At 33.8% G+C, this 72089-nt stretch overlaps 1 protein-coding gene across 1 annotated transcript; it reads right to left on the bottom strand.

Moving 5' to 3' along the window:
* Positions 1-43308: 43308 nt before the first annotated feature.
* Positions 43309-67170, bottom strand: LOC139847308 (photosystem II repair protein PSB27-H1, chloroplastic-like). Its single transcript, XM_071836983.1, has 2 exons — positions 66445-67170; positions 43309-43914 (listed from the first exon to the last, which is right to left on the bottom strand). Exon 1 carries the CDS (start codon positions 66982-66984, stop codon positions 66469-66471), a length of 516 nt encoding a protein of 171 aa, XP_071693084.1. The 5' UTR covers positions 66985-67170; the 3' UTR covers positions 43309-43914; positions 66445-66468.
* Positions 67171-72089: the final 4919 nt, after the last annotated feature.

Raw genomic sequence — 72089 nt, 5'->3', positions numbered from 1 at the left:
ACGATCTTAACAGCCAAAAGTTTGATGATAAAGAATAGTGTGTTGGCAAAGCTCAGAAAAAGAAAAGGTTTGGAACTGGAAAACGGATTGAGCAAACTATGAAGAAGGCTGTGGACAAATCACAAAGACTAAATCTGCCTTCAAAGAATCCAAATGATTCAGTGCCTGCTGAAATCATTAGCGAATACCTTGCTCCTTACTCTAAACCCTTACAGACAATATTCTTCATCATCCTCTGATCTTAGATATTCTAAGATATCATCATATATTCATTATAAATATCTTCGATGTTTCTGAAGATATCTTCATAACTATTGTTATCTGAAATCATTTACCTCTTCGCGCTATCTGTGTTACATCATAAAAGAAACTATTTTAGTTTCTAAATTCTGAAACCTTCGAGTTTAAAATATGAATGTTTTTGAAGTAGTGTTGGGAACTGAAGCATGAGTTAGTATAATATAATGACACTTGATCAACGTGATTATATTACAGTAAGTCATTCTGAGTTTCTAAGGAGACATGATGATTCACAGACCATAACGTCGTCATGTGTTATGTTACACGACTCTTACATTCTATCTAATCTCTAAACATATTAAGAACATATCTTCTTGATAATTCTATTTTTCTGGATATTCTGGTAATTTGACAAGTCAGATTGTGCTATTACCATTTCTTTCTTAGAACATTAACTATGTTCGTTCTAAAATTCATATCTACAAATTCTGGACCATTATTCGCTTGACTTGAAGTCGGGAAGAGGAGACAAGAGCATGAAACTCTTAAAAAGAAAAATATAAAGCCCGACAATGACACATAAATTACAAACCATGCATATCAATACGTATTGCAACGTAAAGGCACGGGAAAATTAAGAACACTATAACCCCAAGGTAATAGTAGAAGAAAATTAATTCCTCCAGTGGCAGATGAAAAAGAAGAATGAAGGATACGATAGCCAAGAAAATATCAAGAATCAGAACTGGATTAAGCATATGGACGAATACTTTAAAGTATGAATTAAGGGAGAAAGAATAGAAGGTATGAGCTGTGAAAATAAGGAAACAAAGAGGGTGGATTTATAAGACAGAGCAATCAAGACAGATCATCGCGTTTAACCAAAGAGGATTCTAATTTCCTTAATTACCGAAGAACCAAATCTTATTACGAAGATTTCCTCTAAAATCCCTTAAATTCCGAAAATCAACTGTGACTATGTCACTGGTTAAAACAAATCTGCATTTTCTCATTTCACTCTTTTGTGATAACTTCACTCGTACGCTCCACATAAACAAATTATTTTATCCATGCTACCCACTGATGATAAAACTCTAATTTTTAGCTAGTATGCGTCATGAAAACATACTTATTGTCAGCCATGACCATCTCAATCAAATTTCGGGACAAAATTTCTATAACGGGTAGGTATTGTGACAACCCGGAAATTTCCGACCAAATTTAAAATTTATCTTTATATTTTTCCGACATGATAAGCAAAGTTTGTTAAGTTAAATCTCAAGAATTTTAAACTGTGTTCATACATTCATTTAACCTTGACCGGATTTCGACAATTCACGAACCATTATTTAATTGGATATGAATATGTATATGTACGTATATATATATATATATATATATATTATAACTTGAGAATATTAACAAAGTATTAAACGTATAATATTTTACATGAACGTATTGGTTTCAATATGTTTATCGATGGAATTACAAGATAAAATCAAATGATTGATTTATCAGATACATTGTATGATTATGAGTCTCTGTTGAGAGGTCCACTTTGATTTAGGAAACATTTCTTTTTTAACGGTATTCGAAATAAATGGTAAAGTAATTTACAAGTAAGAACAAATGTGTCAATTGATGAAGGTTAGACAAAAGTTAGTGGAGAACTAGATTCCATAATATTCGACTAATCTATTTTCAAACGTATGAAAACAATTTCAAAAACTGAGTTATTGTAATCTGTTATTTATAAAGGTAAATTGATTATATAGAATTAGAAGAATTTAAGTAAAGCTTTATATTATATATATATATATATATATATATATATATAGGGGCAGGATCAATGGGGAAGTAACCAATCGGGGGGAAGCGGGGGGGAAGCAAAAAAAAAAATTTCATTTTTTTTGAAATTTTTTTTCCGGCATCAAGATCACACGAAAATATGAACATTTAGAAGAGACACTTCGTGATGAACGTTATTATTTAGGCGGGAAAACGATCGATAAAAATAACATTCAAGATAATATTGTTCGTGAAGAATATGAACGTTTTTTTTTCACGTTTTGTGAAGTAAAATATAGCCCGATTTAGAGTTTAGGGTTTAGGGTTTAGGGTTTAGGGTTTAGGGTTTGGTGTTTTGGGTTTATTCCATAAACCCAAAACACCAAACCCTAAACCCTAAACTCTAAACCGTTCGTGTTAAAAACTCAATCTAAATCCTAAATCTAAACCCTAAACCCTAAATTTCTAAACCCTAATATCTAAACCCTATAAACCCTAATATCTAAACCCTAATATCTAAACCTCAATAGCTAAAACCTCAAAATACGCTCGAAAAACACGATAATTGTTATATATTACTTCTTCGAGCATTTTTCTGCCAAAATAAAAACATTTATCACAAAGTGTCTCTACTAAATGTTCATATTTTCATCTCATCTATAATGTTCGTTAACAAGGTTTTTTCAAAAAACGAAAAAAAAAGTTTTTGCTTCCCCCCGCTTCCCCCCGAATGGTTACTTCCCTCTTGATCCTACCATTATATATATATATAGTGTTTCAAAAATGTAAACGTAATATGACATAATATTTTCTATCATTTAAACAATTGTAAATGAGTCTTGAAATATAATTACTTTTGAAAAACTAAATATGATATTATTAAATAAATATTTTAAACTTATATCTTGAGATAAATATATATATAACGTAGTCATAAAACGTTTTGATTTAAAATAATATATCTTGGTAAACAACGAGACATTAATTTATAGAAGCAAATGACCACAACACTCAAAAGATTAAATTACACTTTGAGTGGGTTAATTTTTCATTAATCTAAGTCTAATTATTGATAAAGGTACACATCGCGAAACGTATAGTACAAGTTTTCTAAGCGTACGAAAGGACGTTCGAAAAACCGGAAGAGGTACATAAATCGAGCGTCAACGTACTATTCATCGGTGCCAAAATTTCAAATCAACTATGAAACGACCAGTCCATATTACTATAAACGCAGTACGTTCTCATTGGTCCCATAGCGAGGTATTTGACCTCTATCTGATACATTTTAGAAAATATTGCATTCGTTTCATAAAAAGTACATCATTATTATACATAATGTATGTTTTAAACAAGTGGGCAATTATTTAAGAAATAATCCCCAAAATACATCGGTTTCCAAATACTACACACGTGACGTAACAGTCGAATATAATACATGACAAAGGTTTTATTGAATGCAACACTTTATTTAAATAAAAGTATGAGACTCCATGCACAGCTTGCTCAGATAATGCAACAGCGGAAGACTTTCTTAAGGACCTGAGAATAAACATGTGTAAACAGTCAACACAAAGGTTGGTGAGATATATAGGTTTATCATCGATATAAATATAGACCACAAGATTTCATAGTTATAAATATTTCAATAAAGATATTCTATAAGTTTTTGAGCGCTTCGGTAACCATACTTAACCATTAATGTGGCATATTCCCTTTATTATGAAATCTCCCTACACTGTACCAAGTGTAGTAAAAACGAAGTACTATGCAACCGTTTACGATACTAGAGCGACTAGCCCGGTTGAGGTTGTCAAACCCGATAGATCTATCAATAGGATTCGCGTATACATATTCTTACAACATGTAAATATTAGTTACCAAGCTATTAGGGAAGATATGCAAAGTGGTACAACTCAACGTAGAATATATTTTAAGTACTTGTGTCTATGGCGTAAAACATAAAATGCATGTATTCTCATCCCAAAATATTTGTAGAGTTTAAAAATGGGACTATATACTCACAGTAGTAAAAGTATATTAATAATAAGTTTTCAACTTATTAAAAATATGACCGTCGTCCTTGGATTCACGAACCTATAACAATAATAACGATTCAGATAATAATACGACATATGAATAAAATAAAGCAAGTTCATAGAATACTTATATAATAATTTTTAACATTTTATGTTAGTAGTCCATTGTTAGTAGTCCTTTGTTAGTAGTCCGAAAATTCCAATAGTCCAATAATCGGTATATATATATATAATCTTAGAATTACCCCACGATGTATTGTATACATATTGTCTTTGCATCAACCCAGAGATGTATTGTATATGTATTGTCTTAGAATTAACTAAGACGTATTGTGTACGTATTGTGTTAGGATTTATCAAAACGTATTGTATACTTATTGTGTTAGGACGTACCAAGAATATTATTATACATATATACAATCACAGAATTAACCAAGATTATAATATTTTGTTATACTACTGATAACATGTCCAAATATATATAGGATATAGGAAAAGTTAACAAGGATATGGTTAATATAGTTTTTATAATATAAATTTCGTCCATACAACGTTAATTTTAGCAGATTTTGTTTTGCTCGCCAAATATTCATTACAACTCCATTTAAAGTGAATCAAATTTTATGGATTCATTAAGAAGTAAATTTTATAAAACCAATTCGAAAAGTTCATCTTTTTAGAGCTTTACCCTCTTTTTATGTCAGTGGACAGATTTGGAAAAATCCCGGCATCCACCCAATATATGATTTTTGATAAAATACTTCCACTTTGTCTAAAATCATGAAAAAAAAAATACTGAAAGTCTTATTTACATATATTAACATATTTCCAAAGTCTTAGCCTCGAACTCAAAGTCTAAGATAGGTTTTTAATTCCCAACCCAAAACAGCCCGCTTTACACTGAATGGTGATTAAAGGATATATGTTAAGTTTTAAGGTGTTCTTCATATGTACAAGTTATAAGTTCTTATATTAACTTAATATAACATCATAATACATATAAATAAGTGTTATTAGAGTTAAGTTAGAAAGATTAGATTAGTTCTTCAAACAAGTTTAGAATCAACTAAACTATGTTCTAGTTTATAAACTTTTATATAGATAGCTATAAATATATGAATTGAACAAGAGTTGAAGTAGAGTTTTTACCTCAATTTTAGAATGTAAAGTTGCTGGAAAGACGTACTAGAACAAAACTTGAGAGAGTTCTTGCAAGTGTGTGTGAAAATTGAAAGTAAAATTTAGAAAATGAATGTGTAAAAATGAGTTAGAAATGGTGCTTATTTATAGGCTTGAAAATTTGGTTTTTAGTGAAAATATCTAAGATAAGTTAAAATGTATTATGTCATGGATGACATACTAAATTGATTAGGTCATGGATGACATATTACACAAATAATTACAGATTTCTATTAGTATATACCAATAGTAAATACTTCTAGAAGCTGTGTATAATACGGGTAAAAATATCGTATGAATGCGAGTAGAATTCTTTGAGAAAATTGAACGAAAATACGAGTATACCTATCCTTTATATGTATTGGTATATTATAAAGTGTATTCAATACTTGTAAGGATGTATTTACACTCGTAATACATTATATGTAAATACATTTTAACATAAGTTAATTACGTCGTTTAAATAGTAATATATATATTGTTTGAAAACTCTTTAAATTAGTAGTATGACAATATATATATAATACTTTGTTAATATACTTAATGAGATATCTAATTATCATATTTTCAAGTTAAATATATATAAATCCATATATATACACAATAATTAAACAATTAAACAATTAAATCAAGTTATGACGTTCGTGAATCGTCAGAATAAAAGGGTGACCAAAAGCTTGTGTAAAACTCTTTTCGGAGGTTCAAGATTTATTAAAATTCATTGCTTATCAAGTCAGAATTATATAAAGATTAAGTTTAAATTTGATCGGAAATTTCCGGGTCGTCACAGTACCTACCCGTTAAAGAAATTTCGCCCCGAAATTTGATCGAGGTCATCATAGCTAACAATAAGAATGTTATTATGATGAATATAAGGTGATTCATAGGGTTTTATCATGATTGAGAAATATGGATAAAATAATTCAATTACTCGAAACGTATGAGTGAAGCTATCGTAAAAGAGTGAAATGAGAAAATAGGGATTCGTCTTATCTTTTGACGTCATCACGGTTGATCTCCAGATTAAAGAAAATCTTTGTAATCTATATAAGATTTGATTCTTCGGCGATTAAGGAAATTATGATCCTCTTCGATTTAATGCAATAATCTGTCTCGATTTCTCTGTCGGATATTTTACTATAAATCAACCTCCTACGTTTCCTTATTTTCACATCTCCCATATTTTATACTTTCTTCCTTTCTTCGTACTTCCAAAACATTCGTCAATATGCTCCATCCAGTTTTAATTCTTGATATATTCTTGACTATCACATTTGTCATTCTTCTTTTTCATCTTCCACCGGAGGAATCCGTTAATTTCTACTATGCTCTTGGGTTTATAGTGTTCTTAGTTTTCTCGTGTCTTTATATTGCTATACGCATCTATATACACGGTTTGTAATTTCTGCGTTGTCTTCGTGCTTACATTTTTTCTTATATTTTGGAGTTTCATGCTTCTGTCTTCTTTTCTCGACTTCAAGTCAAGCGAATAATGGTCTAGAATTCATAGATATGAAATTCGGAATGAACATAGCTAATGCTCTAAGAGAGAAATTGTAATAGCACACTTTGACTTGTGAAATTACCAGAATCCAAAGGAAAAGATAGAACTATCAATAGAATATGTTCTTGATATGTTTAGAGATTAGATTGAATGTAAGAGTCATGTAACATGGCACATGATGATGTTATGGTCTTTGAATCATTACGTTCCATTTAGAAACTCAGCATGACTTACTGTAATATAATTACGTTGATCAAGTGTCCTTATATTATACTAACTCATGCTTCAGTTCCCAACATTACTTCAAAAATATTCATACTTTACACTCAGAGGTTTCAGATATTTAGAAACTAAAATAGTTTCCTTTATGATGTGATACAGATAACGTGAAGGAATAAATGATTTCAGATAAGAATGGTTATGAAAATATCTTCAGAAATATGAAGGATATTTATAATGGAAGATACGATGATATCTTAGAATATTTAAGATAAGAGGATGATGAAGAATATTGTCCGCAAGGGTTTTAGAGTAAGGAGCAAGGTATTTGCTAAGAATTTTAACAAACTCCGAATCATTTGGATTCTTTGAACGTAGATTTCGTTCTTGTGATTTGTCCACAGCCTTCTTCAGGGTTTGCTCAATCCGTTTTCCAGTTCTAAACCTTCTCTTTTTCTGTGTTTTGCTAACATAATATTCTTTATCATCAACTTTTGACTGTTATGGTTGTCTACAGTTTCTGCTGCTTCATTCAGCTTTTTCAAAACTTCATAGTACTGATTCGTAGGCTGAAGTGCTATTTTAGATTTCAGAATTATAGTTCCAGGAAATAACGTTATATGTATATGCAGAAATGATGTGAGATTCAAGAATAATTATTGATGCTTCCTGGGGTTTGGTATGACAATTATTGTTACAAGATGTAGATGGGTACATGACAAGGTTTTATAGTGATCTTTCAGAGAGATTTAAGTCAAAGAGTAATAAAGTTGCTGGTAAGCTTACTACTAATGTGGTGGAATATAAAAGGTTCCCCAGTAACGATGGCGAAAAGACAACATATATATCAAGGTTATAATAAGGCTACTCCGGATGAAAAGTCGAAGTTGTCTTTTTGGAGCTGTGATAAAATTTGCTATTTTGAAAAGGGGTTGTAAAGTTATTTTGGGTAATAATAATGCTAAAGGATCTGACACGGATACGTGTTGAACCTCTGCTTAGGTTCAAGTGTCCTCCGAATGCATATTTATATGCATATATTCATCGTATGTATCGTGTGATTGGTTCATTCTCTCGATTGTTCCTTAGTTGAGATGTTTTCAAGAATTTTGAAGTGTTTAGACGCAGGTTGTCATCGTCAATATCCATAAAATGAATTCGTCGTGAATCTTGAATGATACGAATATCTTTATGAGTTCTGTGAATGAAAGTGATGTTCTAGTATAGTTTGAATTTAAAGTATGATTTTGAAGGATGTAGGAATTTAAGATTGATGGCACATTAGCACTTCTTAAATCTTGACTTGGATTTTGATCTGTCAAAATCAGAATATGTAATTGAATTGGTATGGAAAATGGTTGTCTTGAATTTTGTGAAATGATGTATATTGCTATGAAAGGAGAGAGTATAATTAACGATTGTCGAAACATCATTGAAAATGTACAGTGTAACATATTAATGTGAACTTAAGTATTTCTCGGGTATTACCTACCCGTTAAAATAAAATTTCACAAGTAATATTTTGTACAAAATAATTTTTATTACAGTCTTTATGAAAATATATGTATGTATATTTTCTTCAGATGTAATATGGATTTAATGAGTTAATATTATATTAATCTCATTTGGTTTACGGTTGGAACTAGAAATGAATAATCCCTAAAAATTTAGAGATTACATAATCGCCGCGGAATATTTCTTCAACGTAAATGAAATAATGAATTAATACTTCATCACTCATTATTTTTGGTATCCCTCAGTGCCTGCGGTGCGTATGATGTTGATGCTCGTAATGCGGCTTGCGATGTTGAGGCTTGTGATGTTGTTGGTAATGCTGCTACTGGTGCTGGTAGTGGTTTGATGTGAGTATAGATGATGAGAATTTGTTTTGTTTTGTATTTTGAAAGAAGATGTTTAAAGTTTCTTGAATAAAAAGAGAGGTCAAGAGCTTTATATAGGGAATGAAATGATGTAGGATGCACTTGCTAATGAAGTTTTGCTTTTCATGACAGTAAATTTTTTTTTTTTACTAAATAATTCACCATGCAAGATACGGAGTAAAGGTTGGATAGCCTCAATAATATTAGTAATATTATACTCGTTGCGGCAAATCCTGGAAAGGAGAGAGAAAATGGTGTTAAGAACGGGTTCGCCGGTAAGTGCCTCATGTTCTTCGCCGAGAGGGAAATTTGGTGGGTGGAAAGGATCGCCTTCTTCTCATCTCCATTGACTGAGTCGGCTACGAACCCATCCCCAATCCATCCAGAATAGATGATGGCTAATCGGTTGATCCATTCCGGTTACACTGCTTTCGGAGCTCAGGTGAATATCCATATCGGAATAGCTGTTGGAATCCGATGAACTTGAACCAGTTGAAGGATCCATCTCGTACAGAGTAGGGAAAAGATTTTTGAAATGAAATAAATTATAGGACTAGTTTGGTATTCCTCAATACATAATTTACATATATATTTATAATACTAGAATCCCATAAGTTACGGAGGATTTTTTGAAAGATGTCAGACAAAGTTTACTGTAATAGTTATGCAAAGATATGAATTTGTCTATACACTATCTATGCAATGAATGCAGTAAGACGCGTCTAGACTTAAGATGATAAGCAGGTAATTTCTGACAAAAATTGATAAGTAAAACTTTTGACATACAGCTAAGGTCGAAGTCCAGACCCACTAATGCATCCTAACAACTATCAGTTAGACACACTAATGCAAGACTTGGTTCGCTAAGACCACCGCTCTGATGTCAACTGAAATGACCCGTCCATATTACTATAAACGCAGTACGTTCTCATTGGTCCCATAGCGAGGTATTTGACCTCTATATGATATGTTTTAGAAAATATTGCATTCATTTCATAAAAAGCACATCATTATTATACATAATGCATGTTTTAAACAAGTGAGAGATTATTTAAGAAATAATCCCCAAAATACATCGGTTTCCAAATACTACACACGTGACGTAACAGTCGAATATAATACATGACAAAGGTTTTATTGAATGCAACACTTTATTTAAATAAATGTATGAGACTCCATGCACAGCTTGCTCAGATAATGCAACAGCAGAAGACTTTCTTAAGGACCTGAGAATAAACATGCGTAAACAGTCAACACAAAGGTTGGTGAGATACATAGGTTTATCATCCATATAAATATAGACCACAAGATTTCATAGTTATAAATATTTCAATAAAGATATTCTATAAGTTGTTGAGTGCTACGGTAACCATACTTAACCATTAATGTGGCATATTCCCTTTATTATGAAATCTCCCTACACTGTACCAAGTGTAGTAAAAACGAAGTACTATGCAACCGTTTACGATACCAGAGCGACTAGCTCGGTTGGGGTTGTCAAACCCGATAGATCTATCAATAGGATTTGCGTATACATGTTCTTACAACATGTAAATATTAGTTACCAAGCTATTAGGGAAGATATGCAAAGTGGTACAACTCAACGTAGAATATATTTAAGTACTTGTGTCTATGGCGTAAAACATAAAATGCATGTATTCTCATCCCAAAATATTTGTAGAGTTTAAAAATGGGACTATATACTCACAGTAGTAAAAGTATATTAATAATAAGTTTTCAACTTATTAAAAATATGACCGTCGTCCTTGGATTCACGAACCTATAACAATAATAACGATTCAGATAATAATACGACATATGAATAAAATAAAGCAAGTTCATAGAATACTTATATAATAATTTGTAACATTTTATGTTAGTAGTCCATTGTTAGTAGTCCTTTGTTAGTAGTCCAAAATAGTCCGAAAAGTCCAATAGTCCAATAATCGGTATATATATATATATATATATATATATATATATATATATATATATATATATATATATATATATATATATATATATAGATATATATAATCTTAGAATTACCCCACGACGTATTGTATACATATTGTCTTTGCATCAACCCAGAGACGTATTGTATATGTATTGTCTTAGAATTAACTAAGACGTATTGTGTACGTATTGTCTTAGGATTTATCAAAACGTATTGTATACTTATTGTGTTAGGACGTACCAAGAATATTATTATACATATATACAATCACAGAATTAACCAAGATTATAATATTTTGTTATACTACTGATAACATATCCAAATATATATAGGATATAGGAAAAGTTAACAAGGATATGGTTAATATAGTTTTTATAATATAAATTTCGTCCATACAACGTTAATTTTAGCAGATTTTGTTTTGCTCGCCAAATATTCATTACAACTCCGTTTAAAGTGAATCAAATTTCTATGGATTCATTAAGAAGTAAATTTTACAAAACCAATTCGAAAAGTTCATCCCAAGTAGTAATTTTTAGAGCTTTACCCTCTTTTTGTGTCGGTGGACAGATTTGGAAAAATCCCGGCATCCACCCGATATATGATTTTTGATAAAATACTTCCACTTTGTCTAAAATCATGGAAAAAAATACTGAAAGTCTTATTTACATATATTAATATATTTCCAAAGTCTTAGCCTCGAACTCAAAGTCTAAGATAGGTTTTTAATTTCCAACCCAAAACAGCCCGCTTTTTACCGAATGGAGATTAAAGGATATATGTTAAGTTTCAAGGTGTTCTTCATATGTACAAGTTATAAGTTCTTATATTAACTTAATATAACATCATAATACATATAAATAAGTGTTATTAGAGTTAAGTTAGAAATATTAGATTAGTTCTTCAAACAAGTTTAGAATCAACTAAACTATGTTCTAGTTTATAAACTTTTATATAGATAGCTATAAATATATGAATTGAACAAGAGTTGAAGTAGAGTTTTTACCTCAAGTTTAGAATGTAAAGTTGCTGGAAAGACGTACTAGAACAAAACTTGAGAGAGTTCTTGCAAGTGTCTGTGAAAATTGGAAGTAAAATTTAGAAAATGAATGTGTAAAAATGAGTTAAAAATGGTGCTTATTTATAGGCTTGAAAATTTGGTTATTAGTGAAAATATCTAAGATAAGTTAAAATGTATTATGTCATGGATGACATATTAAATTGATTAGGTCATGGATGACATATTACACAAATAATTTCAGATTTCAATTGGTATATACCAATAGTAAATACTTCTAGAAACTGTGTATAATACGGGTAAAAATACCGTATGAATGCGAGTAAAATTCTTTGAGGAAATTGAACGAAAATATGAGTATAGCTATCCTTTATATGTATTGGTATATTATAAAGTGTATTCAATACTTCTAAGGATGTATTTACACTCGTAATACATTATATGTAAATACATTTTAACATAAGTTAATTACGTCGTTTAAATAGTAACATATATATATATATATATATATATATATATATATATATATATATATATATTTATATTTATATATATATATATAGTTTGAAAACTCTTTAAATTAGTAGTATGAAAATATATATATAATACTTTGTTAATATACTTAATGAGATATTTAATTATCATATTTTCAAGTTAAATATATATAAATCCATATATATACACAATAATTAAACAATTAAACAATTAAATCTAGTTATGACGTTCGTGAATCGTCGGAATAAAAGGGTGACCAAAAGCTTGTGTAAAACTCTTTTTGGAGGTTCAAGATTTATTAAAATTCATTGCTTATCAAGTCGGAATTATATAAAGATTAAGTTTAAATTTGATCAGAAATTTCCGGGTCATCACAAACTATGCACGAGAATATAATATAATATTTAATTAATTCTAAAGATTAAATATATTATATATTAAATAAATATATATATATGTACATATAGGACTGTCGGCAGCAGAATTGAAGTGCATATGAGTTGTCAAGTGTGTTCATGCGATTGCATGGCCAACACACCCAATCCTCATGCAATCGCATGGGGATAGATTTCAGAAATGATCTATAAAAGCTAACTGGTCGAGCACGAATCCATTCATCCTTCCATCTCTCTACTCTCTTTATATATATTATTATTATTATTATTATTATTATTATTATTATTATTATTATTATTATTATTATTATTATTATTATTATTAAGATTAAGATTAATATTAATATTATTATTAATCATATTATTATTATTAGTAGTAGTAGTAGTATTATTAAGTATCTACATAAAATACTACGACGAAGTTATGGGCGAGTTATTTCAAATGAGTTTTACAAGCGGGATAGAGCTAAGGAAATTATGGGTTATAGCTATGGAGGTTATGGGTATTGTTCGGGGGTATACTCTTAAGGTCAATCTAGTGTTTATCATCTCCATTGCGTCTACGTACTTTTCTGCAATATTGAATCTCAATATTGATACGTGAGCACTCATAACTTAACTTTTATATATTAATAGTGTATCCCTGACTAGTGCTCGAGTATATATGATTATGCATGCTTGTATGTTTAATATTTGTCGTAGATAGTTTATGACAAATTACAAATATAATACATATGTGTTTGAGATAAGGTATATGATATGTATGTCGTTGGGAAGCTGGCGAAAAATTAATAACTTTTCATTTAGAAAGCGTATGATTTCGATGAACGGATTAGAAGATATGGTCAACTGAATTATTATTGATTTTAGTATTATTTTTGTTAAAATGATTATTGTTACTATCATCGTCGTTATTATTATTATCCAATTATTATTATTATTATTATTATTATTATTATTATTATTATTATTATTATTATTATTATTATTATTATTATTATTATTATTATCATTATTAATATACGTATTATTATTAAAAATTGTTATTGTTATTATTATTACTATCGTTATTATCATTAAGGTTATTATTAATATTATCATTATTATTATTATTATTATTATTATTATTATTATTATTATTATTATTATTATTATTATTATTACAATTATTAGTATTATCATTAATATTATTATAATACTTATTAGTATCATTATCATTAAAACTAATAATAGTATCATCTAATTATTATGATTGATATTATTATCATTATTATGAATGCGATATAAAAGAGGATTAAAAGCTATTAAACAAATCGATTAGGAAATAAAAAGTATATGTATCATGATGAAATATTGTAATATATTGATTTAGATAAAAATATCGTTTTCATTAATATTACTATTAAAATTATCATTAATATTAAAACTATCATTTTTATTAAAACTGTCAATTTTAATAAGAAATATCATTATTATTATAAAATACTATTACCATTATCATTTTAGTATTATTATTAGTAAAAATTATCATTTTGAATAGAATTATTATTTTTATTATTATTAAGGTTATTAATAAAATGTATTGTTATTTTTAAAATTATCATGTTTAAAATTGTCATCATTAGTAAATATAAATATTGTTATTATTATTATTATTAGTAGAATAATAATTATTATTATTATTATAAAATAATACAACCTTTATTCATTATTATTATTATCAGTATTATTTTATCAAATAAATATGTGTTACAAAGATATTTTACCACACGTAATATAATTACATTAATAATACATACCACTACATTTTTATGATATTAAGTGAACTTTATAAATTTTATTATTTAAGATATATATAAAAGTATATTTTTTATCATGTATAAATTTTATTAACAAATGACTTGTATTATTTACTCTAATAAAATTAGAAAAATATATTTACATATATAAAATGACTACATTTAAGTTGTATAATAAACATAAATAGATTTTGAAAGTCTTTTTTAGTCAAACTGACTTTTGTTGACTTTTGCATGATAATCTCGAGCATTAGGATTGTGATACACTACGACTTGACCTAAATTGTTAGACAGATATTGACCAGCATATAAATATATATACTTAATATAGGTTTGTGAATTCGATGTCAACCTTGCACTTGTTCAATGCCGTTATATGTATTTTTACTACGAAATACAGTATTGTGAGTTTTATTTGCTCCCTTTTTAAATGCTTTTGCAATATATATTTTTGAGACCGAGAATACATGCGCTGCTTTTATAAATGTTTTATGAAATAGACACAAGTAATCGAAACTACATTCTATGGTTGGATTAGCGAATCGAATATCACCCTTTTTAGTCTGGTAATCTAAGAAATAGGGAACAGAAACCCTAATTGACGCGAATCCTAAAGATAGACCTATTGGGCCTAACAAACCCCATCCGGGTTACGGATGCTTTAGTACTTCGATTTTATCATGTCCGATGAGAGTCCCAGAATGATGGGGATATTCTAGACGCGTTTTGTTAATGTCGATTACCAGGTGTTCACCATATTAATGATTTTTATCTCTATGCAGTTTGTGCGAAATGCCTGATATGAGATGTGTATTGAAACAAAAAATGAAAATCTTGTGGTCTATTAAAATTATGGAAATGATCGATTATGATAAACTAATGAACTCACCAACCTTTTGGTTGACACTTTAAAGCATGTTTATTCTCAGGTTTAAAAGAAATCTTTCGCTGTGCATTTGCTCATTTTAAAGATATTACTTGAAGTTATTCATGGCATATTTCAAAAGACATTGCATTCGAGTCGTTGAGTTCAACAAGATTATTATTAAGTAGATGACAGATTAAGTCATTTATAGTTTGAATATTATGAAATGGTATGCATGCCTGTCAACTTTCTATGTAATGAAAGTTTGTCTTTTAAAAATGAATACAATGTTTGTAAAATGTATCATATAGAGGTCAAATAAATCGCAATGTAATCATATATTATTGTATTCGTCCTTATGGATTAGGACTGGTTGTCTCATGTAGGGCACTCCTCAAAATTTCGGGACAAAATTTTCTTTAACAGGTGGGTAATGTAACGACCCGACTTTTTCTACTTATATTTTTGTGCTCTATACTTTCACGAATCTGCGTATATGTGCGTACTTGTGCTAGTTTATCCTCTTGGATCTTATTTCATGATTAATTACTTTCATTAATATCTTACAGCGTGCTATTAAGTGTGTAATCACTTAACTTGATCCCCGAATGCTTTTACGACCGTTAATGTCACTTGTCGTTTGAAACGAGCTGTGTACTTGGTACACGTTTAACTTTGGTCATAATTGGAATATTATGACTACATAATACTAATTGTTATTTTCTAATAACAATTACTTGGGTTATTGGATACTTAATTACGCTTAGTAATTTACTAAGGCACACTAGTTAGGCTTGTTGAACTTTCTACCTTGTTGGACTTAAGCCCACCTTACTCTAGCTAATGGACCATTTAATTAGCCCAATTTCTATGGACTAGTGACCTATTAAGATGTAGGACAAAAACCCATTTATAAGAGCCAACATACTAGCATTTTTGTTAACCATTACTAGGAATGTTGCATGGGATCCTAACAATAAGCACCAGCTTTAGACCACCACTAACCAAAAAGCAAAAAGTTGTCCCCTTGTCCCCCCTGGCTACGGTTTTGGAGACACAAGCATCACATCCACCACTATAAATACCAAGCCTCATTCACCCATTTCACACTTGATTTCATTCTCATTTTACACACACTTACTCTCTAATTCTCTCTCTAGTCTTTCTCACTCTAAAAATTGTAAGTTTTAAATTTTCTTCTTCTTCTTCTTCTCTTTTACTACACGACATCATCATCATCATTAAAGGATCAAGCTTTTTAGCTTCTTGATCTTGTTATATCTTGAAGATTCAAACTTTGATTTGAATCCTTCAAGAACATGAAAGATTCAAGCTTCTAGCTTTGAATCTTCATTACTTTTGTTGGATCTAAGTTTTCTAACTTATGATCTCTTATATTTTGTTAAAAGATCAAAACTTGTGTTTATGATCTTCATGAAACTTGAAGATCTAGCCTTTTGCTTTAAGGATCTTCAAGAACATTAAAGATTCAAGCTTTCTAGCTTAGGGTTTCATTATTTTATTAAAGATCTTAGCTTTTTAGCTTATGGTCTCATTACTTTCACTAGATCTTAGCTTTCTAGCTTATGGTCTCATTAATCTTGTAAAGATCCAAGCTTTCTAGCTTAGGGTTTCTTAATACTTGAGATCTAAGTTATTATTGTAGATCTCACTTGCTTGGAACCTTTTTATAATTTTTATGGTGATAAAAATCAAGTCTTCATCATCTCATATGATGAAGATGCATAAACTTGGGTCAAAAGGACAAAGGTTGAAGCTTTATTGGGTTTATGCAATAAAGAGACAACCTTGATGTTCAAAACTTGTAGAATGTTAGCTTTTACTCTTAGTTGTGTGTTGATGGTTGAAACTTGATCAAATTTATGCAAATATCAAAGAGTTGTACACTTGAAGCTTACACGCATCAAGGATGAGAACCGTGATGAGCATCAAGTACCAAGAAACCCACCGGAGCAATTGTTTGCTGTTTTTCGGGGTCTGATCAGACTTCTAGAAAATTGATTATAAGATAGTTTGTTTCAAGTAGATGACTTTTTGTTTAGGACTCGCCTAAATCCGATATACGGTTTAGGATTTATAGCCTTCCGAAAGTCACTATGCCGTTGTAACGACGTGCTGAAAAATTCTGACCTACTCGCACTTGAACCGCCACCACGGTCAAACGACATCGAGTTAGGATCTGAAAATTGGAAAGAGGTTATAGGACTCACATATGGAGTCTTGGCCACTGACCACGCGTCTTTTCTGTTTGTATAGAGGTAGTAGCGGCTGTCCGAAGTCAGCCTTTTTTTCGATCTCTATTCTTGTTGAAAACTTACTTTAGCTTTTACGAATGATGATGATGATGATGATACTTAAGACTTAATTTATTCACTTTTAAACTTTTGGGGACAATATACTGACCTAGTGACCTTTGACTTAGGTTGACGACATTTCGGACCGACTTACTACCTGCATACTTTTCATATCGACTTTTACCGCACATTCACTGTGAGTTATAGCTTCCCTTTTTACTTTACTATTTTTGGGACTGAGAATACATGCACTTTTTATGTTTTACATAATAGATACGAGTACTTAAACTTTATATATGTGTGGGTGATATAACGGCACAAAGATTCCCCTTAGCATGGTAACGTTTAATCATTGGTTTTTGAATCGGTGAACACGAATATTAGATATGGATCCATAGGGTTTGACATCCCCACTCGGGCTAGTCGCGCTAGCATTTAACGGGTGTTTAATACTTCGAGAACATACGCACTCGCCAAGTGTACTTTTAGGGGGTAATATTACGTTAAGTTAGTTACCGGGTGCCCACGGATAAGCGTATACTTTATCATACTGATTTGAAATACTGATTTAAACTGCTGATTGAAGCACCAAAATCTCGTGGTCTACATTACATTACTGATTACAAACAAACTATAGCTCACCAACATTCGTGTTGACTTTTTAAGCATGTATTTCTCAGGTGCTTAGACGTTGTTGCTTCCGCTGTTAGACTTGCTGTTATAGTCTTGGTGTATAGACTTGCTGTTACAGACACGCTATGTTAGACTTCCGCTGCATTGTTTAGAGATGTCTCAAGCATGGAACTTTTCATTTTGCATTCACAACTTACGTTATTTTCAATCAATGGCTTTGTAACGACCTTTGTGTCACGTACTCATGTTAACGATTTCTACGTTATCTTTTGTAAAACAATTGAAGTTATCTTTTCATGAATGCAAAACTGATTTTTAAATAGCATATAGTGTTGTGACCTTGTAATGATCCTGTTGTTGATGATCCGTAAACGTTGATTTTGTACGGGGCGTCACAAGTTATCCATATTACACTTTCATATCTATCTTGTTCTCTCTCAAGTGTTCATCCTAACTAATACCTCTAACCCACATAAACACCAATAAACCGATCGGCCAAGGCTCTAAATATACAATAAAACAAATGGATGCAGATTCATGGCCAAGTTTCATTCTATTTCGAGTTGATGTTTCGAGCTCAATATGCCTAACGGTATTAGTTTTATGTTGTTGTTTGGGTCAACTTGTTTTGTATGATATAGACCCATATTTGCTTCATGCATAAATTTGTAGTGGTGCATAACTTTGCCCCACATCGAATCAATAAAGAAAGTTAAATGTGAGAAGTTATTTATAAATAAATAGAGTTTCATACTTGTGCTAGTTTGAAGACTTGAAATACAATACTTATAAAAGTATGTATTTAAGTATTTTCTTCAACTCATCCAAGTTTAATGTTTTAGTTTTTTTCTATATTATTATAATTTATTATTTTTAGGTTTTTAATGATCTTTCAAGATCTTTAAACACGAGCTTAATCGAGCTCGAATTTGAGTTCGATTTCGAACTTGAATATAAAACGAGCTTAATTGAGATTGAATTCGAGAATGCATTCGAGTTCGATTTGAAGCGAATATAAGCATTAATCTTATGCTAAGAAATTAGTTGTTAAGAAATTTAAACGAATATCGAGTTCGAACTCGAACATAAAATAATTATTCGAGTTCGAACTCGAACAAAATATAAAACATATTATCGAGTTCGAGCTGAGTAATATTTAAACGAGCCGAGCCTAAAATGTTACTGCTCGACTTGAGTTCAGTTCGTTAACAACCCTAGTCCAGCTCTGGATATGGTGGTTTCAAGCTTCGATTTGGTGATGGTTATCATCCATGAAGATGTTGAATTTAAAAAATGGGAGAAAGATTATAGATTTGTAGTTGAATTTAAACATGACAATCATTCATACACAATCGTTTCATTGATCCTTCATGATGATTAAATCGCAATTAATGTAAGCATGTTAATCATCTAAATTCTTAATTCATTTTATAATTCTCTGATTTTGGATATTTCAATTTAGGGTTCGTTTCAATTATTGTATGTATATGTATAGGCTGAGAAGATTGCTATGTAGTGACCCGAACTTTTCCATGTTTATATATATTAATTGAGATTGATATTTACATGATTAAATGTTTCCAACATGTTAAGCAATCAAACTTGTTAAGACTTGATTAATTGAAATATGTTTCATATAGACAATTGACCACCTAAGTTGACCGGCGATTCACGAACGTTAAAACTTGTAAAAACGACATGACGATATATATATGGATATACATATGGTTAACATGAGATTATGATAAAAAAAAGTATCTCCATAAGTATATTAACAATGAGTTATATACATATAAACAAGACTACTAACTTAAGGATTTCGAAACGAGACATATATGTAACGATTATCGTTGTAACGACATTTAAATGTATATATATCATATTAAGATATATTAATATATCATAATATTATGATAATATAATAATTTAACATCTCATTAGATATAATAAACAATGGGTTAACAACATTAATTGAGATCGTTAACTTAAAGGTTTCAAAACAACACTTACATGTAACGACTAACGATGACTTAACGACTCAGTTAAAATGTATATACATGTAGTGTATTTAGATGTATTAAAATACTTTTGGAAGACTTCAAGACATATATCAAAACACTCATACTTAACGAAAATGGTTACAGTTACTTTCCCATTCTTTTCTTTCATCAAGAATTCTAGTCGTATTTTTACCCGTATTATACACAGCTTCAAAACGTACTTACTATGGGTATATACCAATAGGAACTAGCATGGGATTCCACTCTTGATTATGTCATGTATGACTAATCAATTTTAACTTCTACCATGAGCTAGTCAACTAACTAGAACTCCTTTTAACCCCACTCACCACTCACCAATTACCACTCATCATTCACTCCATTTCACTTCCAATTCTCTTTCTAATTCTCTCTCAACACACACACACTATTATGAACGTATTTTTCCAGTAGTTAATCGTCATCTTCATCAAAAATCACTTCAAGAATCAAGCTATAATCATCATAGGAAGAACACTTCAAGAACACTTCAAAAATCCCTTCAAGTTTACTAATTTACTTCCAAGCTTTCTAATCCATTCCAAGTAATCATCTAAGATCAAGAAACCTTTGTTATATACAGTAGGTTATCTTTCTTATTCAAGGTAATATTCATATTCAAACTTTGATTCAATTTCTATAACTATAAACTATCTTAATTCGAGTAAAAATCTTACTTGAACTTGTTTTTGTGTCATGATCCTACTTCAAGAACTTTCAAGCCATCCAAGATCCTTTGAAGCTAGATCATTTCTTGTCACTTCCAGTAGGTTTACCTACTAAACTTGAGGTAGTAATGATGTTCATAACATCATTCGATTCATATATATAAAACTATCTTATTCGAAGGTTTAAACTCGTAATCACTAGAACATAGTTTAGTTAATTCTAAACTTGTTCGCAAACAAAAGTTAATCCTTCTAACTTGACTTTTAAAATTAACTAAACACATGTTCTATATCTATATGATATGCTAACTTAATGATTTAAAACCTGGAAACACGAAAAACACCGTAAAATCGGATTTACGCCGTCGTAGTAACACCGCGGGCTGTTTTGGGTTAGTTAATTAAAAACTATGATAAACTTTGATTTAAAAGTTGTTATTATGAGAAAATTATTTTTATTATGAACATGAAACTATATCCAAAAATTATGGTTAAACTCAAAGTGGAAGTATGTTTTCTAAAATGGTCATCTAAACGTCGTTCTTTCGACTGAAATGACTACCTTTACAAAAACGACTTGTAACTTATTTTTCCGACTATAAACCTATACTTTTTCTGTTTAGATTCATAAAATAGAGTTCAATATGAAACCATAGCAATTTGATTCACTCAAAACGGATTTAAAATGAAGAAGTTATGGGTAAAACAAGATTGGATAATTTTTCTCATTTTAGCTACGTGAAAATTGGTAACAAATCTATTCCAACCATAACTTAATCAACTTGTATTGTATATTATGTAATCTTGAGATACCATAGACACGTATACAATGTTTCGACCTATCATGTCGACACATCTATATATATATTTCGGAACAACCATAGACACTCTATATGTGAATGTTGGAGTTAGCTATACAGGGTTGAGGTTGATTCCAAAATATATATAGTTTGAGTTGTGATCAATACTGAGATACGTATACACTGGGTCGTGAATTGATTCAAGATAATATTTATCGATTTATTTTCTGTACATCTAACTGTGGACAACTAGTTGTAGGTTACTAACGAGGACAGCTGACTTAATAAACTTAAAACATCAAAATATATTAAAAGTGTTGTAAATATATTTTGAACATACTTTGATATATATGTATATATTGTTATAGGTTCGTGAATCAACCAGTGGCCAAGTCTTACTTCCCGACGAAGTAAAAATCTGTGAAAGTGAGTTATAGTCCCACTTTTAAAATCTAATATTTTTGGGATGAGAATACATGCAGGTTTTATAAATGATTTAAAAAATAGACACAAGTACGTGAAACTACATTCTATGGTTGAATTATCGAAATCGAATATGCCCCTTTTTATTAAGTCTGGTAATCTAAGAATTAGGGAACAGACACCCTAATTGACGCGAATCCTAAAGATAGATCTATTGGGCCTAACAAACCCCATCCAAAGTACCGGATGCTTTAGTACTTCGAAATTTATATCATATCCGAAGGGTGTCCCGGAATGATGGGGATATTCTTATATATGCATCTTGTTAATGTCGGTTACCAGGTGTTCACCATATGAATGATTTTTATCTCTATGTATGGGATGTGTATTGAAATATGAAATCTTGTGGTCTATTATTATGATTTGATATATATATATAGGTTAAACCTATAACTCACCAACATTTTTGTTGACGTTTTAAGCATGTTTATTCTCAGGTGATTATTAAGAGCTTCCGCTGTCGCATACTTAAATAAGGACGAGATTTGGAGTCCATGCTTGTATGATATTGTGTAAAAACTGCATTCAAGAAACTTATTTTATTGTAACATATTTGTATTGTAAACCATTATGTAATGGTCGTGTGTAAACAGGATATTTTAGATTATCATTATTTGATAATCTACGTAAAGCTTTTTAAACCTTTATTGATGAAATAAAGGTTATGATTTGTTTTAAAATGAATGCAGTCTTTGAAAAAAGTCTCATATAGAGGTCAAAACCTCGCAACGAAATCAATTAATATGGAACGTTTTTAATCAATAAGAACGGGACATTTCAGTTGGTATCCGAGCGTTGGTCTTAGAGAACCAGAAAATTTGCATTAGTGTGTCTTATCGAGTTTGTTAGGATGCATTAGTGAGTCTGGACTTCGACCGTGTTTTCTTTAAAAATGATTGCTTAACATTTTTGTTGGAAACTATATATTTTTAACATATGAATATTATGTGATATATTAATCTCTTAACGTGTTTGATATTATGTGATAGATGTCTACCTCTAGAACAAGTCCCATTGACTCACCTAATAATAATGAAGAGTCAAATGTAAATTGGAATGATTCGTGGACTGATTCACAAGTTCCCGAAGAGGAACCGGAAGAAGAGTCGGAACCGGAAGAAGAATCGGAACCGGAAGAAGAAATAGAACCGGTGGGGGAAATAATAAAACGGTTAAGTAAAAGAGAATCCTCAACCAACTGACCAAGGTTAATTATGGTCAATGGTGTTTCCGCCAAGGAAGCAAAATATTGGGAGGATTACCAATTCTCCGATGAATCGGATTTCGACGAGAATTCCGATGATGTTATAGAAATTACCCCAACTGAATTTAAAAAGGCAAAAGAAAATAATAAGGGAAAGGGCATAAAAATAGAGAAATCTAATTCCAACCCCGATGAACTTTATATGTATCGTCAACCCCCGAAGTCCTTAAGTTGTAACAATGACCCGGAAACCTCTAAACCACCAGGTTTTTCTAAACCAATGTGGACAACGACGGCTCGTATTAGGGGAACATCATATATCCCTAGAAACTTGGCAAAACGAACCAAAACCGAACAAGAAGAAACGAGCGAGTCGGAATAAGATAGTTGTATTCGTGTGGTGTAATATATGTAATATAGTGTGCTTATGCTTTATGATATATGTAAAAATTGCTTGTATTAATAAATATTTTTTTATGAATCTAACTCTTGTCTATTTTACAGTATAAAAACACAAAATGGATAGACAACCTAATATTTTAAGAGACCTACCAGGAGACATGATTGATGAAATCTTGTCTAGAGTCGGTCAGAATTCCTCGGCACAACTATTTAAGGCGAGATCAGTTTGTAAGACATTCGAAGAACGTTCCAAGAATGCCTTGGTTTATAAAAGGCTTTCGTTCGAAAGATGGGGGATATCACATTGGGAAATCCATAAGTTACGATGTGTTTACTTTGACGCATATATTGCGGGGAACCCAAATACTATTTTACGCAATGGGTTAAGAAATTATTTTGACTCAATATATCCGAATATTGGACTTCGTGATTTAGAAAAAGCGGCTAACATGCAACATAAAGAAGCATGTTATGCTTACGGATTAGTAATGTTCTCTTCTCACCAAAGTGAGAACAAGAACATCGGGCTACAGCTATTAAACAAAACGTTCCCACAAGTGACGGAGTCGGTAATTGGGGTAAGAAATGAGGTTTTTAGGTTATTACGAGACTGTTGGTCATTACGTAACCCTCGTTCCTTTGACGACGTTACAACACGCTGTCTTATCAACGGCCATAACGGTTATGTTCCACAAGACCAAGGATGGGAAGTAGTCCTAGTAAAACCAGAATGCATGACTTGTTTCTGGACGTATGAATTACGTGTCTTTATTGCCTTTGCTGAACGACTTGTGTACTAGCTAGAATTATCTTCACAACTATCTTGTATCAAAGTTATTGTGTGCTATATTTCATGCTTTATGTAAAATAAGCGATATTGTAAGTTTGTAAAATATTGTATAAAAGTTTGAACGCGAAATATTATTATAATCAGTTTTTCATATAGAATTGTAGTAGTTGAATTGTATATTAGCTACTAAGTATGAACTTAACGGGTAGGTACTACCCGAATTTAAACTTATAAAACGCTAATATGAAGAAAAAGCTTTTATAAATGAGTTCATATTATGCTACGAAATACTATTAACTACTCTTAATATTCTGTATGATTAACTTGTTCCATTTGACTATTTTGAAGGAAATGGCACCGACTACTCGACACACCGTGAATATGAATGAAGAGGAATTCCGTACTTTTCTAGCTTCAAACATAGCCGCAGTACAGGCTGCGCTACATACCAACAATAACCTTGGATCTAGCAGTACAGGAAATCGTGTAGGATGCACCTACAAAGAATTCACTGCCTGCAAACCTTTGGAATTTGATGGAACCGAAGGACCGATCGGATTGAAACGGTGGACCGAGAAGGTCGAATCGGTGTTTGCCATAAGTAAGTGTACTGAAGAGGACAAAGTGAAGTACGCTACACATACCTTCACAGGTTCTGCGTTAACATGGTGGAATACCTATCTAGAGCAAGTGGGACAAGATGATGCGTACGCACTACCGTGGTCAGCATTCAAGCACTTGATGAACGAGAAGTACCGTCCCAGAACCGAGGTCAATAAGCTCAAGACAGAACTTAGAGGGTTACGAACCCAAGGATTTGATATTACCACGTACGAAAGACGATTCACAGAATTGTGCCTATTGTGTCCGGGAGCATTCGAAGATGAGGAAGAGAAGATCGACGCGTTTGTGAAAGAATTACCGGAAAGAATCCAAGAAGATATAAGTTCACACGAGCCTGCCTCCATACAACAGGCATGTAGAATGGCTCACAAACTAGTGAACCAGATTGAAGAAAGAATTAAAGAACAGACTGCTGAAGAGGCCAATGTGAAGCAAGTCAAAAGAAAGTGGGAGGAAAACGGTGATAAGAATCACCAATACAACAACAACAGCAATTACAACAATAATCGCAACAATTATCCCAACAATCGCAACATCAATCGCAACTACAACAAAAGGCCCAACAACAACAACAACAACAACAACAACAACAACAACAACAACAGCAACTACAACAATCATCCCAATAACAATAATAACCGCAACAACAACAACAATCAGAAGCAGCTATGCCAAATGTGTAAAAAGTATCACTCGGGGTTCTGCACCAAATTTTGCAACAAGTGTAAAAGAAATGGTCATAGCGCGGTGAAGTGTGAGGTCTACGGACTAGGGGTTAATAGAACGAAAGGAACAAATGGTGTCGGAACGAGTAATGGCGGAGCAAGTAGTGTCGGAGCAAGTTATGCCAATGTAGTTTGTTATAAATGTGGAAAACCGGGCCACATCATTAGAAATTGCCCAAACCAGGAGAACACGAATGGACAAGGCCGCGGAAGAGTTTTCAATATTAATGCGGCAGAGGCACATGAAGACCCGAAGCTTGTTACGGATACGTTTCTTATTGACAATAAATCTGCTTACGTTTTATTTGATTCGGGTGCGGATAGAAGCTATATGAGTAGAGATTTTTGTGCTAAATTAAGTTGTCCATTGACGCCTTTGGATAGTAAATTTTTACTCGAATTAGCAAATGGTAAATTAATTTCAGCAGATAATATATGTCGGAATCGAGAAATTAAACTGGTTAGCGAAACATTTAAGATTGATTTGATACCAGTAGAGTTAGGGAGTTTTGATGTGATAATCGGTATGGACTGGTTGAAAAAAGTGAAAGCAGAGATCGTTTGTTACAAAAATGCAATTCGCATTATACGAGAAAAAGGAAAACCCTTAATGGTGTACGGAGAAAAGGGCAACACGAAGCTACATCTTATTAGTAATTTGAAGGTACAAAAACTAAAAAGAAAAGGTTGCTATGCTGTTCTAGCACACGTCGAGAAAGTACAAACTGAAGAAAAGAGCATCAATGATTTTCCCATTGCAAAAGAATTTCTGATGTATTTCCGAAAGAATTACCGGGATTACCCCCACATCGATCCGTTGAATTTCAAATAGATCTTGTACCAGGAGCTGCACCAATAGCTCGTGCTCCTTACAGACTCGCACCCAGCGAGATGAAAGAACTACAAAGCCAATTACAAGAACTTTTAGAGCGTGGTTTCATTCGACCAAGCACATCACCGTGGGGAGCTCCTGTTTTGTTTGTCAAGAAGAAAGATGGTACATTCAGGTTGTGTATCGACTACCGAGAGTTGAACAAACTTACCATCAAGAACCGCTACCCACTATCGAGAATCGATGACTTATTTGATCAACTACAAGGCTCGTCTGTTTATCCAAAGATTGACTTACGTTCCGGGTATCATCAAATGCGGGTGAAAGAAGATGATATTCCAAAGACTGCTTTCAGAACACGTTACGGTCATTACGAGTTTATGGTCATGCCGTTTGGTTTAACTAATGCACCAGCTGTGTTCATGGACCTTATGAACCGAGTGTGTGGACCATACCTTGACAAGTTTGTCATTGTTTTCATTGATGACATACTTATTTACTCAAAGAATGACCAAGAACACGGTGAACATTTGAGAAAGGTGTTAGAAGTATTGAGGAAAGAAGAATTGTACGCTAAGTTTTCAAAGTGTGCATTTTGGTTGGAAGAAGTTCAATTCCTCGGTCACATAGTGAACAAAGAAGGTATTAAGGTGGATCCGGCAAAGATAGAAACTGTTGAAAAGTGGGAAACCCCGAAAACTCCGAAACACATACGCCAGTTCTTAGGACTAGCTGGTTACTACAGAAGGTTCATCCAAGACTTTTCCAGAATAGCAAAACCCTTGACTGCATTAACGCATAAAGGGAAGAAATTTGAATGGAATGATGAACAAGAGAAAGCATTTCAGTTATTGAAGAAAAAGCTAACTACGGCACCTATATTGTCATTGCCTGAAGGGAATGATGATTTTGTGATTTATTGTGATGCATCAAAGCAAGGTCTCGGTTGTGTATTAATGCAACGAATGAAGGTGATTGCTTATGCGTCTAGACAATTGAAGATTCACGAACAAAATTATACGACGCATGATTTGGAATTAGGCGCGGTTGTTTTTGCATTAAAGACTTGGAGGCACTACTTATATGGGGTCAAAAGTATTATATATACCGACCACAAAAGTCTTCAACACATATTTAATCAGAAACAACTGAATATGAGGCAGCGTAGGTGGATTGAATTATTGAATGATTACGACTTTGAGATTCGTTACCACCCCGGGAAGGCAAATGTGGTAGCCGATGCCTTGAGCAGGAAGGACAGAGAACCCATTCGAGTAAAATCTATGAATATAATGATTCATAATAACATTACTACTCAAATAAAGGAGGCACAACAAGGAGTTTTAAAAGAGGGAAATTTAAAGGATGAAATACCCAAAGGATCGGAGAAGCATCTTAATATTCGGGAAGACGGAACCCGGTATAGGGCTGAAAGGATTTGGGTACCAAAATTTGGAGATATGAGAGAAATGGTACTTAGAGAAGCTCATAAAACCAGATACTCAATACATCCTGGAACGGGGAAGATGTACAAGGATCTCAAGAAACATTTTTGGTGGCCGGGTATGAAAGCCGATGTTGCTAAATACGTAGGAGAATGTTTGATGTGTTCTAAGGTCAAAGCTGAGCATCAGAAACCATCAGGTCTACTTCAACAACCCGAAATCCCGGAATGGAAATGGGAAAACATTACCATGGATTTCATCACTAAATTGCCAAGGACTGCAAGTGGTTTTGATACTACTTGGGTAATAGTTGATCGTCTCACCAAATCAGCACACTTCCTGCCAACAAGAGAAGATGACAAGATGGAGAAGTTAGCACGACTGTATTTGAAGGAAGTCATCTCCAGACATGGAATACCAATCTCTATTATCTCTGATAGGGATGGCAGATTTATTTCAAGATTCTGGCAGACATTACAGCAAGCATTAGGAACTCGTCTAGACATGAGTACTGCCTATCATCCACAAACTTATGGGCAGAGCGAAAGAACGATACAAACGCTTGAAGACATGCTACGAGCATGTGTTATTGATTTCGGAAACAGTTGGGATCGACATCTACCGTTAGCAGAATTTTCCTACAACAACAACTACCATTCAAGCATTGAGATGGCACCGTTTGAAGCACTTTATGGTAGAAAGTGCAGGTCTCCGATTTGTTGGAGTGAAGTGGGGGATAGACAGATTACGGGTCCGGAGATTATACAAGAAACTACCGAGAAGATCATCCAAATTCAACAACGGTTGAAAACCGCCCAAAGTCGTCAAAAGAGCTACGCTGACATTAAAAGAAAAGATATAGAATTTGAAATTGGAGAGATGGTCATGCTTAAAGTTGCACCTTGGAAAGGCGTTGTTCGATTTGGTAAACGAGGAAAATTAAATCCAAGGTATATTGGACAATTCAAGATTATTGATCGTGTCGGACCAGTAGCTTACCGACTTGAGTTACCTCAACAACTCGCGGCTGTACATAACACTTTCCACGTCTCGAATTTGAAGAAATATTTTGCTAAAGAAGATCTCACTATTCCGTTAGATGAAATCCAAATCAACGAAAAACTTCAATTCATCGAAGAACCCGTCGAAATAATGGATCGTGAGGTTAAAAGACTTAAGCAAAACAAGATACCAATTGTTAAGGTTCGATGGAATGCTCGTAGAGGACCCGAGTTCACCTGGGAGCGTGAAGATCAGATGAAGAAGAAATACCCGCATCTATTTCCAGAAGATTCGTCAACACCTTCAACAGCTTAAAATTTCGGGACGAAATTTATTTAACGGGTAGGTACTGTAGTGACCCGAACTTTTCCATGTTTATATATATTAATTGAGATTGATATTTACATGATTAAATGTTTCCAACATGTTAAGCAATCAAACTTGTTAAGACTTGATTAATTGAAATATGTTTCATATAGACAATTGACCACCTAAGTTGACCGGCGATTCACGAACGTTAAAACTTGTAAAAACGACATGACGATATATATATGGATATACATATGGTTAACATGAGATTATGATAAAAAAAAAGTATCTCCATAAGTATATTAACAATGAGTTATATACATATAAACAAGACTACTAACTTAAGGATTTCGAAACGAGACATATATGTAACGATTATCGTTGTAACGACATTTAAATGTATATATATCATATTAAGATATATTAATATATCATAATATTATGATAATATAATAATTTAACATCTCATTAGATATAATAAACAATGGGTTAACAACATTAATTGAGATCGTTAACTTAAAGGTTTCAAAACAACACTTACATGTAACGACTAACGATGACTTAACGACTCAGTTAAAATGTATATACATGTAGTGTATTTAGATGTATTAAAATACTTTTGGAAGACTTCAAGACATATATCAAAACACTCATACTTAACGAAAATGGTTACAGTTACTTTCCCATTCTTTTCTTTCATCAAGAATTCTAGTCGTATTTTTACCCGTATTATACACAGCTTCAAAACGTACTTACTATGGGTATATACCAATAGGAACTAGCATGGGATTCCACTCTTGATTACGTCATGTATGACTAATCAATTTTAACTTCTACCATGAGCTAGTCAACTAACTAGAACTCCTTTTAACCTCACTCACCACTCACCAATTACCACTCATCATTCACTCCATTTCACTTCCAATTCTCTTTCTAATTCTCTCTCAACACACACACACACTATTATGAACGTATTTTTCCAGTAGTTAATCATCATCTTCATCAAAAATCACTTCAAGAATCAAGCTATAATCATCATAGGTAGAACACTTCAAGAACACTTCAAAAATCCCTTCAAGTTTACTAATTTACTTCCAAGCTTTTTAATCCATTCCAAGTAATCATCTAAGATCAAGAAACCTTTGTTATATACAGTAGGTTATCTTTCTTATTCAAGTTAATATTCATATTCAAACTTTAATTCAATTTCTATAACTATAAACTATCTTAATTCGAGTAAAAATCTTACTTGAACTTGTTTTTGTGTCATGATCCTACTTCAAGAACTTTCAAGCCATCCAAGATCCTTTGAAGCTAGATCATTTCTTGTCACTTCCAGTAGGTTTACCTACTAAACTTGAGGTAGTAATGATGTTCATAACATCATTCGATTCATATATATAAAACTATCTTATTCGAAGGTTTAAACTCGTAATCACTAGAACATAGTTTAGTTAATTCTAAACTTGTTCGCAAACAAAAGTTAATCCTTATAACTTGACTTTTAAAATTAACTAAACACATGTTCTATATCTATATGATATGCTAACTTAATGATTTAAAACCTGGAAACACGAAAAACACCGTAAAACCGGATTTACGCCGTCGTAGTAACAGCGCGGGCTGTTTTGGGTTAGTTAATTAAAAACTATGATAAACTTTGATTTAAAAGTTGTTATTCTGAGAAAATGATTTTTATTATGAACATGAAACTATATCCAAAAATTTTGGTTAAACTCAAAGTGGAAGTATGTTTTCTAAAATGGTCATCTAGACGTCGTTCTTTCGACTGAAATGACTACCTTTACAAAAACGACTTGTAACTTATTTTTCCGACTATAAACCTATACTTTTTCTGTTTAGATTCATAAAATAGAGTTCAATATGAAACCATAGCAATTTGATTCACTCAAAATGGATTTAAAATGAAGAAGTTATGGGTAAAACAAGATTGGATAATTTTTCTCATTTTAGCTACGTGAAAATTGGTAACAAATCTATTCCAACCATAACTTAATCAACTTGTATTGTAGATTATGTAATCTTGAGATACCATAGACACGTATACAATGTTTTGACCTATCATGTCGACACATCTATATATATTTCGGAACAACCATAGACACTCTATATGTGAATGTTGGAGTTAGCTATACAGGGTTGAGGTTGATTCCAAAATATATATAGTTTGAGTTGTGATCAATACTGAGATACGTATACACTGGGTCGTGGATTGATTCAAGATAATATTTATCGATTTATTTTCTGTACATCTCACTGTGGACAACTAGTTGTAGGTTACTAACGAGGACAGCTGACTTAATAAACTTAAAACATCAAAATATATTAAAAGTGTTGTAAATATATTTTGAACATACTTTGATATATATGTATATATTGTTATAGGTTCGTGAATCAACCAGTGGCCAAGTCTTACTTCCCAACGAAGTAAAAATCTGTGAAAGTGAGTTATAGTCCCACTTTTAAAATCTAATATTTTTTGAATGAGAATACATGCAGGTTTTATAAATGATTTACAAAATAGACACAAGTACGTGAAACTACATTCTATGATTGAATTATCGAAATCAAATATGCCCCTTTTTATTAAGTCTGGTAATCTAAGAATTAGGGAACAGACACCCTAATTGACGCGAATCCTAAAGATAGATCTATTGGGCCTAACAAACCCCATCCAAAGTACCGGATGCTTTAGTACTTCGAAATTTATATCATATCCGAAGGGTGTCCCAGAATGATGGGGATATTCTTATATATGCATCTTGTTAATGTCGGTTACCAGGTGTTCACCATATGAATGATTTTTATCCCTATGTATGGGATGTGTAGAAATCTTGTGGTCTATTATTATAATTTGATATATATAGGTTAAACCTATAACTCACCAACATTTTTGTTGACGTTTTAAGCATGTTTATTCTCAGGTGATTATTAAGAGCTTCTGCTGTCGCATACTTAAATAAGGACGAGATTTGGAGTCCATGCTTGTATGATATTGTGTAAAAACTGCATTCAAGAAACTTATTTTATTGTAACATATTTGTATTGTAAACCATTATGTAATGGTCGTGTGTAAACAGGATATTTTAGATTATCATTATTTGATAATCTACGTAAAGCTTTTTAAACCTTTATTGATGAAATAAAGGTTATGGTTTGTTTTAAAATGAATGCAGTCTTTGAAAAACGTCTCATATAGAGGTCAAAACCTCGCAACGAAATCAATTAATATGGAACGTTTTTAATTAATAAGAACGGGACATTTCATGCTACACTTGTTGATGATGTAGCGTGAGGGTACGAAATAGTATTATTTTTGATACGAAAAGCGATACAAAATATGACACAAGTTTTATTAATTTACGGATGGGATATACCTAAACCTTGCTACAACACTATAGGCAGTGTACCTAATCGTAGAGTAGTGTAGTTTTTAGTAAGTCCGGTTCGTTCCACAGGGAGCTGGTGATACTTACTATATTTTTAACTATATTTATATAAAATATATATAATTATATAAGTAGTAATATTATTATTATAAAGGGGGGTTTTTACCGTTTAATGACCGGTTTGTCGATTTTAAGACTTTAGTCGCAGTTAAAACCTAATGTAAAATATTAAATAAATAAAAGACTTAATTTAAAGCGTAAAGTAATAACGATAATGAAATTGCGAATAATAAAAGTGCGATAAAATAAAATTGCGATAATTAAAAAGTACGATAATTAAAAGTGCAATTAAATAACAATAAATAAAAGTGCGATAATTAGAAGTGCAATTAAATATAAAATAAAGGAAATTAAATATGAAATAAAAGAATTATGCTTATTTAAACTTCCGTAATCATGATGTTTGACGTGTTGATTTTAGTTTTATGCCCATGGGTTAATTGTCCTTTGTCCTGGATTATTTAATCTGTCCGTCTGGTTTTTGTCCATAACAGTCCATCAGTCATAAATATAAAGTGCGAGTGTCCTCGTCAAATTATTATTATACCCGAAGTTAAATATTCCAACTAATTGGGGATTCGAATTGTAACAAGGTTTTAATACTTTGTTTAATGAATACACCAGGTTATCGACTGCGTGTAAACCAAGGTTTTACTACTTTGTTAACAATTACACCAATTACCCTTGAATGTAATTTCACCCCTGTTTTAATTATTCTAGTGGCTATTAATCCATTCCCGTGTCCGGTTAAATGAACGATTATTCGTACATATAAATACCCCGCCCATCGTGTCCGATTGAGTGTATATGGTAATTTATAGGGACGCCCAATTGTAAATCTTTATATTAACATTAACAAACTTTCATTTAGTTAAACAAATATAAAGCCCATTAATAGCCCATAGTCTAATTTCCACAAGTGTCGTTCTTTTATCCAAACCCCAATTATGGTACAAAGCCCAATAACCCCGTCTTTAATATTTAGTCCAACATCATGATTACTTTTGCTCAAATAAGCATAATAATAACTTTAAGTACGAGACATTAATTTAAAAAGAAGAACATAGCTTACATTGATTATTTATCGCGTAGTGTTACACGGACAGAGCTCCGACTTTAAAACCCGTAAAATAACCTTTACATAACCCGAACTAATCTAATATAAAACTACACTATACTATATATATTATATATATATTTATTTATTACAGAGTATTATTATTATTATGTGTGTGGTGTTAAAAACGAACGAAAAACTGGCAATTTATAGAATGTGAGCTGATTCTGATCCTCATGCGACTCGCATGGGTTTATGCCTATTTGCCATGCGACTCGCATGGCCACGCTGGACAGCTCACATATCTTTTGTCTTCTTGTTCGTCGACATATTTATTAAATATATATAAAATATAAATAATTTTAATAATTATTTATATATTATATTATATTTATGTGCATAGTAGACTAGATATTTTTGGTCCATTGCGTCGGGCGTTTCTTCTTGGTTCGGGTCCCGGTTCCGGATTTTCGGACGTCTTCGCGTATTATTTTATATCGTGTACTTTGCGTTCCGCAACTTGTACTCTTGTCATTTTTAGACGTTCTTCATCAATAATTTGAACCACTTTAATTGTATCTTGTACATTTGAGCATTTTGGACCTTTCCGTCTTCAATTCTTCGTTTTCGCCTTTTGTCTTCGCACTTATTAAATATAAACGAATATTACTTGAATATGGAACAATTACAACTAAAATCCTGTCTTTCTTGGGGGATAATGCTATGAAATATATGTTCCTTTTTAGCCTTATCAATATCCCCACACTTGAACGTTGCTTGTCCTCAAGCAATACAGTCTTGAAATAATATAATACATCACACGAATCACTTCTTTATTCTTCACACTTTGTACATCAGTGATTTTGATAGAGCGGTATAAACAATGATAGTAATGATAGAACCATGGTTAAAGGTGGGTGTGTCATCCACAGTTGCCTTGGGTTTAGGTCAACGACACTTACAATCAAATAGCCGATTTACTTTCGGTTTTCAAAGCAAAGTGCACATTTGAAAGGTGGTTTACAGTCCCACATGACTATAAAAATGTAGATCCTTAAGGAAATTGGATCTTTATGAAAACATTTGATCTTTTTAAAAATTCAAGCTAGATTTTACCCTAGACAAGTTTTCTGATTTGATCCATCATCGGTGTTGCAAAATATATTTGTGGATCAATATTTTGGCTAAAAACTTTTAGGTTCGTGTAATCCACTGCTATCCCGGTATCAGAAAGCACACATCCAGTTTACTTGTTCCGTATATTACCTTTCGGTAAACTACCGTCCGGTTGTAAAGGAAAGCGATGAACAAGAAACTGTTAAGGCAATGTCCCGTGACATGCATTTGTTCATGGTCTAATTACGTGTCGGATGCTAGTACTATCCTTGGTAGGAGCAATAGTAAAGATCATCCTATGATTTTTCGGTCTGGCACAAGGTCCTGTCTCCGACCATGCTATGCAACCACCGTTCTTACGGTTGACACCCGATTTGTTCAGGTGACCTAATGAATTCCAGGTGAATTCCTAGGATTTAACGTTCAATGGTAATGAACGCATTGAAAATGGATTTTCAGAAAACAAATCGGTTTGTATTTTTGATCAAAATATTTTCTCGTTCAAGCTCGAGTTTAGATATCATTGAATTCCATGAGTTTGAATTCTCAATCTTTAAGGTCAATCTCAAGGATTGAGTAATATCAGTCTTAAAAGCTGATTTTTAATCTTTAAAGGAGATTATCCTTTCTGGGGATCTGATTCATTAGTCTTATCAAGCTAATTTGCACGGTGCCCCCCCATTGTACGAGATAAATCCTTCTCATGGTTAGGATAAATCTGACCACTTGGCGACCCTGTTTGATGCTGAGGTCCGTGGATTTCCAGCTGATTTTAGAGATGACTTTTCTAGATTTTTCGTCAACCTACAGCTGGTCTGGACGACAACTTCATGACCTAAATCAAGAAGCGCGTGTCTTTTTCGGAAGACTTTACTTCCTTTTAATGATGGAATTGATTCATCGTGTAGATCCATCTATTCTTTTTTTTCATCGGGTAAAACAGTTAATTTAGTCCAAAACAAAAACACCTGCAATAACTTTACAGAAACATGTGATAGATAGTTTTTAATTGAATAACTTGGTACATTCTCCCCACACTTAGTTTCTTTCTTTGCCTTTTTATTCTCATTTATTCCATTTTAAATGAATTCAAGCGTTTTTTGTTGTTTCTCAATTTATGTCCTTTTCGAGGTAACGATAATTTCGGTATTATCACCTCGTTTTCATCTTTCATAAATATGTATAAACATGATTTTGACTTCATTTAGTTGAAATTTTTTTCAAATTTTCCCAAAATTTGGCAAATAAACCAAGTATAAACCCGAGAAAATTTATAACCCTTCCCCACACTTAAGATCATGCAATGCCCTCATTTGCATGAAATCAGACTATAATTATAAATTCATGAGGGTGATTAGTGTAGAAAAGTGATTAAGATTACCTAGTTTGTACTTACAAAGCTCGTCGAATGATAGATGGCGCGCCTCACCGTTCATTCCTTCTTGTTTTATCACACATGTTTTTCTTCAAAAATGGTTGCTTTTCTGAACTGTTTGCTAATTTTTGAAAATGCGTATTTTACCCTAAGTTATCATGCATGTTTATTAACGAGTTATGCACTAACCCGAACCCCTAATTTAACGTTAAGTGGGGTTAGACTTCCCTACACTTTAGCTGACGATATGTGAAGTCGGTGGAATAAGTTCCACGAATTAAAATAGTGAGCCAGTTATTTATATCTCGGGTGGTGTATAATATATCAATGGGTTTAAAGTTTAGACTCACCCGAACGTCACTACTTAATTCTTTTTTAAGTGTAGCTTTTAGTAAATGGATATGTCTCTTTTCTGTTTCTTGGTCAAATGGATCGATATACACCGACATACTTATATCTATAGGGTGGACAATTTCTAATATTTCCTTCCGTTCATTCTCGGAATCAAAGGTTTCACCTCTATTACCCAATTGGGTGAAATCCGAGGTGTCATTATCTATTACAGCTCGTGGTTCATCTTCAGTAGATGACTCGTCTATTGAGAATATTGGGTTAGGAGGTTGTGGAATGGTGAAGTTCGGTTTGGTCTCGGGGGTAAAATTTTCAACGTTATCGTTTTCCCAAGAGTACCAATTTGTTACCCTTACATCTTCTTCGTCGGTAGAGGCTAATGTGTCGATATGTTGTGAAATTGGTAAGGCTGAATAAGAATTATCATCGGGATAGTTGGTGATTTCGGAGCTCTCGAATTCATCAAAATTCGATGATTTGAGATTTTCTTGCACAATACTCCTCAGATCAACAGGTGTGTAATCTGATAGAGTTTCAGCTTGCCTATTTACAAACTCTCTCATTTGTTCCTTTTGAGCATCAAGTTCTTCGAGTTTGATTCTCATATAATCTAAAGAATCTTCAAGTTCTTCTGGTTGTTGAGTTTGAATATCTTCTTGGGAATAATCCCAATTAGAATTGTGTTCTTCATAATCGTTCCATTCAGGTTCTGTGGGTGCGTAATTTTCAGTAGGAACGTAATAGTAACATTCCCATGTTGAGTGATAATCTCCACAGATTTCACAACCAGTTATTGTTTCGTCGTTCGCGATCCAAGATTGACTGACCGAATTGTCATCAACACTCGGTTGAGAGTATTGATTTAATTGATTTTGGAGTTCAAAAAGAGTTTCCAAGGCCTTGTTTTCAAAATTTTCCATTTTATTGCGATGGTCAAATTTTAGCTACAATGTGGTGCATTCACGAATTATCCTATTAGTTATAAAAATAGAAAAACTTATATAAGTTGTCCAATTAATAGACTTTTCTGATTTTGCCCACGTTTCGAATAGCCAAAAGATGCAGCAGGTAGCCAGGACCCTTTAAATCGGAAGCCCACAACTAGCCACTAACAAATCCAACTATTACTACGAACCAGAAAAATGTCAACGTCCATTAATTTAACCGCTTAAATAATTTTTCTTTCTGTTTGAGATATTAGATAAGAAATAGAGAAAATTCTAGGTCCTAAAAACTAGAGTGTCGAGAAAATAGAAAGAAATAGATTGCTCGTCGAAAAGTGTCGAAAAATAAAAAGGTAGAAAAATAGACGTCGAAAAATAAAAGTAAGAAAGTCGTACGAAAAATGGCGTCGCAAAATTCTAAAGCACCTAAATCTTAGTCTAAGGAATAAGTACTTAAGGGATTTTACGGCAAACCTAAAAATCTAGAAATATAAAAATAAACTACGGCAAACTCTATATTTAAAACTAAGTACGAACGACAAAATACAAATATTACGCTAAACGACTAAAAGATACAAAATATAAAAATATATAAAAAGTTGAGAAAAAGAATAATTTTTATAAAAAAAAATATTATTTTTATATTATTATTTATTAAAGATATTAATTTATATATTAATAAAACTAATTAAAAGTAAAATACAAATTAATTAAGAATTAAAACTAATTAATATTAAATTAATAAACTAATTAGGGTTTATATTAATAATAATAAATAAAATACCGTATTTAATGCGAAAGTAGGGTTGTATGTGGCCCTGTCAGACCCCTCATGCGACTCGCATGGGGTTCAGGCTAAAGGTCATGCGAGTCGCATGACCTCCAGAGCCGGTTCAAATGAGGGGGGTCAAATGACAGGCTCAACCGTATTATTTATATTTATTTATATTTTCTGTTTTAAATATTAAATAAAATATATATATAATTTAAATAAAAACTTAATATTTTTATAAAACTAAAAATAGAAATATTTGATAATTTTATAAATAAAAATCTTAAAATTATATAAAAATATATATATATTTTTTTTTTTTTCGGTTTTAATTTTTTAAATTTTTAGATTTTTTAATTTTTTAATTTTTAGGATTTTATATTGTTTTTCTAAAAATAATAAATATATATACAAAAATGAAAAATAGATAGTTTCGCCGACTCCCCGGCAGCGGCGCCAAAAACTTGATGATGTAGCGTGAGGGTACGAAATAGTATTATTTTTGATACGAAAAGCGATACAAAATATGACACAAGTTTTATTAATTTACGGATGGGATATACCTAAACCTTGCTACAACACTATAGGCAGTGTACCTAATCGTAGAGTAGTGTAGTTTTTAGTAAGTCCGGTTCGTTCCACAGGGAGCTGGTGATACTTACTATATTTTTAACTATATTTATATAAAATATATATAATTATATAAGTAGTAATATTATTATTATAAAGGGGGGTTTTTACCGTTTAATGACCGGTTTGTCGATTTTAAGACTTTAGTCGCAGTTAAAACCTAATGTAAAATATTAAATAAATAAAAGACTTAATTTAAAGCGTAAAGTAATAACGATAATGAAATTGCGAATAATAAAAGTGCGATAAAATAAAATTGCGATAATTAAAAAGTACGATAATTAAAAGTGCAATTAAATAACAATAAATAAAAGTGCGATAATTAGAAGTGCAATTAAATATAAAATAAAGGAAATTAAATATGAAATAAAAGAATTATGCTTATTTAAACTTCCGTAATCATGATGTTTGACGTGTTGATTTTAGTTTTATGCCCATGGGTTAATTGTCCTTTGTCCTGGATTATTTAATCTGTCCGTCTGGTTTTTGTCCATAACAGTCCATCAGTCATAAATATAAAGTGCGAGTGTCCTCGTCAAATTATTATTATACCCGAAGTTAAATATTCCAACTAATTGGGGATTCGAATTGTAACAAGGTTTTAATACTTTGTTTAATGAATACACCAGGTTATCGACTGCGTGTAAACCAAGGTTTTACTACTTTGTTAACAATTACACCAATTACCCTTGAATGTAATTTCACCCCTGTTTTAATTATTCTAGTGGCTATTAATCCATTCCCGTGTCCGGTTAAATGAACGATTATTCGTACATACAAATACCCCGCCCATCGTGTCCAATTGAGTGTATATGGTAATTTATAGGGACGCCCAATTGTAAATCTTTATATTAACATTAACAAACTTTCATTTAGTTAAACAAATATAAAGCCCATTAATAGCCCATAGTCTAATTTCCACAAGTGTCGTTCTTTTATCCAAACCCCAATTATGGTACAAAGCCCAATAACCCCGTCTTTAATATTTAGTCCAACATCATGATTACTTTTGCTCAAATAAGCATAATAATAACTTTAAGTACGAGACATTAATTTAAAAAGAAGAACATAGCTTACATTGATTATTTATCGCGTAGTGTTACACGGACAGAGCTCCGACTTTAAAACCCGTAAAATAACCTTTACATAACCCGAACTAATCTAATATAAAACTAAACTATACTATATATTATATATATATTTATTTATTACAGAGTATTATTATTATTATGTGTGTGGTGTTAAAAACGAACGAAAAACTGGCAATTTATAGAATGTGAGCTGATTCTGATCCTCATGCGACTCGCATGGGTTTATGCCTATTTGCCATGCGACTCGCATGGCCACGCTGGACAGCTCACATATCTTTTGTCTTCTTGTTCGTCGACATATTTATTAAATATATATAAAATATAAATAATTTTAATAATTATTTATATATTATATTATATTTATGTGCATAGTAGACTAGATATTTTTGGTCCATTGCGTCGGGCGTTTCTTCTTGGTTCGGGTCCCGGTTCCAGATTTTCGGACGTCTTCGCGTATTATTTTATATCGTGTACTTTGCGTTCCGCAACTTGTACTCTTGTCATTTTTAGACGTTCTTCATCAATAATTTGAACCACTTTAATTGTATCTTGTACATTTGAGCATTTTGGACCTTTCCGTCTTCAATTCTTCGTTTTCGCCTTTTGTCTTCGCACTTATTAAATATAAACGAATATTACTTGAATATGGAACAATTACAACTAAAATCCTGTCTTTCTTGGGGGATAATGCTATGAAATATATGTTCCTTTTTAGCCTTATCACTTGTAATAGTAGCAAATGTAAGCATTGAATTATGCTAGCCGAGTTTATTTGCCCGCACTGATGATATGGGATTCAGCTTGTTTTATTAGAGTTCTTGATTTACCATGTAATGTCTTCTTTTTTTTTCATTAACATTTTGGACCTTTGTTATAGTTCATTCGGTCTCCATTGTTCAGTGTAAAGATTTTGTACTTAATTTGATGTGATATTGTGTAATAGAGTATCGGTTTTTTTATTGTTTTTCATTGCATTTTTTATTTGGATAATAAAGAAGAAGAATAAGAGTAAAGAAGATGAAGTCGAGAAAATTTCATTTGATATATTGAATTATTGAGATGAACAATGAATTTGAGATAGGAATAAATTAGGTTTGCGTTGATTAAGGTTTAGTTTTATTTTTCTAAAAAAATAGGGTTTGTAATTTTGGGTAGAAGAAATTGACCCAGCTTTATAGTCGAATGAAGAAGATGGGTAAAAGGACAATTTTATCCTCACATGCATTGCACATTTCAAGACTTAACGGACTTATTCAACAGAAGTTTGACGGAGGGATGTTGATTGCAAATTTATGAAAAACAAAGGATTCTAAAGGCAGAAATAACTCGAGGAATTGGTAAATTGATTTGGAATCTTCTTATTTGATTTTACATTGAGTTTTATAAGATAGACAGTGGATCTGTTTATATATTTGAAGATCTAGATGTGGGTAAATGTATTTTGTGTAGTTTTTGATTAAAGAGTATATTTTTTATTTTTATTTTTTAGTTTTGTTATTGATATATTATGTGTTTGTTTATATTTAGTTTTTTGTACCGATTGTTTTTGCTATAAAGTTTGTCATTAGCAGTGCTGGGTATTTGGGGGATTAAAGAAATGTAAATTAGAGCTTGTAATTTTGGGGTAGAATAAGTTGAGCAACAGCAAGATTTCAGGTTCAGGTGAAAAGAATGCTAAAAAGACAAATTTACCCTCACATGTAAGTCACATGACAAGTGTTAATGGAATTTTTTAACGGAATTTAGACGGATGGACGCCGATTGCAAATTTTTGATAAATAAAGGACGTGCGAAGCCAAATTGAAACCGAGGGATGCTGTTAGCAAATTGGAGTATAACTGAGGGACCAACGGAGCAAAAAAGTCATTTATTTATTTAATTATTATTTTCAACCAAATAGTATAACTTTTATATAAATAAAAGTTTTCTTTTTTTTTTTTTTTTTTTTGAAAGGCAAGTTGTTGGCATCGAATACTCTCGTTTGCCACGCACACACGCGCTTTCGGGCAGAAAACCCGAATCGCATTACAGGGATCCGAACCTTATACCATCCCGGGGGGCAGGCGGTCGGACGTGAGTCCTGAATACGGGTCGGTAAAACTTTCTCCGGTGCAATTCGGCTTTCAGGAAATAAATCTCACGTTTAGGGGGAGGGACTCGAACTTGAGACCTCCCCCACCCCCATCCCAATAAACAAGTGCAAAAAGGTGAATCACTGGATCACAAGGGTGTGTTCTATCTGTTTTTTTATTTACCTTTTTCATTAAAATTCCTATCTTTATAATTATTTAAAATATAATTTTTTACAATTAATCTGCAAAAAAACAGCAACTTTAAATTGAATGTATATATTGCAAGTATCCTCTCATATCCCAGACTAGCAGCAGTGACTTCTTGATAATGTTTTTTGCCACAACGTTTTTAGTAATAGGAAGTGTGCACCTTTTGTAAATATTGTACCTTGATGTGTAAAAAATATTGACAACATGAATCATAACTATAACATAACACGAACAAGAGACTATCTATGCGAAATGTCCATCGCAACTTGCGGGTTCCCGTTTGGCTCACGGAATCCAATGGGATTCCGGCGCAATTAGAATTGAATTTAGACACGACGTGTGTCTAAATTCACTTCCAATTCCGCCGGAATCCCATTGGATTCCGTGAGCCAAACGGATTAGATATAAATCTAAATAAAATGTAACTCAAAAGTATGTTGTACTTGTGTGAGCGAATTGTCTAACACATTACGTCAAGTGATGAAATATGAAACAAATCACAGTCTAATATTGGTCCGTAGTGTAATGTTTATTTTTTTGAAAAATAGAGAGAAGTGGGGTCATGTCATTCTAGTCTCTATTGTAAATTGTATGCTCCGTAATTGTATTTTGTATATGAGAAATAAAAATAAAAACTTTTACTGAAAAGTAGTAATGGGTCTGACACTCATATATTTCTATTTCATCTTTCATCATGTACTTCATCTTTTATCTTCTACCTTGGTCATCCTCTCCAAACCTTCAAGCAACTACATCTTCCTTCATTGTTATCCCTAAAAAATACATAAAATTTCACAAAAATATCAAAAATTCCACTGGGGGCATCTGCCCCCCTCTGCCCTATGCTAGTTCCGCCCCTGATTACGTGTGCAAATATTATAAACATTTATAGTATGTTTTACCAGGGCAGGACTACAATCATGAAACTGTATTAAACTTTGTTTAATTTTCTGTTGTATTGGCCTTTTTATACAATCAATACCCTAAAGAAATTTATGCATAATATCCATGAGAAAATTACATCAGAATTTCATTTGTACGATGGTTTCCACCCAAATTTGATTATTTGTTTTTCTTAGGAAACAGAAGGCTCACAATATTCCCCCGAAGTTCTTGGTGTCGTGAACACGAAGATAATAAGTGGTGGATGAAGAGACAACTTCTTTTTATTGTGTTCCTGCAAAGTTCCATTTTTAGTAAAGTTAACTAATCCGTAATAAAAATAAGATAAGAAATATGTGAAGTCCAACATAAGCATGAATAACATCACAAGAGAGTAGACAAGGATCATGTGCCCAATCGTTTATTATCAATCTTTTATGACTTGTAATTCCAACAGTTCATCCATTATTATGGTTAAGATCACATTCTTCCTGTTACAGTTTTTATATTGTTTATTTTCATTCTAGACAGATCACATTATTTAGCCCATGTGACACTGATCAGCAGGAATTATCTTATGAAACAAAGGAAACAAAATCTTCCAAATAGGCATATATCTATGAAATTACATTTCTTCTTTTCAATGTCACACACTTTTTTGCATTTAATACCATAACCCACAACCATTGGATTACTATATCTCGCGTCGGCTGATTAAAAACAAGAGTCTAACATAAGCGTAAGGAAAAAGTGATTCAAGGTGCGGAAATGGCCAAATTCAACGTGTTTATAAAGGACATCTAAGTTCTTTTGGGTTCCTTTATCGGTTTTTCGATTCATGTCTTGTTGTAATCTTTAATAATATGTATTTTATCGTAACATTTTTGTTTGTTTTGTTTTTTTCCGGTGTTGGTTAGGCGAGGCTCGGTATAGATAGCTCGTTGGTAATCATTGTCTAGGTACGAACCTCGCCGGAGTCCTCTTTGAATTCATATTGTTGAGTTCATTTTCTTTTTGAAAACATTTTCTGTTTATATAAAGTTCTCGTTCATTAAAAAAAAAAATTGTTTCATAAAATCGTTTTGCATTCAGAAAACACAAACCTCATGTTGCGTTTAAAACTTTAAATGTATCACAAACCTCCTCATAACATATACATAACAATCAGTGGCGGAACTTGAACTTTTTTATCGGGGGACGAGATCGTCAATTCATAAAATTATAAAAATGAAAAACACAAATAACCAATAAAATGCTGGACAGTCACTTTATTTTGGGATATTGTATCTAAATTTATTACTAGCTCAATTATATGTTTGTCTTTGTGTGTAGCATGTAGAGGGGGTGATATATAGCACAAATATATAAAAAGCCCAAAATAAGGTGAAATTGTTATAATTCAGTAGGCTTATAACTACTTTTAGTGGTTCTTGACTGTAGAAGGTATATAGAGATAGAGATACTGTAAAACGGAGAAAACAAAGGTTGAACAAAAGGTATGAGTAATTGGTTTTTTATTTATAGAAAAATGTACAATGAGAGTTTGGTGGCATTTGGAATCTAGAGAGAGAGAGTGTTTTTTTTAACCAAAAAAATACATCCCATAAACTCTAACTCAACACACCTATTTATACTCAAAAAAATATACTATGCAATATCTATAATAATAATAAAATTATCATCCAATTATTACTTTTATAACACTCCCCCTTGGATGATAATTTTATTAGTGAATAACTAGTACTGCCTCGTTAAAAACCTTGCTAAAGAAAACCCTTTGGGATAAAACTTTAGCTAAGGGAAAAAGAGTGCAGCATAGAGTTGACTCCCCCTCAAGTAGGCAACGCCTGAGTTGTTACATCTTCTGAACATGCCTCATGCCAATATTATGAACGTGTGTTCTGAAAATAGCAGTTGGAAGTGCTTTGGTGAAAAGGTCAGCAGAATTTTTGCTGGACTGAACATATCTCATTTCAATCTGGTTGTCCTTAATGAGATTTTGAGTGTATGAGAAGAATCCAGGGGGTATGTGTTTTGTTCGGTCACTTTTGATATACCCTTCTTTCATCTGTGTTATGCAAGCTACATTATCTTCATAGATAGTTGTTGAACTTTTATTGCGTTCTAGTCCACAAGAATCAGTAATGAGTTGTGTCATTGATCTCAACCAAAAACATTCCCGACTGGCTTCATGTAATGCAATTACTTCGGCATGATTTGATGATGTTGCAACAAGTGTTTGTTTTTGAGAACGCCATGATATTGCGGTACCTCCATTTAGGAATACATATCCATTTTGAGATTTAGCTTTATGTGGATCAGATAAATAACCTGCATCTGCATAACCAACCAAATCTTGTTTTGATTCGTTAGAATAAAATAATCCTAAATCAGTAGTTCCTCGAAGGTATCGAAATATGTGTTTGATCCCATTCCAGTGTCTTTTGGTAGGAGCTGAGCTGAACCTTGCCAACAAATTAACTGCAAAAGAAATGTCAGGTCTTGTACAATTTGTAAGATACATAAGAGCTCCAATTGCACTAAGATATGGTACTTCTGGTCCCAGGATATCTTCATGATCTTCACAGGGACGAAATGGATCAGTGTCAACATTAAGTGATCTAACAACCATAGGAGTACTTAATGGTTTTGCCTTGTCCATATTAAAATGTTTTAAAATCTTTTCAGTATATGTTGTTTGATGTACAAGTAAACCATTAGGCATATGTTCAATTTGTAAACCAAGGCAATACTTGGTTTTTCCGAGATCTTTCATTTCAAATTCTTTCTTTAGAAGTTGAATGGCTTCATGGATCTCTTTATTTGTACCTATGATATTAAGATCATTGACATAAATAACTACGATATATATCTGGTCATTGTTTTTCATAATTAAAACACATGTGCAAATAAGTTTATATGTATACACTTTTCTTATCAAGTAATCACTTAATCCGTTATACTATTGTATCAACCCATATAAAAATCTTTGTGATTCAATGGAATACATTTCTTTAGGTTTTGCGTTAGATGTTTCTGATACCTTAAACCCTTCAGGTATATTCATATATATCACTATCAAGTGATCCATATAGATAAGTAGTAACAACATCCATGGGATGCATTTAAGTAACTACCAGGTTGATTAAGTATCTAATAAGTAATTGTATCCATTACATAAGGATAAGTTTTCCTCATAATTCATTTCTGGTCTTTGTGGGAAACCTTGAGTTACAAGTCTAGTTTTGCCTTGTATCTTCATTTGCACATTTCTTTTTCGGATAAAAATTCATTTATATCCCATACGTTTCACATCTTTAAAAGTGATAACGATTGATCCGAAAACTTTTCTTTTATTGAGTGATTCTATTTCAGCTCGTATTGCTCCTTTCTGTTGAGCTCAATCATGTCTATTTTGATATTCAATGACAGATTTTGGTTCCAGATCATCATCTTTATTCATGATGTCATTGTAACATTATATGAAAATATCTCATCAAGATTTTTCATTTCATTTCGGTTCCATAATATTGCATAATTTATTGCAATTTATGTATTTACATTTATCAATATCCTCTGCAGAAGGAATATTGATTTGTGGTTCTTCTTGAACACTTTTTTTTTTTACCTCATTATCAGCTGATTTTTCTTTTCTAGGATTTTTATCTTTGGAACCAATTTGTTTTCCACGTTTCAGACGTGGCGAAGACTCATGAGTGACATTATTGCTAGCTTTTGGAATTTCAATTCTAACTTAAGCATTTACTGCTGGTATATATGATTTAGTCACTCTTTTTGTATCTTTAAATGCATAAAGTAATTAATTTGCAAGTTCTTGCATATGCATTATTTTTGAACTTTCGTTTCGCATTCTTTTGTGCGAGTTCTATATACCTTAATTGATGTTCACATAATGAAGCATCTTTTTATTTATTTTTCATTTCTCCCCCTAATATAGAGAACAATGTTTCATTAAAGTGACAATCGGCAAAATGTGCTGTAAAACATCACCCGTCATGAGTTCAATATATCTTATGATTGAAGATGTTTCATATCCAACATATATTTCCATCCTTCTTTGAGGAATCATTTATTGTGGTGGTGCAATTAAAAATACACTGCACAGCCAAATGTTCTAAGATGGAAAATATTTGGCTCTCGACCAAAATTAAGTTGGTAATGGAGAATATTTATGACTTGCACTTGGTTTAATGCGAATTAATGTCGCATCATGTAATTTTACATGTCCCCATATAAATATTGAGAGTTTTGTACTCATTTCCAATTGTCTAGTTATTAGCTGCAAGCGTTTATCTATTGATTTAGCTAAACCAATTTTGTGTATGCACATGAGTAACTGGATGTTCAACAACAATCCCTGTAGACATATAATAATCATTCAATACTTGAGATGTTAACTCACCAGCATTATCAAGTCTCATCCTTTTAATGATGTAATCAGAATAATGTGTTCTCAATTTAATAATTTGTGCAAGAAACTTTGCAAATGCCATATTACGGCTTGATAACACACAAACATGAGACCATCCGCTAGATGCGTCTATTAGAATCATGAAATATCAAAATGGTCCACATGATGGATGAATTGGTCCATATATATTCCCTTGAATTCTTTCAAGAAATATTGGTGATTCTTTCTCAATGTGCTTTTCATTAATCACCATATGTGATTTTCATTAATCACCATATGTGTTTTTCGTTAATCACTATATGTGCTTTTCATTAATCACTATATGTGATTTTCATTAATCACCATATGTGTTTTTCGTTAATCACTATATGTGCTTTTCATTAATCACTATATGTGCTTTTCATTAATCACCATATGTGATTTTCATTAATCACCATATGTGCTTTTCATCATATATCATTTTCACCATATGCGCTTTTAATCATATGTGCTGCGCTTTTCGTCATATGCACTTTTCATTATATGCGCTTTTAATTATATGCGATGCGCTTTTCATCATATGCGCTTTTTATCATATGCGCTTTTAATCATATGCGCTGCGCTTTTCATCATATGCGCTTTTTATCATATGCGCTTTTAATCCTATGCGCTTTTCGGTGCTACATAGATATTTCTCATTTTCGATTATCATTGACTGATAATCATATCCACTATGATATATATCAGAGAAACTTAACAAATTTCTCTTTGATTTGGGAGAAAACAAGACATTGTTTACCAAAAAATTCGTACCATTTGGTAATATGAAATTTTGCCTTTTTCGTTTCTTATATCAAGTTTGCAAGAGCTGGTATAGTATTTATAATTCCTTCATTTGATTTAAATCAATGAAATATTTCTTAGATTTGATCATAGTGTGTATGTTACTACTATCTGCAATACATAGGTCTTTACCATTTAATTGATGTTGTATTTCTGCAGGATTTATACTAAAACTTCAAATAAGATAAGCAAATAATGAGTTATATTTCAGCAAGATAATCAAATTATATTACCTGCAAACAAGTTATAATCTGAAGTACATAAAAGATAACACTTAATAAAACATATGCGTTATGGTCTAAAACCATTTATTTATGAGTGATACATAAAAAAAAAAACTAGGCATCTTAGAAAATTCAAACCATTCAAGTCTCAAGGTAGCTCAGGGTTAATTTAATCAAGATTTGTCAACAGATTCACTCTCGTTTTCTTTTCTTTTGGGACTTATTTGTAGAGCTAAACAAGATGTTCATGTATTCAAGAAATACTAGACTGATGATCCACGTTACCAGATCATTAATAAGAATCTCCGGAATTCTTATAAGAGCGTCTACTAATATCTTTAAATTTATTCTTTCATGGATCACCATTATTATTATTATTATTATTATTATTTTTTTATAATTATTAACGTATCTATCTTTGAGTATTTTCCATAATACACTTGGATTTTCGATCATATAATATGTAGATTCTAAGGACTCGTCAATATGTTTGCTAAGAAAAATACTTACTATTGCTTTCTCTTGTTCGGAATAATTGTTATTTTCATTCAGGGTTTCTAAAATACCGTTTGATTCGAGATGTTTTTCTACATTCATAACCCATGTTAAGTAGTTGTTCCCACTTGTTCTAAATGAGCAAATTTAAGCCTTTTCAAATTCGACATTTTCTATTATCAAAAAGATGAATAACATAAATTATAATCATAATCAACTTCTATTCATAGACAAATAATAAAATGAAATTAGAATCATTTTAAATTCATAAGTAGCAAACAACAGAATAATGGTATGATTACAAATAATAAAACCACAAGGGCAGGATAGAATATAGGTTCACCCGGTGGTATATTAGCAACAATGATGATAGTTAATATGACCAATACAATAGGAAAAATCATCCTTGTGTGAATCATTTTTACAAAAACCTTTTGAGAGTAGTAATCTGAAAAATAAAAATTGATTTGTGAAAATGTGAAAACGGAGATGTTTATTTTATATTTGAAAAATATAGTTGTTGTAACGTCGTCAGTTGACGTTAACAACCGTTATGTATATATGACCGTTGTAACGTCATTAGTTGACGTTAACGAATAAAGTCACTATATCAAAACGCGTATGAGTAATATAAAGGACAAGTATTTTTTTCTTATTTTAACTTTTAAGATTTACTTTTAATAAAAATACAAACTACTTTTTCTTATTTTATCTTTTAAGATTTACTTTTAATAAAAATACAAACTACTTTTTCTTATTTTAACTTTTAAGATTTATACTTTTAATAAAAATACAAACTACTTTTTCTTATTTTAACTTTTAAGATTTACTTTTAATAAAAATACAAACTACTTTTTCTTATTTTAACTTTTAAGATTTACTTTTAATAAAAATACAAACTATTTTTTCTTATTTTAACTTTTAAGATTTACTTTTAAGAATAAACATTAGTATGCATGAAATAAATAATGATTTATTGCATAAGTAATCATAAATGTTAGATAACATATAAAGACCCCATCGTATTCGTATTGATCGGAATTAATCTCGACCCATGGTACCGTGTTGTCAAATGACGTGTTGCGTGTAACATCCCGCATTTTTCCGTTAAATTATTTTAACGCCCGTCTTTTTCTTTTTAAATAATACCCTTCATATCTAGATTCGTATCCTTTGTTAAGTAACATTTTAAATATTCTCGTTATCGGATTTTTTAATATCTCCCGTACTTCCGTGTAATTTAAAATAATTCGTTTGGTCAATTCACGCACCCGCAACCGAATGCGAGGGACTAGTTTCGCCATTGGAGCAAAGATGTGACTAGCTTGACTAGTCAACACCCACCTCCCCATTTTCCTTTTCATTTTCATTTCCATTTTCTTTCTATACTTTCCAATTTTCTCTCAAACACCACTACAAAGAATCATCATCTAAATTCGGATTTGGAAGCTTCAACCAAAACAAAATACATATTTGGAATCCTCTCTTCATCCTCTTCAATTTGATACCAACTTCATCTCATTTGGGTAACTTTCTAAAATCACTAATTTTATGTGTTCTTGAGATTTTTGAGTTATAAAGTTGTTAATTAGTGTCTATGGCTCATTGTGATGTCGTGTATGTAATTTGTATGCTCGATTCGTTGTTTTTGGTGTAACTAGTTCAATATGAAAATTACTTGCTAAATCCTTGATTTTGGATGATCAAATGTTGTTAGATTGTTAAAGTGCATGTTTTAAAAAGTGTTACTAGTATCATTAGCTTCGTTTTGATGTATAGGTTGATTAAGGAAACTCCAAGAACATGATTAATGATTTTGTGAACTTGGATTAGGGTTTGATGAGCTTTACATGAACTTTTGATGCGTCAAATGCTATGAGATATTGTTGTTAAGTGTTTTGTTGCAATGTGTGTTTGATTACCTTCGAAACGGCATAACATACATGTAAATTGGTTGCCCGAATCATAAAATGCGTTTTTGGAACTTGAACTTTGATTATGAATGTTTAATTGTGGTTTTTGGTTGTTATAAGTGGAAGTTTGATTGATGATATGTGTTTAGTTGCATTCCTCGTCAAAATACCTTTCCAACGATGTATGATAGGCGTTATAAGTGTTTGCGGGTCAAGAGTTGTGTTAGAATTGGTTTTGGCTCGTGCATAGTTTGAAAGACAGAAAAATAGCTGAACTACAGGTCGCGCGGCGCGCACCCTACACCGCGCGGCGCGCCAAATGGCCTGGACAGATTCTGACCTCCATGTCCCTTTTAACGTGAAATGTTTGACTAGCTACCAACCTCCGATTCACATGAAACTTGTTTTAATATACTTGTATATGAATAATTAGCATGGAAAATTTGTCCGGGACCCGACCCGAACATGTTGACTTTTTCGTTGACTTTGACCCGACCAAGTTTGACTTTTTGTCAAACTTAACCAATTAATTATGCAATCTTCCTAACATGCTTTTATACTTGTATCTTGCATGAAACTTGACAATTTGCTTCACATGCTATATTAATCGAGTCGTATTGAGCCATAGGACTAATTGAACATCTTTGACCCTTCGTGACTATCGTTATTGATACAACCTAATTGTTTAGGTCGAGACTAGCATTGTTCTTTGCACGTTTACTTGTTGAAGTACTATTTCACTCTTGCAATCAAAGGTGAGATCATAGTCCCACTTTTTACTCTTTTGAACTTACTTTTGGGATGAGAAAACATAAACGATTCTTTTGAACTAAGTGAACACAAGAACGGGAAAACAAACATTCTACATACGAGTTTAGAACGAAAATCCTCAATCCGATTATCATTAGTTACATCAGATGGTGTAAGCGAGAACTTATGTTATATGGCCATATGGGTTTGACAACCCTCATCTTTGACGGTTCGCTACCGTCTACGGATGAAATATATTTTCGAGAATCAGTGTTTGTTCTAGCACTATGGATGGGGTATACAATGGATGGAATGTTAAGCTTTGATAATTGGGTGCTCGTGAATATTAACTTTTAGAATGTATTACTATTATTTCAACTTTGCAAACCTTGTGGTTCAACTTACTTACTTTTACTCACTTACTTACTTAAACCTATGATTTCACCAACGTTTTCGTTGACAGATTTCTATGTTTTTCTCAGGTCTTGCACGATATGTGATACATGCTTCCGCTCACTATTTGATACTTGCATTGGATGTCGAGTATACATGCATTACTTGGAGCGTCTTTTGACTTTACTTTAAACCGTGTCGCCTAGATTTCAAATGTACTTATAACCTTGTAACTTAACTTTTGGTTGAACAATTCTTGTAAACTTTGAAAACAATCTTTATTTTGAAATGAGGGTGACATATTTTGGTCAAACATTGTCATAAAGACTTATGACCAGGTAATGGGACCCACGTAGTCGATGCCGTCACTTGACGATTTGTCGGGGTCGCTACAAGTGGTATCAGAGCCTTGGTTGTAGGGATTTAGAGTTCATTTGTGTTCACCCCGAGTCATAGGGTACATAGGTGAATCTAGACTACAACCGGCATATAGACTGAAGTAGGAATTACTTGACTATTTGTGCATTTATACTCGAACTCTTCTATCATATCTAACTCGTATTCGATCTTGATCTTACGTTGATAAATTTTGTTGACGCGCCACCTTGACTTTATGAAGTAATGTTAAATGCACATGAGAATCAGGGTAATATAATTTCCGGGATTATATTACGGTGATTCACATGGACGTTCCGACATTATGACATAAAGAATTTAAGGCGAGTCAAGGAAAATTTTTCTCTATATCCTTATTCCATATCACGGTTAGTATTGTTAAGAATACTAATCAACGATATTCTTGTGTCTTGAAGGAACAATGGCTCACCAAGGTCAACACAATACCCCTCTCGAAACTCTAGAACAAGCTCTTCAACGAATGATAACCACCGCCGTGGGTACGGCCGTGGCCGATCACTTTTCCAACAACACCAATCGTGGAGCCGGTAATTCAAGCGAAGGTTGCTCCTACAAGAACTTCATGAAGTACAACCCTCCCACTTTCGATGGAACCGGAGGACCGGTTGTTCTCACCCGATGGTTTGAACAAATGGAGACCGTTTTTAACACAAGCGGTTGTCGAGACCAAGATAAGGTCAAGTTTTCCACCCTCACTTTCACCGGCATTGCTCTTTCGTGGTGGAACAAGTACGTACAATCGGTGGGTATCGATGAAGCCCACACACTCTCATGGACCGAATTAAGAGAGAGAATGATCACCGAATATTTTCTGCGCGACGAGACTCGAAGGCTCGAACAGGGTCTAAGGAATTTAAGAACGGTCGGGAATGACCTCGGAGCTTATAATCAACGGTTTACCGAACTAGTCTCAATGTGTCCAAATCTCATGACTCCCGAATCCCTAAGAGTCGAACTTTACATGGATGGCCTCCCTAAGAGCATTCAACACGGGGTAATGGCATCCCAACCCACTAACCTACAAGAGGCTTTAACAAAGGCCCACCAAACTTTAGAAACGGTGAATGAAATGGAAGCACCGGTACGAATGGTCGAGAACCACCCGGGTAATAACAAAAGAAAATGGGAAGCCTCGCAAACAAGCAACCACAACAATAACAACATCTCCAAGAAGCCTTTCACCCCCGGCGGCAAGAAGGGGTATGCCGGAACCCTACCTCACTGTAACAAGTGTCGCAAACATCATTTTGGTGAATGTGGCAAACCATTTTGCGTCAAGTGTCAAAGAAGTGGCCATGTGGCCCATGTCTGTAAGGGTACCGTTACCGTCGCTCGAAGGGTGCCCAACGCACACAGGACGGGTGCATGCTTTGAGTGTGGCCAACTGGGTCATTTTAGGAATGTGTGCCCAAAGAAGAAATCAACCTCAACGCACGCCATTGAACTTTCAACATCGACACCTAGGATGCCCGAGACGACGATGGACTAGTCACGGGTACGTTTCTTCACAACAAACCGTATACTTCATACTTGTTCGATTCGATTACCGCTAGACGTTTTACAACCAAGACTTTGACTTGTACTCATTACCTTCCATCTTTTCCCCTAGATACTATTTAGGCGATTTAAGCGACCAACGGAAAAATATTGTGTGCCTATAAATATTATCGGAGGATATACGTTAAGAAATTGAACTCGACACCAATAGAACTAAGGAACTCAAAACCTATTCATTAAGGAGAAATTGTTGCCCTACATTTATGTATAGATTATTGTGAACTAAGAAATTTTCGGTTGGAAACCGATACACTCTCCCTCGCATCCATGACCTCATGATTATTTGCACGAATCCCGTATGTTCCAAATCGACCTCCGTTCCGGTTATCATCAATTGGGGGTTAAGTGAGACGATGTCTCCTAAGCCACTTTCCGAACTCGCAACGTTAGTTGTAAATCTCTCTTAGTACCGTTTGATTTATTTAGAGCTCGCCCGTATCCATAAACCTCTTGAACCGCGTATGCAAATTCATATAGACTAATCTGTTATCGTATTTATAGATGACATCTTAACTTATTCAAGTAAAGAAGGAAAACGAACAACATCACCATCTTAAGCTCGAACTTTTGAGAAAAGAGCAACTCTATACCAAATTCTCCGAGTGAGAATTTCTGTTGAACGAAGTCCAATTTTCTAGACCATGATGTTAATGGTCAAGGCATTACAATCAATCTCGAAATCAAGCCACATGTAATCAGGAAACTCTCCCAACTCAGACTTATATTCGTAAAAATATTAGATCTCACCGGTTGTTACCGAAGATTCATTTCTGACTTTTCTCGTGTGTTATCGCCAAGAAAAAGCCGTGCGCCTGCGGGCAAAGCGGACAATATTGTGGTCATGTTAAGCTGGGGTGTTACAGAATGGTATCACACGGTGTCACACGACTTTTAAACTCGTTAACTCACTAAGGAAAACTCGAAACCTCTCCGTGTTCGAACCTTGAGCGTGATTCTTCACACCAACATTTCTAGTTAAAATCGTATAGCAACAGATGGAACTCGAACATGGAAATATTTCTATTTGAACGCCGAAAGGCATACTCTCTCGACTCAAAAATCAACATAACTAAAATTCGTTATTTTACACGAAGAATTCGAATACTAAATTGTGGATCCGATCAATCTTCTCGTCATCACGTACCACACTACATACCTCTGTTATTTCACCGTCACCGTCTGATATTACTGGAATTTAAGATAGCACATAATCCAACGATACTTCACTCTTCTTTGACTTAACGCCCTTGTGTTTCTGATAATCGGTCAACTATTATTCAACCCCGAACTATACAACTACGTGTACTACCTCGTTTCTCTTTCAGACTTCAACTTTTGACAACTAGAGGCACGTTATGGCAACCTCGAGATGTAAACTCATCCTATTCTAAGTCCTCATTTCACTACTATCTTTACCGTTCGCATTTCCGTTTAAAGAAACTCCTTGTAACATTTCTCCATGGATAGAGAAACTCCTCATATTACATAAGTATTCGCCACGAGGGTGAATAGTCCTAACGAACATTTTTCGAACCCTAACTAACTTGTTCAAACGTATCTTAAGAGATTCTATTCCAACACGGTGTATCTTTGTCAATTATTCCGTATCGAAATACTCGTTTCACTTCTAGTTTTACAAGGAACCTTGGGAACCCGCTTAGACATGAGTACCGCGTACCACCCACAAACTGACGAACCGAGCAAACGAACGATTTACGTCTTGGAAAGACATGTCACAAACTCGTATTGTCACCTTTAGTAGATCACTCTTACAACAGTAGTTACCACTCGTGTGTTCACGCGCACTTTCCGAAACCCTATATGACCGCTAATGTCATACCCCTGTTCATTTAACCAAAGCATCAACCACCGAAATCTGAACTCCATCAAGAAACAACAATTGAAATCATTCAAATCCAAGGAGGGCTCGAGACGATCCGTAGTCGCCAAAAGAGTTATACCAAACTTAGATGAAAACCTCACAAATCCCAGTGTGTAACCGCGTAATATTGAGAAACCGCACCTTGGAAAGGTGTAATCCATTTTGGGAAATCGAGAAAGGCTATAGCCGCAATATTGAACCTTTTGAAACCTTGGGGCGTATTGGAACCGCTTCCTACCGTTTAGAACTTCCGACTCAATTAAGTTTCCGTTTACCTTACATTTCGTGTAACAAACATAGAAACGTGTCCTGCGGAACAGGAACGTGCAATTCTTCTAAATGCACCAACTATTGAAGACAAACTTCTCTTCATAGGAAAACCAGTTGAAACCGGGGATCGTAAAAATCCAAATTCATGAGAACACTCAAGGACGTACCTTCACTTATTCATAGCATTGACATCTCCGATCTCGAGTGAGAGGCATCGATTATTATTTTCCAACTAAATTTCGGGACGAAATTTCTTTTGAGGTGTGGATAATGTAACATCCCGCATTTTTCCGTTAAATTATTTTAACGCCCGTCTTTTTCTTTTTAAATAATACCCTTCATATCTAGATTCGTATCCTTTGTTAAGTAACATTTTAAATATTCTCGTTATCGGATTTTTTAATATCTCCCGTACTTCCGTGTAATTTAAAATAATTCGTTTGGTCAATTCACGTACCCGCAACCGAACGCGAGGGACTAGTTTCGCCATTGGAGCAAAGATGTGACTAGCTTGACTAGTCAACACCCACCTCCCCATTTTCCTTTTCATTTTCATTTCCATTTTCTTTCTATACTTTCCAATTTTCTCTCAAACACCACTACAAAGAATCATCATCTAAATTCGGATTTGGAAGCTTCAACCAAAACAAAATACATATTTGGAATCCTCTCTTCATCCTCTTCAATTTGATACCAACTTCATCTCATTTGGGTAACTTTCTAAAATCACTAATTTTATGTGTTCTTGAGATTTTTGAGTTATAAAGTTGTTAATTAGTGTCTATGGCTCATTGTGATGTCGTGTATGTAATTTGTATGTTCGATTCGTTGTTTTTGGTGTAACTAGTTCAATATGAAAATTACTTGCTAAATCCTTGATTTTGGATGATCAAATGTTGTTAGATTGTTAAAGTGCATGTTTTAAAAAGTGTTACTAGTATCATTAGCTTCGTTTTGATGTATAGGTTGATTAAGGAAACTCCAAGAACATGATTAATGATTTTGTGAACTTGGATTAGGGTTTGATGAGCTTTACATGAACTTTTGATGCGTCAAATGCTATGAGATATTGTTGTTAAGTGTTTTGTTGCAATGTGTGTTTGATTACCTTCGAAACGGCATAACATACATGTAAATTGGTTGCCCGAATCATAAAATGCGTTTTTGGAACTTGAACTTTGATTATGAATGTTTAATTGTGGTTTTTGGTTGTTATAAGTGGAAGTTTGATTGATGATATGTGTTTAGTTGCATTCCTCGTCAAAATACCTTTCCAACGATGTATGATAGGCGTTATAAGTGTTTGCGGGTCAAGAGTTGTGTTAGAATTGGTTTTGGCTCGTGCATAGTTTGAAAGACAGAAAAATAGCTGAATTACAGGTCGCGCGGCGCGCAACCTACACCGCGCGGCGCGCCAAATGGCCTGGACAGATTCTGACCTCCATGTCCCTTTTAACGTGAAATGTTTGACTAGCTACCGACCTCCGATTCACATGAAACTTGTTTTAATATACTTGTATATGAATAATTAGCATGGAAAATTTGTCCGGGACCCGACCCGAACATGTTGACTTTTTCGTTGACTTTGACCCGACCAAGTTTGACTTTTTGTCAAACTTAACCAATTAATTATGCAATCTTCCTAACATGCTTTTATACTTGTATCTTGCATGAAACTTGACAATTTGCTTCACATGCTATATTAATCGAGTCGTATTGAGCCAAAGGACTAATTGAACATCTTTGACCCTTCGTGACTATCGTTATTGATACAACCTAATTGTTTAGGTCGAGACTAGCATTGTTCTTTGCACGTTTACTTGTTGAAGTACTATTTCACTCTTGCAATCAAAGGTGAGATCATAGTCCCACTTTTTACTCTTTTGAACTTACTTTTGGGATGAGAAAACATAAACGATTCTTTTGAACTAAGTGAACACAAGAACGGGAAAACAAACATTCTACATACGAGTTTAGAACGAAAATCCTCAATCCGATTATCATTAGTTACATCAGATGGTGTAAGCGAGAACTTATGTTATATGGCCATATGGGTTTGACAACCCTCATCTTTGACGGTTCGCTACCGTCTACGGATGAAATATATTTTCGAGAATCAGTGTTTGTTCTAGCACTATGGATGGGGTATACAATGGATGGAATGTTAAGCTTTGATAATTGGGTGCTCGTGAATATTAACTTTTAGAATGTATTACTATTATTTCAACTTTGCAAACCTTGTGGTTCGACTTACTTACTTTTACTCACTTACTTACTTAAACCTATGATTTCACCAACGTTTTCGTTGACAGATTTCTATGTTTTTCTCAGGTCTTGCACGATATGTGATACATGCTTCCGCTCACTATTTGATACTTGCATTGGATGTCGAGTATACATGCATTACTTGGAGCGTCTTTTGACTTTACTTTAAACCGTGTCGCCTAGATTTCAAATGTACTTATAACCTTGTAACTTAACTTTTGGTTGAACAATTCTTGTAAACTTTGAAAATGTGTCTTTATTTTGAAATGAGGGTGACATATTTTGGTCAAACATTGTCATAAAGACTTATGACCAGGTAATGGGACCCACGTAGTCGACGCCGTCACTTGACGATTTGTCGGGGTCGCTACATTGCGTACATAAAGTACCGTGTTGTCAAATGACGTGTTGCGTACAATCATGAGGTCTTATTAACATAAATATAAATGTTAGTGAAGTTAATAAGAGTTAGATTATAGAAAATATAATTCAGGTGGTATAACCGACCATATATAACTTAAATAACATAAATATAAATGTTAGTGAAGTTAATAAGAGTTAGATTACAGAAAATATAATTCAGGTGGTATAACCGACCATATATAACTTAAATAACATAAATATAAATGTTAGTGAACATAACTGTAAATGTTAGTATACATAAATAAATGTTAAATAACATAAATGTAAATGTTAGTATACATAAATAAATGTTAGATAACATAAATGTAAATTAGGCGACAGTGTCGACCATATATCATTTAGGTGGTATAACCGACCATATATTAGTTAGGTGGCAGAGCCAACCATATTTAGTATAAATGTTGAGATAATCGTGCTGATAACGTGTTATAATTCAGTAGGCTTATAACTACCTTTAGTGGTTCTTGACTGTAGAAGGTATATAGAGATAGAGATACTGTAAAACGGAGAAAACAAAGGTTGAACAAAAGGTATGAGTAATTGGTTTTTTATTTATAGAAAAATGTACAATGAGAGTTTGGTGGCATTTGGAATCTAGAGAGAGAGAGTGTTTTTTTTAACCAAAAAAATACATCCCATAAACTCTAACTCAACACACCTATTTATACTCAAAAAAATATACTATGCAATATCTATAATAATAATAAAATTATCATCCAATTATTACTTTTATAACAGAAATAACTCCCTCACCTTTATTCAAAAATCCTTCAAACTCCCTCAATCGCCATGCTACTTTTCCAAATAATATCCCTATCAACCAATCAAACCCTTCATCGTCCATCATGTTTTTTAACTTCCCTGACCACTGGACCTATAACGATCTCCTTTTCTTTTTCAAGAGATATGGAACCGTGACAGATCTCTATCTCCCTTTTGGAAAAACTTTGAGGAATGGGAAAAGGTATGGGTTTGTTCGATATTCCAACATCCATGATTTAGATTTTCTGCTCAAGAGATTAAACACTATATATTTAAATGGAAACTGGTTAAGAGCATATCAGGCACATAACCGAAAACCTCATCTGAATATGAATCGTTTTCATGAACCTGCACCTCCCAAACCTTCACGCTTCAGTAACCAAAACCTTGCAAATCCCCCCCAATCAGTCGGACCTAATAAACCTAAAACTCAGTATGTCCCTAAAACCACGAGCCGTGAAACCAACCCCCCAACCTCTGATCCAAATCCCCCTACTACTACTCCAGCAGAAACAATCTCCAACCCCTGGGACAAGCCTCGTATGGTCACGTTAGAACCTGAAATATCAAACAAAAAAATTCTTAGAAAGGCTATTATTGGCGAGATTATTGACATTGATCTTATTGAAGACTTCCCCACTATTTGCACCGCCGAAGGTTTGTCAAAGTTTAACATCAAATACCTTGGTGGACTCGAAATATGTCTCACTTTCGAGGATGAATCAACTGTTAATACTATACTAAGTGAGGATAACCATATTCTCAAAAGTTGGCTAAAAAATATTCGTAAAGTCGATGACAAATGTTTCAAGTCAGCTAGATTATCTTGGCTAACGATCAGAGGCGTCCCAATCACTTGTTGGTCAGAAAAAAATTTCAGGAAGATAGCCGGGTGGTTCGGTACGATTCATGATGTCCATAATTGCGAATTTATCGGTAACCAAAATCTTGTAACGGCCAAAGTTCTCGTCAAATTATGAGGTGATAAACTTATTAATACCACAGTCCATGCAAAAGTCGATGATGGAAGTATTCACTACATTCATGTAATCGAGGATGTAAAAGGAATTATTGAAATTGAGATGAAGGAAATGGAACATGATTCGTCTGATAACAATACCAACATAGAAGATGATAATGAATCAAATCATGCTTTCTACAAAAAAGACGATACCGATGATGATGTTTGGCCACCGGAAAATGACTTACCGGCCGACGAGGGGGGCAGCTCAAATTTATTTGCCACGTCAGCTAACTTTAATGACGAGATTAATGTTGAGATTAATGATAACGTTAATGGAACTCCAAAAGCTGGCCTTGAAAATACCCATATTCGTTTTCCCCAAAGTGATAATGAAGAGTCAAGCCCGGTAATCGAACCCCCTAAGTATTACTCGGTAAATGAAACCTCATTCAAGTCCACTGTTAATGAAAAGATTACCAACCCAATCGATGTTTTTGATTCCCCTAGCCCATTTGCTGATAAGCCCAATGATATATCTGATTCTATTTCTCACGTAGCCCAATCTGTTAGCCTCCCGGCACAATCAAGTGACAAGGAGAATGCATGCCCGTTTCAATCTGTCCCTCCTCAACCTTCTGATGTCTTCGTGTTTACTACATCTTCGTCAGCCCATGTCACTTCTGCTTCTCCTGTACGCGAGTGCACATATCACCCTTCTGGTATGCCAAGCAAAAAAAGAAAAACTTCTTCAACCGACTCAGTCTGGTCCACCATAAGAAAATGGAACTCAACTTCTCGAATTCTTAAGGCAAGGTCTCAGGCCAGGAACCCTAATCGAAAGAAGATAAAAATTAAAACAAATCAACCATCATCTTCACGTAACTCGGATCCTAGAGGTAACCACACATCAGAATCATCACTAAATATCGAGGATGTAGGTGAAATCCTGGGTTTATCACGGAAACAGCCTTCTTCCAACCTTTGAGGTAAACTCTGATTTTTGTTTCATTTTTTCGTGATTCTAATCTGTTAAATATGAAGATATTATCCCTTAACATTAGAGGTCTAGGTCTTAAAGATAAAAATAAATTCAATTGGTTCAAACGGGTATGTGATAAACAAAGGCCAAACGTAATTGCCCTTCAGGAAACAAAAGCCGAAAAAATCTCGGAATATTGGGTGGAAAAGGTTTGGGGTAGTAGTGATTATAAATACGCTTTTAAAAAATCAAAAGGTGATTCGGGCGGGATTATTACGATTTGGGACCCTAATCTTTTTAATGCTAACCGTGTTGTTGAGTGTGACTCCTTTATTGCGATAAAAGGATTTTGGAAAGATGTAGGTACCGAGATCATTCTTGTGAACATTTATGGTCCTCATTCTGATTCAGAAAAAGAAAGATGTGGAACGATCTTAATGACATCCTGAAATATGATGGAGCTATGTGGGCTCTTTTTGGCGATTTTAATGAAGTAAGGTACTCATCGGAAAGGAAAAATACGGAATTTTGTGAAAGACGGGCCAAACTCTTCAACGATTTTATCAACGAGAACTCATTTCTAGATCTGCCTCTAGGTGGAAGAACGTACACCCGAATTAGTGATAATGGAAAGAAATTCAGCAAACTTGATAGATACCTCGTCTCGGAAAACCTCATCCTTCAATGGCCAAATTTAAACGTTTTGGTTTTGGATAAAAAACACACTGATCATTGCCCGCTTCTCTTAAGAGACGGTGACATCGATTTTGGACCTAAATCGGTGAAAGTTTTCGATGAATGGTTAATGCACGAAGATTCGCTCGACATCATCAAAACAACTTGGAACAAAAATACAAATAGCTCCAAACCTGATTGCATCTTTAGAGATAAGCTCAAGTTAGTCAAACAAGAACTGAAAAGGTGGTATTCGACTTCTCATGGTAAATTGAAAACTGAAATCGAAGAATTGACGTGTGTGGTCACTGAATGGGAAAAGAAAGCCGAAACTTCCAATCTAAATGATGAGGACTACAACAATTGGATGAAAGACAAAGAAAATCTCCTCCAAAAAGAGAAATCTCAATTAGAAATGCTTAAACAAAAATCAAGATTCAAATGAGCTTTAGAAGGAGACGAGAATAGCAAATTTTTCCACTCCTACATTCGGCGGAGGAATCAGAAAAATAATATTCATGGCATCAACATTGGTAGGGTATGGAATTCTAATCCCTTATCTATTAAAAATGAAGCTTTTTCTTTTTTTCAGGGACTTTTCAAAAAGAATACATCGGAGTCATGGATGTTTGATAATTGGGACGGGCCAAAAATTGAAGCACCCTCGGCCGAGGCTTTGGAGTCTCCCTTTACTGATACTGAAATTCTCGATGCTATTAAGAGTTGTGGTAGAAATAAGGCGCCGGGACCAGATGGCTTTAATATCATGTTTTACATCAAATTCTGGGACATAATCAAAGAAGATCTTATCAAGGCTCTTAAGTGGTTCTGGGAAACGGGATCCATTTCCAACGGGTGCAACGCCTCTTTCATCACTCTCATCCCAGAGGTCAATGATCCTCTCAATTTCTCTAATTTTAGACCTATTAGTCTCATCGGGAGTTACTACAAAATTCTTTCCAAATTACTTGCAAACCGAATTCGCAAAATAATCCCGAGGCTAATAGGTGACGAACAAAGCGCCTTTATCTCTAATAGATATATACTTGATGGTGTCTTAATTGCTCTCGAATCTTTAGAAGACCTTAAATCTAGAAATCAAAAGAGTTTTATATTTAAAGTTGACTTCGAAAAAGCTTTTGATTGTCTAGATTGGGATTTCCTTAGATCAATAATGTCTTCAATGGGGTTTGGGTCTAAATGGGTAAAATGGATTATGTCTTGCCTTAATTCTACATCTATTTCTGTTTTAATCAATGGTTCACCCACCGAACAATTCTTCCCCGGAAGAGGTGTAAGACAAGGGGACCCTTTATCCCCTTTCCTTTTCATCATTGCGGGAGAAGGATTAAACCAACTTTTAAAAATTGCAACAAACAAAAAACTAATCAATGGTGTCGAGATTGGAAAAGATAATGTTGTTTTGTCACACCTCCAATATGCGGATGACACAATTATTTTTGGAAAATGGAACAAATTCGAGGTTAAAAATATTTTGAAAATTCTTAAATGTTTCGAGGATCTATCGGGCCTTAAAATTAATCTCAACAAAAGTAGTGTTTATGGTATTCGTACGACCACTTCCGAACTTGCTAGCTTAGCTTCGTGGTTTAATTGCAAAGAAGGGTCTTTTCCATTTAGCTACCTTGGGCTCCCAATTGGGGCTCAAATTTCTTCGTATAATACTTGGGCTCCTATTCTCGAAAAGTTCAAAAAACGTTTATCGGATTGGAAAGCTAAATCTATCTCTTTTGGAGGTCGTCTCACGTTAATTAAAGCGATATTAACTAGTCTCCCACTTTATTATTTTTCACTTTTTAAAGCACCTGCTAATGTAATTAAAGAACTTGAAGGGTATCGTCGTGATTTTTTTTGGGGGGGATCTCAAGATGAGAAAAAAATGGCTTGGGTTAAATGGGAACAAATACTTTTACCTTACGAATTTGGTGGTTTAAATGTTTGCTCCTTAAAAATTAAAAATATTGCACTCCTATCCAAATGGTGGTGGAGATTCCTCTCGGGTGAAAACGTTTTTTGGGTTCGCATTATCAAAAGTATTTATGGAATTGGCGGGGGTTTGGGATGTTGTACCTCGATACCCGGGAACAAATTGAAAAATCTTTCGGGTCGCCCTTGGTATAATATTATTAAAATCGAAGACACCCTAACCAAGTTAGGGTGTAATCTCTCTAACGCTTTTGTCAAAGATGTAGGAATTGGTGCGGATACGAGATTTTGGATTGATAAGTGGATGGGCGACGTACCGCTCAAAGACGCATACCCGAGACTTTTCAAACTCGAGGCTACACCAGAGGCTTTCATTGCCGACCGTTTGGATGTAACGGTTAATTCGTTGATTTTCAAATGGAATTGGTCCATGCCCCCGAGATGGGGTACTGAGGATGAACTTTTTGCTCTTATCGATTCCATCAGAGCACACCCTTTTTCTCATTCTCCTGCTACCCAGTCTCATCCTTCGGCTGGCCCGTGGTCCTGGAAACATGACCCGTCGGGTCTGTTCTCCACCAGCTCGTTGGTCCGATTACTTAGCTCTCTAGCCGCTGAAAAAGTTCTTTCTTCACCACCCCAGCCTACGGACTTTAACCCACTCATCCCGCAAAAAATTGGTATCTTCATTTGGAGGGCGAAACAAAACAAATTGCCCGTTAGAGTCGCGCTAGATAAAAAAGGTATTGATCTCCACTCATTGAGATGTCCGGTTTGTGATGATGATATTGAAACTCTACATCACATGCTCCTAACTTGTAGTTTTGCCAAAGACATTTGGGAAAGAATCCAAAAGTGGTGGAATTTCAATCATCTACCTATCTCATGTATTTCCGACATTGCACAAAGTTCAAATCCGTTTTTAAACTCCAACCATGGGGTATCCATATGGCAAGCTACGGTTTGGGTCACATCCTATCATATTTGGACTCACAGAAATGCCCGTACTTTTGGAGGTAATTGCCTTAGCTCCTCAAAGACCGTAGCAGAAATTCAAAGCAAATGTTTCGAGTGGATAAACGCCCGTTGGAAAAAAGGATCGCTAAATTGGTTAACGTGGATCACGAACCCCAAAAGTTTTGATGCATCACTCGCAAAAGTAGGTGTTGGTTAAGGTAGGTTTTTTATGCCGGATCCTGCTGAATTATTACTTAGAGGAGTCTAAGTGGTTTAGGCTCAATTGCTTTGTCGCTGCATTAGATCAGCACTGTATTTCGGGTCCTAATCCGGCTTGTTTTTATACAAGTTGATCCCTCTTAGTAGTAACCGGCGGGTGAAGGCTTTTTCCTATCAACAATTAACCATACACACTGTCTATATTCTCGCATTTGCTCTAATTTTTAAGCATTTTTTTCGTGTTTAGCTGATAGCTCTATGATTGTAGCATTATTTGTATATTGGCCTTAGGCCTTCCTGATTGTATCTCTTTTTATTAATATAATTTGTTGGCTTTTCAAAAAAAAAAAAAAAAAAGTGAAATAACTAGTTAGAAGTTAAAAGCTAGGTGGGGCACCCACCCCTTCCAAACTAGCCTATATTCCGCCACTGATAACAATCAATCATATGATAAAAGTATACAAAAAAGTACCACTTACTAAAATTACAATAAGTTGATATATCTATCGTCCCCTCAACAAGGCCTTTTCAACAGAATCCATTTCTTCAAGTATTCTAGTCTTTCGTTTAGCTGGAATCGGAGACGTGGGCCCAAAACTAACATAATGACCAGATACAGCATTCAGTGCTGAATACATGTCTCTAAATGACAAACGCCCCAATAACGCTTTTTCTCTCCGGTACTTAGCCACCCAAGAATTCGATGTTTCTCTCAATTCAGCAACTGCAGTTGCAATATTAGGATCAGTTTTGTCCATGTTAATTGTGTCCCTTACCTTTTTAATCACTTCTTGTGTCTCTTTCGCGTATTCTTCATCGGATGCAGCCAATGCAACATCCGGGGTAGTGAGTAGTGGGGACGATAAGGCGATTACCGCCGTTAGTGATAGGAAATTGCGGCGGCGCGTGGCGGCGGTGGTGGTGGTGGCGATGGGGGATGTGGAGAGTTTGCAACGGATGTTGGGTAGGAGGGGTTTAGGTGTGGAGGTGGTGGGAGTGATTAACGCTGGTGATGACATGGCGGTTTGTGGTGGTGGATTGTGAAGGTGTGATTGTTGGTTGATGAGTATGTGATGTAAGATGGATGTTTGGTTTTGGTTTGAAATGGGGGGCTTATCTTCTTATCTGGTTTTAAAGGTTTGTGGGGATGAGAAAGTGTTTTGAAAGATTTTGGTATGATGTGGCTGAACCAGGGGTGGATGCAGACTTTTCTAGTTTCAACTATTTCATCTCATGGCTAAAACCATGTTGTTTTTTTTTTTTTTTTTTTTGGTATAGTTAGTATCGGACTCTAATTTTAGAACGACTATTTACTTTGTGGGCAGCACGAAATCATCGCGGATGAACTTCTGTAGTCATGAGAAGAATTAAATTTTTCAGTTTTGGAGATTCGAACCCATGACTTTTCTTTTGAAAGGGTAGACACTAATCTGTTCATGTACACAAATGTGAATTTAGTCCGGCAAAGCTCGGAGGGGAAACAACCCAATCAACCGATTGAGGCATAGGGTTTTCAGGGCCCAATTTCTTTTTATATATATATACAGACACAATCGGAGATTTTAGAAACATGGGAACTAGAGAAACACAACTGATGCAGCAAATGCGAAGCACAATAGGTCAAAAAACAATCAAGGGCCTTAGAAAAAGAAAATCCAAGTCCACTAGCATTCTCCAAAGAGCCTTTTATAAAAATGTAACAACCCAAACCAATAACCAACCGATTACGCAAAACAAAAGAATTTTTTTTTTATAACAGGAGAGTGCGCCACGCGCACCACCTCAGGGTGCGCGGTGCGCACAGGCCCCAATCAGTTCTGTCCGGTTTTGCAAATTTTCAAATAAAGATCACCCACTTCCCTACATATTTAGATGAAACGCTTTTCACAACATGTTATAATAGTTAAAACTCACACGATTCAATAATAAAATGAGTTTTACAAAACGGGTCCCACATCGGCCGTTTTACGAGTTTCATTCAAAACATGCAAGTTCGATCATAAGAGTTTAAATTCCAAACGACACTATGAGCATGGTGTTCGGGGGTTAAACTACCCAAATCTCGGTCAAACTCCAAAAGCTATAACATTCAAAAGCGTCCCCTAACAAACACGCGGGATCTCTAATCCATATGAATGCCCTTACCCTTGTCTCCACCAGAGCTTATAAAAAGATAAACAACGAGAGGGTAAGTAAAGCTTAGTGAGTGCAACAATTATACACACACATATATATAACCCATCTATTTGCATTCGCACCCACCAAATACCTCATACGAGAATATAATTCAAATAGCATGCCGTCTTACTCATAATGCTAACAACTCGTACACTATCACCACATCACATTAGCATATAGACAACACAATATATATATATATATATATATATATATATATATATATATATATATATATATATATATATATATATATATATATATATATATATATATATATATATATATATATAGCATGCTAAACAATATCCATCAACATAATATGGTTAACCATAACGCTATGGTGCTACCGGCACGTGGTTCACACAATACGCATTTGAGTCTCACTCTTTTATAGTGCTATCGGCTCGTGGTTCACACTTGATGCTACCGGCACGTGGTTCACATCCATATTTTATAGTGCTACCAGCACGTGGTTCACACTTGATGCTACCGGCACGTGGTTCACATCATAATACTCGTCACATACATGTTATGGTACTACCGGCACGTGGTTCATACCATAACATTCACAAATAAACATGCCATATACATGTACGCATAATTATTCCACTCACCTTAAAGATTTGGTGATGGTTTTATCCTTTCGCAAGCTTCAAAGCCAAGTACCTAATGCAATAAGTACTCGATCAACAAACAAACTTGTTGGACTAAATACCAACACTTCACTCATGTGCATTTAATGACTTAATGCATTAAATGTCCCATTTTCACCAAAATCGCCCCTTAAGGGTCAAGACCATCATTAATCACTTAAAAGCTAATGATTAAGGTCCATCAACACTAACTAACACACAATTAGGGTATTTCATACCCATCTTTCCCAACTAGGTCAATTATTACACACTTGACCATTTTAAAACCAACACACCCATTTCGGGTTATCCACTAACCCACTGACACCCATTTACATTAATAACTAGGTGTGCTAGTAATTAACTAACAAATTATGACTCATAAACCCATTCATCATTTTAAAATCCTAGGTTAGTCATTCTTGAGTCCTCATGACTCAATCTTACCCAAGAACACCCAAAATCATCAAATATGGGTTTTATGTTCTTCATTTACCCAAACCCTAACCCTTACACAAAATCAAAGTAAGGAAATTAAAGTTAGAACATACCACTACAACCAAAACGTAGCTAGAGAGGAGATGAACAACTTTATAACTCGAGCTAAGACCCAAAACTAGCTCCTTCTTTCCTTGCTTGAACTTTCTCACACAAGAATCTCTCTCTCTCTCAAATTGAAGTGGTAAAGGATAAGGTTGGTGATAATGGAGTTATGACTCACCCCAAACTGATCTGGTAGCCTTTAACTCGTCCCCAAGTGAGATTACCAAAAATCCCATCAAAATATCTGATTAAAACAAGCAGAACCCGTCTACAGTGAACAGTGCGTCACGCGCACCATTAGGTGTGCGCTGAGCGGCCCTTGCCCAGTTCAGCTTCTGACCTCAGTTTAAATACACAACGTCACCCACACTTCATGTACTCTATTTACAGCTCTGTACAACAAATATTAGGGTCTTACAACTCTCCCCCACTAGAATCGGAGCGCGTCCTCGCGATCCAAGCCGCATGACAAGAGGGAAGATAAACTAACACAAACTCTTCGGGCTCCCAAGTAAACTCGGAACCTTTACTACGACGCCATTGAACTTTAAAAGTCCTAACCTCTTTATTTCTCAACCTTTTGACCTTCTCGTCAAGTATAGCAATCGGCTCCTCAATATACTCTAACTTATTGTTTAGCTCGATCTCGTCTAATGGCACCCAAGAAGAATCATCCGCAAGACACTTACGGAGATGGGAAACATGAAATGTATTATGGATCCCCGCAAGCTCTTCAGGTAACTTCACACGATACGCGACTTCACCAACACGAGCTAAAATTTTAAAAGACCAATAAACCGAGGAGCTAACTTTCCACGTTTTCGAAACCGAATAATACCCTTCCATGGCGAAACCTTAAGCATCACCATGTCACCTTCTTGGAATTCGATCATTCTCCTACGTTTGTCGGCATACGACTTTTGTCTATCTTGAGCCTTTTTTAAATGAGCCCGAATCATATCAATCTTGCTATTCGTCTCTAAAACCAAATCGGTACTCCCAATTTCCTTTTGTCCCACTTCACCCTAACAAATTGGAGTTCGGCACCTCCGCCCATAAAGCATCTCATAAGGTGGCATCCCGATACTAGTATGATAACTATTATTGTACGAGAATTCCACCAAAGGCAAATGCTCATTCCAACTACCACCGAAATCAATAATACACGCCCGTAACATATTCTCCAACGTTTGATTCGTACATTCGGTTTGACCATCCGTTTGAGGATGGTACGCCGTGCTCAATTTTAATTGTTTACCCATATCTTCATGAAACTTCCCCCAAAACCGAGATGTGAAACGGGTATCTCGATCCGAAATGATAGATGTAGGAACCCCATGTTGAGAGATTACTTCCTTGATAAACAACTTAGCCAAGGTCTCCGAAGATATCGCTTCCCGAATGGGAAGAAACAAAGCACTTTTCGTCAATCGGTCAACTATCACCCAAATCGAATCAAATTGGGTTCTCGCCGTCCTAGGTAACTTTGTAATGAAATCCATGGTAATATGCTCCCATTTCCATTTCAGGATTTCTAACGGTTGCAACTTACCATACGGCTTTTGGTGCTCGGCCTTAACTTGCAAACATGTAACACATTATTCAACATACTTCACAACATCACGTTTCATGCCCGGCCACCAATAATCCTTCTCAAGTCATGATACATTTTCATCGTGCCCGGATGAATGGAATACTTTGACATATGTGCCTCATCAAGTAGCACTCGTCGGAAATCTCCCATTCTAGGCACCCATACTCTCCCTTGAAAAGATAACAAACCATGCAGACCTAAGGTAATAAACTCCATTTGTCCCACGATTCGTTCCTTATGCTTATTGTTAACAAAAGCTTCGATTTGAGTCTCGCCAAGCTTTACAAGAAAATCGTTAGTAATAATCATGTGTAACGATCCTACTCGTATCACCGGATGTTGACTCTTTCGACTTAACGCATCCGCGACCACATTCGCCTTACCCGGATGATAAAGTATTTCACAATCATAGTCTTTCACCACATCCATCTATCTACGTTGACGATAATTCAAATCTCTTTGATCAAAAAGATGTTTCAAACTCTTGTGATCCGAATAAATCGTACACTTGACACCATACAAGTAATGGCGCCAAATTTTCAACGCATGTACAACCGCCGCCAACTCAAGATCATGAGTCGGATATCTCATTTCGTGCTCCTTTAATTGTCGAGAGGCATAAGCGATGACTTTACCCCTTTGCATTAGAACACAACCGATCCCATTTAAAGATGCATCACAATAAACCGTCATGTCTTCTACACCTTTCGGCAACACTAACACCGGAGCTTGACATAACTTCTCTTTTAACAATCGAAAAGCAATTTCTTGCTTGTTTTCCCAATTAAATCTAGCGTTCTTTCTCGTCAATTTCGTCAACGAAGAAGCAATCTTAGAAAATTCTTGGATAAACCGACGCTAATAACCGGCCAATCCGAGAAAACTTCGGATTTCCGTAGGCGTAGTAAGTAGTCCCCAACTCTTCACCGTTTCAATTTTTCCCGGATCTACTTGAATACCGTCCTTGTTCACAATATGACCAAGGAATTGAACTTCCCTTAGCCAAAATTCACATTTGGAGAATTTAGCATACAACTTCTCCTTCCGCAACGTCTTCAATGTAGTGACCCGAACTTTTCCATGTTTATATATATATTAAATAAAATTGTTATTTACATGATTAAGTATTTCCAACATGTTAAGCAATCAAACTTGTTAAGACTTGATTAATTGA

The sequence above is a fragment of the Rutidosis leptorrhynchoides genome, chromosome 5, assembly GCF_046630445.1.
Source record: "Rutidosis leptorrhynchoides isolate AG116_Rl617_1_P2 chromosome 5, CSIRO_AGI_Rlap_v1, whole genome shotgun sequence".
Taxonomy (NCBI): domain Eukaryota; kingdom Viridiplantae; phylum Streptophyta; class Magnoliopsida; order Asterales; family Asteraceae; genus Rutidosis; species Rutidosis leptorrhynchoides.
The sequence above is the reverse complement of the archived record's forward strand: the minus strand, read 5'-3'. Positions and strand labels throughout refer to the sequence as shown.

What these genes read in the sequence shown, in the direction of transcription:
- LOC139847308 (XM_071836983.1), bottom strand. Translation starts at nt 66,984, where the DNA reads ATGTCATCACCAGCGTTAATCACTCCCACCACCTCCACACCTAAACCC.